Here is a 63,252-nt window from a genome sequence, read left to right as displayed (position 1 = left end):
GATATATAGTTTTTTATAATATAATGAACTTCTATTTTTCTTAATAATATAAGTTCATTTTTTTTCCTTAATATACTGTTGTCTATGTTTCAAAACAACATTATATACTTTTTTATATTGATATCTATGTTTTCAAAAAAAATCAAATGTACTTTAATTTTAATAATATAGATTTGCAATTGCAATTATTAGTCGCACATTACAATTACTGATCTTCTTGATAATGGGTTGAGCTAACTTCTCTCTCGGGCACGGAGTCCAAGACGGCCGCACAGCTAATTCCTCCACCAGAATGAAGGTCTCCCTCCGATGCAGCTCCTCCTTGGTTTAACCACAGCCGCTCCGTCGACGTCTCGTTCACCATCCCGAAGCTTTCCCTCTTCACCAACAATGGAGTCTTCTGCAACTATTTCATATGGGTCTCTCCTACTGCCTAAACCACCAGATCCGGATTTTGATATGGTGTTTCCAATGGATTCTCCAGTTCGTCCAGTCCCTCCCGAACCTCCACCGGTTCTCCGTCTCAAACTCACGCTTTATCTTCGGTGGGGCCTGTCGCTCAAGGATCTGAACCCTCGATCTCCGACTGAGCCTCCAGACCCACCGGATCGAGCCACCCCTTCACAATCCAAAACCTTCAACATCATCATCCAACAGTTCTTCCCTCACCCTGAGCTCTTTTTGGTAGACCCGAAGAACCTTCTGATTCTTTCGGTCTCTCACTCCTCGTGGGCTCCTTCGTGTGACGTCGTCAACTTCTTCGTTTCAACTATACTCAAGCTGAGGACTCTTGAAATTTTTGTTGTCTCGTTTGAATTAAAACGACATCCTGAAGATCCATGCTTTCAACCACCGCAAACATACTTTCTCTCACAACTAGTTGTCATTTTGGTGTCCGATGTAGGTGGGAATCCACTCCGGCGTCCAGCTTTGAGCTATTTGTTTGTCAACCTGGCATACGATGTAGGTGGGAATCCACACCGGTGTCCAGCCTTGAGCCATTTGTTTGTGAATCTGATGTCCGATGTATGTGGGAATTCATTCCGGCATCCAGTTTTGAGCCTTTTGTTTGTGAATCTGGTGTTCGATGTAGGTGGGAATCCACCTCCGGAATCCAGCTCTGAGCCATCAAAAGCAAGTAAGGTCAGGTTGTCCGCGCACAACTCTCACCTTCTCCTCTATTGTGGAGAGTACTTCACTATCATGTCTCCTTTCTATGAATGGAGAAAATCTCTCGGATTCTTGTTCGAGCTTAGTTTCAGTTTACTCATCGGTTTGTTACTTTGTGGAGCGGTCTGTACGGGGGCTGAAGGTGCAATCGAGATTACTCCGGTTTTTCTCGTTGGTGGGAAAGCTTGTCACTTGTGACTATCTCTCAGCTGCCCGACTTTGTTGTGGAAGCTTTATCGACGCATTCAAACATGGTGTTGAATTCGCTGTCAACTTTATATGAAGTTTTATCATGCTTGTTTCTGTTGGTTAGTGTAGTTTATGAATTGTATTCAAGAGGATGTTCAATTCCCTCGTGGCTATGTAATCCTTGAATTTGAGTTTAATGAAAGCTTGTGTTAAAAAAAAAAAAAAATCTTCTTGATAATCAGAAGTCTATATGAAAACATTATAATAATTGTAATATGAATGATAGTGCACATGTTTGTAGGCCCCAAACATACTTTAAAACGATAAAATATTATTCAAATTACTAGATAGAACCAAAGAGTAAACTTTAGATATAATAATACATTTTTGAAACTTGTATTCCAGATACAGAAACCGGTTCATATGGATCTTGACATCTCTAGACTCTAGTGACTACTGTAATCAATTTTGGAACTTTTGTTTGGAACACAATATTGGAACTCTAATTACAGGAATAACTAGAAGAAAACTTCATAATCCCATTTTTCATGTTTTAACAACCTTTTTCTAAGGAAAAAAAACTTAGAAATTCACGAAGCCCTCGATCTCAAAATTACTCTGAAAAGTATTTTTACAACTGGGTTGAGAAAAATTCTCATATTTGCTAAAATAATAAATCTACTTGAAGAAAAGTTCTTCAAAAGAAAAGAAAAAGAAAAAGAAAAAGAAAAAGAAAAGAGAAGCTAAATATTTCTTCCGTTTCAATATAAGTATCTGAAAAAAATATTTCAAAATAACTGATTTTTAGTTTCAACACAACCATTTCCATAGCAATACATATATTTTAGTAGTCAAAATTAATGAAATAATAGATGATGTCAAAACGATTTTGTATTGAAATAGATGGAGCATGGTTCATAAGAGATGGCAAGATCCATATGATCCGGACACCTATTTATTGCACATTAGTATATGAAGCTCGTGAGAAATTACTTAGTATATTAATCTAATACCTACGAATTGACGTTAGATTATTTAAGAGCTACAAAATTTACGATTATTTAAAAGAAATATATTAAAAACCAAATGTTGTAATTATCCTATAATCATTGATCATACGCTGAGATATGAACATCTTTCAAGATGGCAATATCAGACTTCAAAACTTGACTTTTTTTTTGGTCGAAAAAGTTTAGAATAACCATCAAATTTTGTTTATAAACTGTTAGTTTCTAATGTAGTTTTCTTATGAAAAACTTAGCATATTCCACACTAACCAACCCAGCGATGTTTTCTATAAAGAAAATAAAAGATTTATGTTTTGTGTTTGCATGTTTTTTTTACTTTTTATGGTTCATTCTGTTCTTTTTCTTAAGCGGTTGTAGTATTTTGTATATAGAGACGTCTGAAGTATGTATTAGATATTGTTTATAGAGACGTCTGAAGTATGTATTAGATAGATTTGAAGGGAATACTATTATATTTAATTTAACATTGAACAAGTCGCTGAATGCAGATCCTGGCTTAGACCAAACATTAACGATACCTTATTCAAAGAGTCAGCGGACGACTTCATATCACAAGAGACATTAACAAACCAACGACATAAGAACACAAGACATAATAGTCAAAAGATAGTAGAAGCAGAGGAGCAACAAGCTTATATAGTACTTTTTCAAAAAAAAAAACAAGCTTATATAGTATGTTTTATTTCACGAAGACGAGAAAAATCACTCGGAAGCTTTAACACCATCACCATGTTATATAAAATATTATATTATAAGTTTTATGCTGACTGAAAAAAAGTTTTATGGTATTTTAATACTAAATTTATTAAATTATTTGTTAGAATTTTTAAAAGTAATTAAATTTTATTTTTGTAATAAAATATTTTTATATTATTTTGAATTTTTATTTATTTTATTTATTTTTTATTTATTTTTATGGATCGAATCCGATATCTGGTCAAAACTCTAAAATTTTCCAGATATCCGGAGGTATACCATACTACAGTTCATCTATTAAAACTATAATACCCTTTGATCAATGAACAAAGTTTAGAAATAACCTTCAAAAAAACTTTACAATATGATAGTTTTCTAACGTAGTTTTCTTAGAAACCCTTTTTTTTTCTTAGAAAACCTTAGCACATTCCAAACTCCAGAACAAGAGGTTGGTATACCACTACCATAATGAATTGAAGCCGGCGATGTTGTCTTTTAATAAAATTACAAAAATTATGTCTTCTTTTGCTTTGCATGTTTGTTTTTAGTGTGTACATTTTGCTCTTTTTCTTAAGCGGCTGTAGCATGTTGTATATAGACGTCTGAAGTATGTATTAGATAGACTTGAAGAGAATAATATTATATTTTAACATTGAACAAGTCACTGGATGCAGATCCTGGCTAGTCCAAACACTAACGATAGTTTATTCAAAGAGACAACGGACGACTTCATATCACAAGAGACACAAACAAACCAACGACAAAGAACACAAGATTTAATAGTTAAAAGATAGTAGAAACAGAGGAGCAACAAGCTTGTAGAGATTTTTTTATTTCACGAAGACGAAGCAAACGCTTAGAAGCTTTAAGACTTGGAGATTGGCGAGACATGGACACCAACTTGATGAACATAATCTCCAGATTTTCCATGAAACCCAACAATTTTATGATCCTTCATCTCAAACACAAACGGTATACCTCCATCCATCCCAAACGGTGGAGATGTACGTTTGTTTGTTTTGAACTTCACCATCGTCACAACTTCAGCTTCAAATCCAAAGACTTTATCGTAACATCCCTCCACCGATACGATGTATTCATTCGGAAAATCGAGCTCAAACTGCAAGAAATAAAAAAGATTCGTGAAACTTGGATCTCAAGAAAACGTTAAAGGGTATTGAGAACAAATAGAAAAACCTCCTCTGTTCCAAGAAGTGACATCTTCCCATGTCCATCTCCAGCTACAAGCTTCTTGCCAATGTCGTACTCAAATTTGACAAAGGAAACACCAGAGTCACCTTGTCCTACATAAATCTTCCTCACATCTTCATAGAAACCATCATCCCAAGCAGCACCGTGATTTCCACCTTTTGCTTCTAATTTCTTAGCAGGAACTGGCGCTGGAACCGGTGCAACTGGGGTTGGAACTGGTGTCGGAACTGGTGTGGGAACAGGCGCAAAACGCGCACCGAGTGCTGAGAGGCAATTGAGAATGAGGCCGTTCCGGCCACAGAACCCGACAAGCATGTGGTCTTTCACCGCAAGTACAAATTTCGAACCAGACGCTTTTCCAAATTCAGGAGAGACTCTCCCTTTTGATGTTTTGAAAGTTAGCGAGGTCACATCACCACAAAAGTTATAAGTCCCTTCCACTGATGTAACGTACTCGTTTGGATAATCCACCTTAAACTGCAAAACAAACTCATAAGCAAACTCAAATAGTAAAAGCTATAGATTAGGGCTAGTTTCGATATAGAGCTTACTACTTTAGGTTCTTCGCTCATCTTCCCATGAGAATGCCTCACCGATGTGCTTCCTTTAACATACTTGAACCTAACATAGCCAATGTTGCCACAGTTTAGTCCCACCGAGATTTTGCTTACACCATCATAAACTCCATCGTCCCAAGCGTTTCCTCCGAATCCACCACGAGGTTCTATATGCTTTAGCGGAGAAGTCGACGCGAAAAAGTGAGCTCCTATGGCATCAAGAGCAGAGCCAGACCTTCCATGGAAACCCATAAGCTTTGCTCCAGCTTTACCTTCCACCACAAAATCTGTTGAGAAAATGGCCGTGTTACCAAACATGGGAGATGTTCTGCCGTGTGATGTCTTGAAGGTAAGCGTCTTCACGATAGTTGTGTTATATCTCGCAACGTTGCTGTAGGTTCCTTGAATTGATGTGATATATTCGTCCGGATAGTTTAGCTCAAACTGAAATAACAACAACAAAAGAGCATTTAAATTAAAATAGAGAATAGTAATCAACATTGTTAGAGAAATGCAATGTCATATATACCTCCTTGAGTATTCCGGTAACGCTTCCATGCATTTGTGTCTCGAACCTTCCATCTTTCTCGTATTCTATCTTGATACAATCAACACCGTTCCCATTTTCACCAACAGTCACTTTCTTCACACCGGTATAACCAAGAACACCATCATCGAATGCATCTCCTTTGTTACCACCAAAAGGTCCCACTTTCTGTGCCATTTCTTTCCTGGAAACAATCAAAACCGTTTTCATTATAACGAATATCTGAAGAGTTGGGAAATAATGATTATAATCTATCAAAACTAAAATTTTATATCCTAGAAAAAACCTTATTCACATCTAGCATCCTATTAAAAAAATGAAATTAATCTAATCGGAAAGATATTTGTAACCTTAGTTCTGATTCAAGTAAGAGAGTGATGAATGACTGTGGGTTGGGATTTGCATATGTATATATACTGACACTCTTTGGTACGGACCAAACTAAAACCGAATGTTGATTTTATTTTTTGAGAGTGATTTTTCTACTGCTATTTACATTTATACATGTTTTATTTCCATATTTAGTAAGTTTTATAAGTTTAAAAATAATTTTAGGTAATCGAATCTTTCTGTATCGAGATAAGGATTTAGTAGGAATGTAAATAACGATTTGCTGCAAAAAAAAGTGGTTACACAAAGCGAAGTGGTTACACACGTTATATTGTGGACACGTGATGAAAATGCTCCACGTATTCTTCTAAGTTGTACATTTCTGTGTATGTGAACCTACAGGTAACGGAAAAAAAATTAACATCAAAATTAAAATGGATTTAAAGCGTGAGTCCAATGACTGGAAGAACAAGAGTATTCGATAAAATAGGATAATAAAAGATATGATATATAATAATGGGATAACAAAAATCAAACATTATTATAAGTGGTAACAACATTATTATAAGTGGTAACAACACTTATATATATGTGTTGAATTATTGGTTTTAACAATATATTATCTTTGAACCCTAAAATATTAATTTATTAAGTGACGATTTAGCTAAAAGAAATCAAACATTTGTAAGTATAATTCTAAATTTCTAAGTGGTAACAAAATCCTATTTTAATTTTCTCTGTTTTAACTTTTAATTTTGTTCCAAACAGCAGAGTATAAAAAAAGAATAAAACAGCAGAGTATAAGTATGCAACACTATATAATTTCAAGAACTATGATAAATACAGTAGTAAATCTGTTAAGAAAATACACTTTTGCAAGGTGAAACTAATGTGTAATCGTTACTTGGTATTTGGTAAAAGTAGAAGAGATAATTATCAAACTGTTGGTGAAAAAGTAGTTACAACCAAACAGAGCTAGCTAACATATGTTCTTTTTAGAAAGTGGCAAACCAAAGAAAGGCCATGACTTACCTAACTAGTTCACGCAAACACGAAGTCCTTGCGAATAAAGGAATGCATGAGTTTCATTCCAACACGCCAGTCAAGATTTTTCTCTTCATGATTTTCGTGTGCGCGTGTGACCAGAGAATCAAAACACAACCACAAAAACACACACGCACACACGCTAAGGCATTCACAGCAAAATACGCACAATTGGATGATTGTGTTTGTTTGCATGTTAGCATATGAAATATAAACATGACTAACTTTGTAGCCGATAATTATTTATCTTACCTAGAGAAATAACACAATCGATTTTAGGGTCCCTTGATTTTATTTATAATAAATATGGCTCATTTCGGAGTTTCCAACACATCCATCATCGCTCAATTAATTAAAAGAGATATGGAGAAAATAAGCAATTTATTGATACAACACGAACCATGAAACAAACACGCAGAGACTGAAAATTAAATATAAAGTAACAAACAAGCTGATAAAGGATCATATAGTAGCAACCATCACGATCCTCCCTTATTGAATCACATACACACAGCACAACGCAAACAGTTATCACCAAACGACTTTTTAAAGCGTTTAAGCAGACTCAATCCCATAAAAGAAAAGATCATCAAAACGGCCATTGGTCTGAGCTTTCCCACCGTGCATCACCAGCCCTTTCTTACCATCAATGGTTCCACTTGTGGAAGCCGACCATCCCCTAATATCTGGAGTCTCCTCGTCTTCACCTAACTTATCCAACCTCTCCCACTTCAATGTCTCTGTGTCCAGCGCAAAGGTCCCACCTATCAATTGTCCCGGGCCTACGTGAGCTTTTGGATCCATCGCAACCTCACCTCCAAATATCACAATGTGTTTGCCAGCAACCGCACTAGCGAAAACACTCCTCGCTGAAGGTTTCTCTCCGAACGTTTCCACCTGTGTCCACTTGTCTTCAACAGGATCGTAGTAATGAACATCATCTACTTCACACCCGTTGAATCCATAAACCACCCAAACCTTCCCTTGCACCACTTCAAGCCCGGCTCCTCCTCTTATGCTAACCAATTCTCCAGGAGTCGAACACGTCATCCACTTCTGATCAACGATGTTGTAAGCGTCTAGGTTCTTGAGCCGCTCCGTAGCACTCACTCCACCAAAAACATAAACGTTGTTCTCATCGGCTGCCATAGAGTGGAAGCTACGAGGAATGGGTCCTTCTTCGACCGGAGTTAGCAATTTCCACTCGTTCTTGGTCGTGTCAAAAGAGTAGAACCCGTTGTATTTTCTGGAAGCGTCTCGGCCTCCGAAGACATATAGGTTTGATCCAATAGACACCATGCGGACGCCTAAGCAAGAAAGGTGGGGAATGTCTCCTGTGGCTGGAGAAATGGACCATGTCCGGGTCTCAAGGTCAAAGACGTAAAGGTCTTTGTCGATAGGCTGATTTGGTATAAGCTTGTAAAGAAACCACCCTTGATAGTGCTTAGCACTAGCCCAAGACCGTAATACCCGAGAACCCGAAAGAATCAAAAGAACTTCTAAGTATGAAGAATAATATGGAAGAACTTTCAAAGAGATTTAGAGAACTTTGAGTAGAACACTCTTTCTTACTTTAAGAAACTCTCTTATTATTTCTCTTGTTCAACTTTTTCTATATATTACAAATGAGAGGATGAGGAGGTATTTATAGCCTCCTAAACTAGCTTACAAATATCTAGATTATTCTTACACAACCTCCTTACTTCCTAGATTTTTCTTTCTTACTCTCTAGATTTTTCTACTACATTTTCTAGATTTTTCTACTTAAGGAGGTGATGATAATTCTAGAAGGATTCTAGAATTTGAGTTTAATTTTGGATTTAGTCCAATAAGAGTTTATTGGCCCATAATTAAGCATAACCCAAAATCAAGTTTAACTTCAATACTCCCCCTTAAACTTGATTTTGTCCACCATTCCGAGCTTCGAGCGAAGTATCTCGAACTGACCTTTTGGTAGTGACTTGGTGAAGATATCAGCAATGTTGTCCTCGCTTCGAACCTCCAATGCTTCTATTGTTCCATCAAGCACCTTTTCTCTTATGAAATGATGTTCCAATTCAATGTGCTTCGTCCTTCCATGGAACACTGGATTATTGGCCAGCTTGATGGCACTTTGATTATCTCCATAGATGGTAACTGATTTATTGATTGGCTGAAACAAGTCTTCAAGGAGTCTTCGAAGCCATATACATTCTTGGGCTGCAAGTGTTGAAGCTTTATACTCAGCTTCAGTAGTAGACAAGGACACCGTTGCTTGCTTCTTGCTGCACCATGAAATGCTTGTGTCTCCACATAAGAACACAAACCCCGAAGTTGATTTTCTATCATCTAAATCTCCACCAAAGTCAGCATCTGTGAAACCGTGAAGAGAAACCTTGGCATTATACTTGTACATCAGTCCCATTCCAAGAGTTGTCTTCACATACTTCAATATCTTCTTTGCTGCTTCTAGGTGTGGCTTCCTTGGTGCCTGCATAAACCGGCTTACAAGACCAACCGCGAAGGCAATATCTGGTCTTGTAATGGTTAAGTATAGAAGACTCCCAACAAGAGACCGATAAGGTTGAGGATTGGCTAACAAGGATCCTTCATCGCGTTTGAGCCTTATGTTAGTGTCTAGTGGAGTAGAACGTACCTTTCCTTGGTGTACTCCAAACTTGTCGACAATTCTTCTTGCATAACTTTGTTGGCCGATGAATATTCCATCCTTTAGCCTTTTGACTTCTAGACCAAGAAAGTGGTTCAGCTCGCCTAACTTCTTCATCTCAAACCTCACCGACATATCCTCTTGTAGACGAGCAATTTCAGCATCATCATTTCCAGTGATGATCATATCATCCACGTAGAGGAGAACTACTACGTGAACTCTTCCGCTTTTCTTAAAGAATAGGCTTGGATCAGCACTTGATGCCATGTAACCGCAAAATTGAAGAAATTGAGCAAGCTTTCCGTACCAAGCTCGTGGAGCTTGTTTTAACCCGTACAAAGCCTTCTTTAGCTTGCACACATGGTTAGGATACTCTTGTGATTCAAAACCAGGTGGTTGCTCCATAAATATTTCTTTATCAAGTTCACCATAGAGAAAAGCATTCTTCACATCTAACTGCCATAATTTCCATCCAAAGCTTGCAGCTAAAGATAAGAGTGAGCGTACCGTAGTCATCTTTGCTACTGGACTGAAGGTCTCATCATAATCTTCTCCGTACTTCTGAGAGAACCCTCGAGCAACCAACCTTGCTTTGTATCTATCAATGCTTCCGTCTGCCTTTCGCTTTAGTCGATACACCCATTTACAAGAAACAGGCTGGGCATCTTTGGGTTTTGGAACCAAATTCCAAGTTTCATTTTTCATAAGAGCATCAATCTCCTCCTTCATTGCGGTCATCCATTCCTCAACTCCTTTTGCTTCTTCATAAGATGATGGTTCATCTTCATCTAGAGGAGCTGCAAAGTAACAAGAGTAAGTGGTGACGAACCTTTCATCTCTGAACCGAGCAGGTTTGACGATGTTCCTTTTCGGTCGTTGATTGGCGAGAGAACCATGATCATGCTCCTCTTCTTCATCTTGGTCAATGCTCCCCCTTTCACCTTGAGTCTCCTTTTCAAAGCTTTCATTATCACTTGAAACTTGAATAATTTGTTCATCAGTCTTAGAGGAACTTGAACCATCTTGCTCATCTAAGACTTGATGTGGTCCATAGTAGGATGAAACTTCGTCAAAGACAACATCACGAGACACTGTGTATTTATGTGTCTCTGGATCCATACACCTCCAGCCCTTCCGTTGTTCATCGTAACCGACAAAGATACACTTCTTTGCCTTTGCTTCCAACTTTGTTCTTTGAGAGTCAAACACATGGACGTAGCAGACTGATCCAAATATCCTGAGATGCTTCACCGTTGGCTTCTTCCCGTGAATCATCTCGTAAGGTGACTTCATGTTGTTTGGACTGAGTGGCATTCGGTTGATGACATAGGCTGCGCATCTCATGCCTTCTGCCCATAAGGCCTTAGGCAAATTCTTATCATGTAGCCAGCTTCTGCACGTCTCGGTTAGATGTCTAATTTTTCTTTCTGCTACTCCATTTTGTTGAGGTGTATATGGACATGTAAATTCTCTCTTAATACCTTCTTTTTGGCAAAAAGAGAGAAACTCCTTTGACATAAACTCTCCTCCATTATCCGTCCTTAGAGCCTTCAGCTTTCGACCAAACTCTCCTTCCACGGTGACCTTGAATTCTTGGAACTTTTGAAATACTTCTGATTTCTCCTTCACAAAGTATACCCAAGTGTACCTTGAGAAATCATCTACGAACAGCAACATGTAGCGAAACCCGGAATAGGAGGATGTTCTCGTTGGACCCATCAAATCACTATGGACCTTCTCCAATGGACCACTGCATCTTGAGGTTGAATGATCAAATGGAAGTCTATGTGACTTTCCATATTGACAACCTTCACAAATTTTTCCTCCATCTTGAATCTTTAACTTTGGAAGCCCATGAACCAAGTCTTTATTCACCATGACTTTAAGCTTGGTCATATTTATATGGCCAAGTCTTGCATGCCAGATGGAAGCATTGTCATTTGTACTCATCTTTTCCACATAGGCGTTTGAGGCCGATAAAACGTACAAATCTTTGACGCGTGCTCCAGTGTGAACAACATCCGCCTTTAATTCTTTAATATTCCTTAGGAACTTAACGTCTCTTGGGCCAAATAGAACATAGTTACCTGAGTCAACCGCATTCACCACCGAAAGAAGATTCTTCTTTACTCCAGGGACATGGTACACATTCTTGAGGGTGATCGGTTCTTCATCATCTCCTTTAATGACAACAGTTCCTTCCTTCTCAACTCGATGGATTGAATTATCGGCGGTAATAATGGCTTCTTTCCCGTCATGACGTTGAAGACTAGAAAATAACTTCTCGTCTCCGGTAATATGATGGCTACAACCCGAGTCTACGATCCAGTCATTTCTCAAGTTCTTAGTTGTGAGTGTACCTGGATGTGTAGGCTCCACCGTGAAACATTTCCCCCATTCTTCGTCTTCAATATGAGTTTTTGACTCCACCATATTTGTTTCCTTCAACTTGACTCGACAATCCCTTTTGAAATGCCCAAGCTTTCCACACCGGTAGCACTTGAACTTTTTCTTATCCATGGAAGATCTTTCACTTCCATCATTGTGTCTTGGACCTCTATCTTTGTTTTTCGCTTTGAAGCTTTGTTGTCTCCGAGCTACAAAGGCGCTTCCCGAGTCATCACTGATTTTGACTCCTGACATTTGCATGGCTAATGACTCTTGCGAAGCTAACAAATTCTCAAACTCTTCCAAGGAAGGCTGTGTAGCCCATCCTTGAACCGAAGTCACAAACGGTGTATACTCGGGCCGTAGACCTCGAATAATAGACCGCTTCAACCGTGCTTCAGAAATTGACTCCTCCGGGTTTAGAGTATTAATCTCAGAGCATAGGTTCTTTACCTTGATGAAGAACTCTGAGATTGAAGACTCCCCCTGCTTCGCATTCGCAAGCTCATTCTCTAATAATTGTAGCTTAGCCTCGTTCTTCTTGTTGAGCAATTGATCTAAAGCTTGCCAAATGGAATTAGCGGAAGTACACCTTGAGACATGCTCAAATATGCTTGCAGATATTGACCTCTTCAAAGCAAACTCCGCCTTGGCATTCTTCCGTGTCCACTCCTTTGTCGCTTCCGGGGTTGCAGCATTTCCTCTTGGTGGTGTTGTGCTGTTACCACCGACGACATCCCATAAGTCCTCACTCACCAGGTATGACTCCATGCATGACTTCCATAACCGGTAGTTAGATTGGTTTAGGATTTCCATTCCCAATCCAACAACACGACCCGTTGATTCCATACTTAGAATAAACCCGAGCTCTCTTTAAAACCCGATCTTGAAGAGCACAAGATTAGCTTGGCTCTGATACCATGTAAAGAAACCACCCTTGATAGTGCTTAGCACTAGCCCAAGACCGTAATACCCGAGAACCCGAAAGAATCAAAAGAACTTCTAAGTATGAAGAATAATATGGAAGAACTTTCAAAGAGATTTAGAGAACTTTGAGTAGAACACTCTTTCTTACTTTAAGAAACTCTCTTATTATTTCTCTTGTTCAACTTTTTCTATATATTACAAATGAGAGGATGAGGAGGTATTTATAGCCTCCTAAACTAGCTTACAAATATCTAGATTATTCTTACACAACCTCCTTACTTCCTAGATTTTTCTTTCTTACTCTCTAGATTTTTCTACTACATTTTCTAGATTTTTCTACTTAAGGAGGTGATGATAATTCTAGAAGGATTCTAGAATTTGAGTTTAATTTTGGATTTAGTCCAATAAGAGTTTATTGGCCCATAATTAAGCATAACCCAAAATCAAGTTTAACTTCAATAAAGCTCGCCACCAAATGAGTAAATCTTGTTTCCTACTTGTGCTATGGCATGTGAACATCTTAGTCCTGGAGCCTGCCCCTTTTGCTCCACCTTATAAATTAATAGTATTTGATAAAAAAATATTTTAAGCGATTTAGAGCAAGGTGAAACCCGTTAAGTTTTAGACCATGTGCAATGGGGCTATTCAACAATTGAACTCCCACAATGAACTTGTTGAAAAAAAATCAAAATGATTATTTGGATTCAAATGAGTTGAATATTTTCAACATGTTAAAACACCAAAAATCGGATCCACAAATGCAATATGTCAGTTTTCTAAAGAAAGAGAAGAGACACAATGATATATTTGATGCTTTTATTCTAATTATTTGTGATTAGTTTTATTTTATAAATAGATTAATTTAATTTATTTTTATATCAAATTTTATTATTTTTCATATTCTACAGATAGAAACTTGTTTTAACTAGTTTGAATAAAAAAATTAATACAAAATTTTACTACTTTTAATAAATTAGTTTAATTTTTATTACATGCAAAAATATAAAACAAGAAAGTAAATAAATTTTTTTAAAACTTACATTTTTAATTTGATTTTAGTTCTTATTTTTATAATTTGTAGATATCTTTTTAAAAAAGTTAATATGTAGATATATAAATATACAAAAGTAAAATATAAAATAAAATAATGGGGATAGAATGTTAAATTTTATTAAACAAAACTATTGTAGGTGTTAAAATGAAATAAATGTTGAATTATTAGGTGGAAGAGAAAAATATAATGTGGAATGTTAAATGTGAAAATGAAGGTATTGTTTTCACTACTGTGGATAGTTTAAGAGAAAAATATATATTTAATTATGTAACTATACTTTGACTTTTCTTAAATAACTAAACCAATAAACATAAACTACATAGTTGCTTGAGGTTCTTAGCAAGTTCTCAGAAGTTCTAAATAAGAACTTCACTCTCTTCTCTCTCATTTCTTATTATTTAATTTATTTTAAATTATAAAATATTTTCTTTAGAACTTAGAGATGCTCTTAATTCTTATTAGTTACACACGCGCATAATTATAGGAAAATTGGCTAATTGGGCTATATTGAGAATTGACTTGTTTTTATACCTTTGAATCTCTAAGTTTGTCTAAATATACCTTCGATTTTTTTTAAAAAATACGAAATTAACCCTTACTTAAATAAATAACATAACTTTACATAATATACTTAACTTAGTAATTATATTTATCTTATTAATTTTTTTTTAGAAAAGATCTAGAAGTTAATTATATTTCTTCTTCGTTCGCTCCACCTTCCTAAACGAAAAACAAAGACCAACGAAGACAAATTATTGGTACTCTCCAACCTCTCTGCAGTTTTTTTGGTATTTGTCTCCATCTTCAAAAACCACATATTATATAGATATGCATCATTTGATTTGATAACCAAGAGATATTAAAAAAGAAAGCACGACGATTGTTGAAGCAAAAAGAGATGAATTCAACCTCATTCAATATAAATTTTCGTCTAAGAACAAGATAAATTTAAATAAAATTTCCTAAGATTGCTTTTTAGATTTTGTTAAGATTGTTTCTTAGATTTTCTCAGATTTAAAAACAAAAAAATAACCGTAAATATAAAATATGTATTGTAAATAGGATAAAAATTAAAACACATATACAAGGTTACAATATAAATTCTAGCCGTTCTAGAACATAGCATAAAATTAAAAGTATGTTTTTCATCTTGGATATCTGATAGAGTGAAGGATAAAACATTGGTAAACGTTTTCTAGATTTTTCTGCAATGAAGTAAAAAACCTACAATACATATTGTATGTTAAAAATAACAAAGAATTTTGGTTAGAATTGACTCATATGTATTCTATATTTAGATAGATCATAGAGAAAATGTTACAATACGAATACTAACTTTGATAAAACGTTGAAGACAAGTAAGAACATATTTTTTTATCTTTGTAAAAAGGGTTAAATATATATTCTAACAAATACAGATCAACATATCCAAAAAAGTTTGGAGTTCAATTTTTTATATCAAAACTCTGTATAATTTGTAATAATTATTTTTAATATTATGTAGGTAATTATGTCCAAAACTGACAAATTAATGCAAAAGTATAGAAAGCCGAAAACATAATGATTATGGCCCACTTTCAATTTCCCCCATAATTATTCCGATCTCAAATATTTTGCAATTTTTGATTAAAAGTCAAGTTTAGAGTCATATATACACCACAATTCGTTGAATTTCAATTTAGTCAAGCAGTTTCCACTTATTTTACTTATATGTTTTTTTCTATAGGATTTTAAGATTCTGTAATATTACCAACACAATCCTTAGTTAATTGTGTTTTGTGTGTTTATAAGAAAAAGTGCTTTTTAATACCTTAATCCACTTTCCTTGCAAATCAGGAGTGGACGGGAAAGTAACATAGGCTCCAATAGAGTGTACAACATCGCTCGAACGCCCGTGAAATCCAATGATTTTGCCACCATGGAGAACAAACTTAACCCCTGGACTTGTCTCGATATGCTTATTGGTTTTGCCTTTATAAGTCTCGAACTTAAGATCCACGATGGATTCTTCGGTTGCTTTATCACGAAATGCTTCCACGTATACGAGGTAGTCATCTGCATCAATCTCAAACTACAAAAAAAAAAAACTCTCAAGCGCGAAACCAATTTTGAACAAAAGTGACATTTTCAACAAAGTAAATTATAGTACATGTGACGACATGTCCCGTGGATCACCCACCCGTCTCGTGTATCCGAGGCTTGTTCTACAGAATATCGATCTCAATTCCTCATTTATAAATCTTCACTCACTTCATAATTAAGTTGTTGATACACATGACATTTCTCGAATCCAAAGATCTCACTTTTTAACAACCCTCCTACTGGATAAGTTGTCACTAATTGACATACAGATTAATTGGTGACAACTTATTCTGTGAAAGGGTTATTAGAGAATAAGGTATTGGATTCGAAACACGCTAAATGTACCAACAATCTAATTATGGAGTCAGTGAAGACTTATAAATGAGAAGTTAATATCGATGCTCTGCAAATCCACCGGACGAATTTTCACAGTATATATTATTATTACCTCCTCAGTTCCTAGCAGCGTCTTTTTTCCATGTTCGTCCCCAACAACCACTTCAAAACCATCGACATATTCAAACTTGACGAAGGCTATACAATCTTGGCCTTGACCTACATATACTTTTCTAATACCGTCGTGAACACCATCATCCCATACACCTCCTTTCTTACCACCCTTTGCTTCCAGCTTTTGGGCCATCTCTTTTACGTCTGTTTGATAGTCTTGCGAATATTATAACCTGTAATTACGAAATTAAATTCCTAGATAAACTACAACAATATGGAACAGATGGATATAGGGATACTGAGGAGCTGACCTTTGAAGAAAGTAATGCTTTGTGCAGTGATCTATATTTGGAAATCGCATGGGTATTTATCGACCCATGGTAAGTTCACGTCGACATATTTCTTGACAGGGGCGGACCTAGCAATCATTATAACATGGGGCACATTATAGTGATTAACAAAATTAGTTGTTATAGTTGGTTTTCAACCAAATGTGCATGTGGCATTGTGAAGCTTAAACTATGTGTTCCTGGATGTTCAATAAAACTAATGACAATTTAAGTTTTTGTAAGTGGCACTTGCCCCACCTAGTTATCACCTAGGTCCGTTTTTATATTATCTCGTGATCCAAGAGAAATTGAATAATTTGAGTAATAAATTAATACATGTTAGCAGACGACGACGTATCGCAAGCAGTTGATATGAAAGATTTTGGGATTTTCACTAATATACATCTATTTATTTCATGGTATTAAAAGACTTTCCAACTCATACCAACCGATTTTACTTTCGATTTATACACATACCAACTCTACCTACTACACTTCAATCTGCCACTATGGCAAAGTGGTGATGCCCTTGACTTTATAAATGGACCCCATTTTAAGATAGGGCTGGATTTTACGGCAAGTGTAGTATTTAACATATATGACATATACTATAATTAGTAAACAGTACTGCATAGTTTCCGGCTGATATGTTGTTAACGAGAGTCAGGTTTTCTATGTTGTTAACGAGACTCAGGTTTTCAATCTCTTTTAGAGGTTTACTTGACCATGATATTTTGTCTTCCAATATAATCTTACTGTTGTTCTGGTTATCTTAATGTTCAAAGAAAAATTTCTCTTCCTCTAGTCGTTTTTTCGGTTTGGTGCTGTTGGGATTTAGTGAATCTATGTCTATCTATTTATTATCCGATTAATACGATATTGTCTATTTTGAGACTTAGAATCTAACCCGCATGGATTTAGTTTTAGACTCCATCCAAAAAAATCTCGTACTAATTAGAGTTGGATATCTCATTCTATATTATACACTCTTTGTCTAAATTTTCAATGTGAGACTTAGTTTGATATCTTACATCTTTCTCTCAAACGAATGACCATACTCATCTCGTGTGTTTTATCCTTCAGTGGATCATCTTGGTACTATCTTATACCAATAACCGCATGGTTTCCTTTGAAAATATATCTTCCATAACATTTCGTTCCTTTGAAAATGTTCTCCCACAACATCACATATTCCATGATCTTTTGATTTGATCTCTGCCATATACCTCTTATTCCTAACTTCGAAAGATATTTTTATTCTTGCAGATTTTTCACCAAGCAGCTCTGATACCAATTTTTGAGATTTAATGAGCCTATATCTAATTATTTATTATCCATTAGTACGGTATTGTCTATTTTGGGTCTTAGAAGTTGACCCGCATGGATTTACTTTTGAGCTTCATCCCAAAAGGCCTCTTACTAATTAAAGTTGAATATCTCTTTATAAATTAGACACTCCTTGTCTATATTTCTAATGTAGGATTTAATTTGATGTCTCACAGGTGCTTGCGGCTTTAGGGGTTTATGTGTTCCTCGGCTTCGTTTCCAAAAAGGTCTATTTTTTTGGTTTTGTATAACTCAAACTTATAATATAATAAAAATTATTGATGACAGAAAAAGAAAGGACAAGTCTTATAAAACTAGATATTATTTACTCCGTTCCTAAAGATCCACATTTTAAAATTTTGACATTTATTAAGAAAATATATTAAATTTTAGTTACCAATACATTATTTTCCATAATTAACTATTTCCCACAAGTTTTCACCAATAGAATTTTAATAAATGTAATTATGTTTTTTTAAGTTTACAATTTACATTTAATTTATACATTGAAAATATGAAAAATGTATCTTTTTGAAATATTTTTTTTCCAAAACATGTATCTTCTAAGAACGGAGGGAATATATATATAATTTTTAACCAAAAAGAAAATTGTAAAAAAAACATTGAGGTGGTTAAGTAGGTAGACTTTGGAGATCCGAATTAACTTCACCACACTAAATCTATGCAACTACACGAAATATCATATTTTATACTTTATTTGAATATCATAAAGAATCCGTCAGTAGATTAAATTTCATTTTGAGGATTAGTCCACACACTTTAATAGGTTCGGGATATCCCAAACTAATAAAAAAACTTAAAGCTATTTTTTCATTCTTTAAAAATTGATTTTGAACTAGAACTTAACAAACTGTACAACTCTATAGTTTTGTACACTGATGGTAGTAGTGTGACAATTATTTGGCCTCAATTATGAAAAGAGACCCCACTTTAAGGGAAGTCTATTATGATTTATGGATATGTACGCATACGCATATCCTCTAAACAGCGAAAAAATCTTTTTAAATTGTAACATAACACTTTCTGCAATATCGTGTGATAATATTATTAAATAATAAATAAATTTTGTATATATTTGAATTTATAATAATTTTAATAAAGTAATTTTTGATAAAAATTGATATATAAATTTTGATGGTTAATAATAAAAGAATATCACTAAGTTTTATTTATTATATTAATCTTCTTAACGCATGTATCTCAAAATTATGAAAAAATAAAAATTATAAAGAGAAATTTATCATATGAGTTTTTGTTTTGTTTTTGAAACTGAATAATATATATATATATATATGAGTTGTAATATATAAAACTAATATTTGAGTTTGAAAATATTCTATTATAATAATTGGTATAATACAAACTCATTTTGGACTTTTAATCAATACTAATTACTAAGTATATTTTAGTCGTGTACACATTTAATAAAAAATATTAGACTAATTTCAATACATTCTAAAATATAATATAAGAGATACCACTAAGCATTCTTAAGACGTTACTATATTTATTTACTTTTATATTAAATATAATATATTAGTATTAAGATCAAATATATTTATAGATTCATATAATTTGAAAAAACTTCGAGATATGTGTGATTTTGTTTATACTATAACTACATATTCAGATTTTGATGAAGATGAAAGTCATGTAGATTGCAATCAAATATAATACTGTTTCATTATAACAAAACTATAAATAGGCTATTTAAAATAAGCTAATACATATTAAGACATTAAACCACATATTCTATAAAAATATTATTTTAAAGATTGAATCAAGCAAAATATTTGATAATATAATACATAACTTTGTTTGAATATATATTCTTAACATTATGTTCTAACTATTGCTTCCACTTATTTAATTATTTATACGATGCATGCTATACTTATGAAGACTTTAAAATTTTGATCAGTGTATTGTCATCCAACTCACTATGTATATATATTTATCTTTGAGAAAAACTGAAGAACAATAACAAAATTATGAACACATTGTATATAGTGTTAACATATGATAGAGTTTACATTAATTAAAATCTCTTACAGATTAATTAATGTACATTACACTATATATTCTGTAACAAATATCCTTTTAAAGACTCTACTAGACAAAATATTCGTAATCTTTATCTATATTTATTTAATAAAGTTTCAGATAATAGTATAAATTTAAATTGATTAAATAATTTAAACCGATGATTCACAACTAAAAATTATTAAAAAGATGACAAATAATAAAAATACATAATATTATGGAGAAAATTTAACTAATAAGCAAAATTACTTTACAAATAATAGTATATTTGGTGTTTTGTTTCAATAAATAGTCAAGCATGAGCGGCTGAACAGAATAAAGAATAATATATAATTATTAAAACATTTGATACACAAACAAGTGTATATAAAACAAATTATCTCAATAAAGTAGGTAGGAACATTTTTTTATATCATATTCTTTTTATATGATGTAATAAACGTAAGACTGAGGCTTTATTTAAAAAACAACATCTGATACGAATAAAATATAAAATATATGTTAGTAAATTGTTTTAAACTTTTTATTGATATTTTCAATAAATTTAGACCATACATTTTTAAGAACTATTCATAAATAAATCAATTATAGTATATTATGATAAACGTACAGTCAAATTCTATATTTCAAACCAAAATAAATAAGCAAACATTATAAAAATTATACATGATAACTAAAATAACAACATTTTGATATTTAAATATTTTTAGTCCTAAATTTTATTAAATTATCATATATATATATAAATTAAATTATCATATATATATATATATATATATTAAATTATCATAAAATATATATATATATATAAATATATATATGGATATGCGTTTCCAACACGTCCTTCTTCTTAGTTTTTTTTTAAATCTTGTTTCTACGTTTCCATACGCCTCCGATTCTACGTATCCGCTTCCGTTTCCATGTAACATACTTTAACTATTATAATTGTATAATATTTATTGTTTATGTTAATTTAATTAGGGATAAAGAGATGAATTAATAGAAAATATTGCACTGGAATTATAGAACAATACTTATTTTGTTACAAATTTTTCATTCTAAATAACATTTAATTTGTGTGTTTCAAAAAAGAAAACATTTAATTTGTAACGGAAGGAATACATTAAAATGTAAAACAACATTTAAAATAAAACAAATGTTAAAATCTGACTAAATGGAAAGAGTATTATCATTGTCATAATGCCTTTTCTTTACCTCTATCGTACTTAAAAATTAAAAGAAAAAATATATAGACCATATAAATCATACAAACCCGTTTTGAGTTTCAAACACTATCTTTGTTGGAAGTTTAACATTTTGATGCCGAAGGCAAACATGAAAGCGAAAAAGACAGTGAAGCCCACTAAAACAGCAGCAATTGAGCCCATGCATAAGACTCGGGTCATACCCGTGATGATTCTGAATGTACCATTTTATCGTCGGGTCTTCCATCATACCCGGAACTTTAATCGTGTCTTCTACGTCACCGTACTGTGAAACAATCCATACACAGTCCAAGCTACCATTTCGGGATTCTCTGCAGAAAAGAAAAAGAAGGAAAACAACTTACATTGTTAAACAAACCCTTAGGGTTTCTTGCCAGAAAAGTAATAGAAAACTAACCGGTCTAGGGATTAGAAAACCGGAAAATAGGTTGAAAAGACAGTAGAAAGCTCCCGCGAAAACAGCAGCAACTTGCTGATTCGTGATGGCGACAGCCATCATCCCGTAGTATGTATGTGAATTAGAGGAAAGAGATGAATGATACGAAGAAAAACCAAAAGAATTTGACCACGGTCCATTCGAAACACAACATTGCGTATACAATCAACGTATAATACGTGGTTTGGAACAGTACATACGGTACTTCACATACCACCTGAGACCATTGCAATATTTCTAGTTAATTAGTAATTACTAGCTGTAAAGATTTCTTGTTAATCAAGTAAGTTTTAATCTCACCTGAGCTAGGGCATAGGGTAAAGCAGAGTACATTTTAGCAGCTCTTTCTCTATAGAACACAGTTCGTTCCACGGCTACGAGTGGTTGTACAGAAGTGGAGTTATGTACTCCCACGAATAAAACCGCAGCATACATCGCTCCAATAACCTTTGTAACATCCTTCGCATTGTCCCTATCCATACAAGACATTGTTTAGGGTTTATGTAAGTAAGAATTATCAGTTTAGGTCCTTAAAACAAACCTTTTTGCCAACTTTCCAGAAAATTGATCCGACCATGAGAGCTGCAACCAACGTAAAGAAAAATCTGGCTAGATTGTAATCTGGGGTTCTCCAGTAAGTTATCCAGTGTTTCCACAGACAAGATTTGAATTGTCCTAACAATGATTGTGAGAACTGCGTAGAGAAGTATAGATCTCTTGCTCCTTGTGGTGGTGTGCTTAATTAGTTCCTTTACAAGTTTCTTGTTTTGTCTACACCACAACCAGTTCAAATAATCAGTGTTACTTCTTGCGGATCATTTGTTTTTTAGCCTTATGTTTGACTTACTCATATAAGGATGATGTTTTGTAATGCTCAGAAAAATCCATCTCAAGCTTAGCTTCTGCAGCCATTGAGCTAACTTCTACCATCCATGTCGCCGGACTATACTTATCTTTTATTTCCAGAACTCCAGGAATTGCATGTATTTTCTTAAGAGAATAGTGATGAGGAAGATCTTATCTTCAATGCGAGATTCCTAAAAAAGAAAATTAAGAATCTAACCTGGAAATATTCAATAATCTTGTGGGAGTTTTGACCTAAAGGACCAGCGTAAATCACTTGTCCACCTCTCTTCATAAGCAGAAGCTCATCAAAAGCTTCAAAGATATCAATGCTAGGCTGGTGGATTGTGCATACTACAGTTCTTCCTGTGTCAACTGTGTTCCTTACCGTCCTCATCACAATAGCTGCAGCCCTAGCATCAAGCCCTGAAGTTGGCTCATCCATGAAGATTATGGATGGGTTCGCCACTAGTTCCACTGCGATAGTAAGTCTCTTCCTCTGCTCTGTTGATAGCCCTGTGATCCCCGGAAGCCCTACTATCGCGTCTTTTAGACTCCTTAGCTCTACTAACTCCATCACTTGGTCCACAAATTTCTACAAAAAGTTTATATTTAGATAAGCCTAGTGATCTCAAATTTTCTAAGTTGGGAGAGGAAGCAGTACCATTTTCTCATCTTTGGTGATTTCTTTTGGGAGACAAAGGAAAGCTGAGTAGATGAGAGACTCTTTAACCGTGACTTGCGGTGAATGGATATCGTTCTGTTCACGGTAACCTGAGATTCTTGCAAAATTTTCTTGTCTTTTATTGAAACCGGAGATTCTAATGTCTCCTTCAATGTATCCACCGGTCTTTCTACCAGTCAAAACATCCATTAAAGTTGTTTTACCAGCTCCACTTACTCCCGTCAACTACCACGTAGACATTTCCTATTTGTTTTTTGTTTTATGATTATATAACATTATTGTTGCAGTTTCAAGAAGGATTTGGATTTGGTGTTTTGTTAGGCATGTCTACGTGGTAGTTGACATTGTGTAAGGAGTAAAAAGCAGAACCATTCCTCTTTTCACGTAACTGCTTTCACTTTCTGAGCCAGTGACTGCTCTGTTTTCCTCTGTTTTCTCTTTAGAAACGATGGCTTGCGGCTTCAAACGCTGGCATATCAAGAGAACTACTGGCTACGAGTTTATTTTTCTATGTCTTTTATATTCTACATAAAGTCCCAATTTATTGTAGATATCAAGAGAGTATATGATAAAAACATCAGATTACCACCATTGTTTATCTATGTGATCACTGATAACGTATAATTTTATTACCACCATTGTTTATCTATGTGTCACCACCAAAAATAACATCAGATTACCACCATTGTTTATCTATGTGATCACCAAAAACTCTGTTACGCTTTTCCTGGCACGCAATCACCGGCAACAACTCTCAGACATTGGCAGATATGTTCATGCTCTGTATGCTCATGACTATGTTTTACAACATGTCCTTCCTCACTTGATTTGTCATGTTCCCAGTTTATACAGTTGCAGCGAACAAAGGATCGTGTTACGTTCTTCGAAAGCATTTCTTTGAAGCATTCTTTTTTTCCATGTTTGCTGCATTTTCCAGGGAATGGGATTTCATCCCAACAATCCCCGTCTATTTTTATCAACCAAAATACATTGTTAGTTTATAGAAAAGAAATTAGTATTTCAACGATTTTAACTAAGTCATGTTCTAGAACTCTCTTTCCTTCTTTTTTCTTTCAAACATCATATTTGTTGTTGTTAACAATCGATTATGTTGCATCTGTGTATCTTAAATCTTTGATGTACCAGTAAAATGCCCAGCACTCCTTGTTTCGGTTTAGGAAAATTACTATTTCTATTGGGAAAAGGAAATCGAGTTTTTTGAGACTGTATAAATATGTGTCTAAGAGTTGTATATTATTATCACATCATTGCCTCAATACATTTTCTTCTCTATTCTTTTTTAAACCTAAACGACGGTTGTTCACAACGGATTAAAATGTAGTTACCTTTCCCATGACTCAGAATGAAACATATGAAAACACAAGATACCATAACCAAAGTAGTACCCTTCATGATTCAAAATTTGATAAAGATTATGACTTGGACTTGCTCAATTAATAAGTGTAGAAGTTTTTGTTGTCGATACTCGTGATATATTCTAACCACGCATCTAAAACCATTGTTCTTATTTATATAAACACAAAGTAAAAACCAACCATTGTTCCAAGTTAATTTTAGAGAAAGAAACATAAGGATTGAGTCAAGTCAACTGGATCGATGGAATCGGTATTCAAATTTTAGAAACACTATTCTTAGTAAACTTCACTTTTCATTATTTTGGGGATTTGTTTGAGTTTTTTATTATTATTTTCGTGTGGTTTCTTTTTCAATATTTTGTTCTTTTTTTAAAAAAAATCATATACCGTAAACTATATCGTGATCTTATTACTTAAACTTAGAATCTTGAATCATCGAGAGAAATACAAATTTTTTGTTAGCGACTACCACAAAAACAAATCATAGTTACGATATATATCGTGATTCTGTGATTACGCCGCAAAACTATTAGCTGTGATATGTTTAAGTGATGGTTTGGTCTCGATACAATTGTAAATACGTGAAATATTGGTTTAGATGACACAAATCAATTTGGATTCAAATATGCATGTTATATGAGCGATGATCAAGCAACAAATCAAAACCTAATATTCAAGTTTAGCCTTTTCACACATTTTTAACATACCAACACATCTAATACAATATATAGTCCTTAATCTCCAATATTTCGCATCAGCACATATGAATGCATGCGAAAGATCCTGAGTTGCATGGTTAAGAAGATGAAAGATCCTGTGTTGTTGTTATAACACATTTATACAAAAACGTCTTTCTCTCTCCCCCTTATCTTTGTCTCTGCGACCAAACACAAATAGATCTGCTCCGGCCTAACCGGCGCGTCTGAGCGCATCCGGCCGTCGGGGGCTCCTCTCTCCTTTTCTCTGGTTTTATTTTTGCTTCACGCTCATTTTTCCTCTCCCATCGCTTTGTTTTCGGTCTCTGGCCAAGCGAATCTCCGTCGTTAACGAGCCGCACGCGAGGATTACGGTGACGGTGGAGGAACGACTTGTTCTGGAGTCGAGACGCGGTGTTCTGCAGAGGCTATGGCCGTTGGAGTCGGCTCTTATCGGCTGAGAGAGAGGTCACGTTTCCCTTTTAGATTCTCTCTCGAGACCCTAAGCTCGTGGTGGTGCATTGGCTCGCCCTTCGATTAGGCAGTGGCTCTATTGATGCTCTTGTCCAGTGAGGTGGGTGGTTTTCTCTGAGTGGTTCGGGGAACCCTCACGGCGTCGTCGGGTTCGCCTCCATTTACGGTAGAATCAAAGACAACTCTGAGACTGTTTGGTTCCAGAGGCGAGCTGAGGTTGGGTGCGGTGTTGGTTGTACCTGGTCTCTACAGTCGTCTATGGCTGCATATGGCTCGCGTTGGTGCATTGAGTGGAGTCTTACACAGTCGTCTATGGCTGTTTCAAGCTCTCCTTGGCGCTCCACTTGTCTTTCTGGCTTATCACTTCGTCACCAGTTTGAGATCTTCACTAGTCTTGCGGCCGCTTCTCTATTGGAGTCGAGCTCTTGTGTTTGCTTTGTTCGTTTTACTCTTGACACGAGTGGATTGTTTGCGAGGCACACTTCCGTTTCTTCGGTTCTCGAAGACGGCAAGAGACGTCACGACTTTGTCACTAGGTGGCGGTGTCTCTCTTGGGTTCAGCTGCCATCCCGATGCCGGTGAAGGGTTGCTTGATTCGTCATTGGTAGTGTAGCTGACTTATATGTGTGCAGGTCGTTAGAGCTCTCTTGGATTGGTGTGTGGTTTTGGTGGTCAGGCCTCTTTAGCGTTCAGGTTAGGTGACGACAGTGGTGAGCTTCTGTTCGGTTGGGAAGCGGTTTCAAGCGCTGTATGGTGCTGTGTGCAACTCGGCTTTGGTGGCATCTGCAAAGCTCATGGTATGTATCCGAAACCTTCCCCTACTTGTCGTTTGGAGCTTCATGTTTAGAGATGGATACAAGCTTGGTGGAGTTCCGGGGTAACCATCTACTCTGTATACGACACGAGAAGTCCCGGCATCCGAGGCAACTTGGAGAACCTCACCTTTTAGTGATCATCGTTAACGGTTGAGAACGGTTATCAATTCTGAAGAATTACGAAGACATATTAGCGGAATGTGCCGGGTTTAGTGGGTGGGCGAAGCTAGTTATTGTAATAGTTTGACTTTGGAAATTTTGTACAATACCAGCTTGTAACCGGATCTGAAATCCCCGTTTATACGGATAGAATTAATATATATAAGTATTTTTTAAAAAAAATCCTGTGTTGTTTTACGACTTGGCTACGAAGTCTTTTGGACTCTAGACCCGTGCCTTTGGTTGTATCAATTTTATTCAATTTGACAGAAAGCACTTATCCAAAACGTGGTTCAGCTAATTTGTTACAAAAATTTCGTTTTTTTGAAGATGTTAATTTTACCAAAATTTTCAATTTGTTCAAAGAAAATAGTCTCTTAACATTCCATTACATTTTCTAAATCAACGTAGGAAATTTTCACTCAATAAATTTTTATTCATGATAATCGAATTTCATCAAGAAATGAGAAAATCATTCCCACCCTCCCACCAAAAATATTATTACAACTTCGTAAATAATCAGCCGAATAGAGAGAAAATATTTAGGAATAGATTTATTAATTAGGTGAGAACTCAATCATCTTCTTTTGCTGATTCAAGCTCTTGTAAAACTTCTTTATAAACTCATCCGCAGCTTTGTCCACATGTCCGTTAGCCACGTCACCATCTTCCTGTAACGGGAACGGTGAGTCCGTCACGCGTAAAGCTCTCACTGACGGAGAACTCCGTCCAACCCCGGGCAAGTAAGGAGACAACGCCGCCAAAGCCGGCGTGTTACAGCCGCTTTCTTGATTACCTCCACCGCTGAGGAGCTCAAGCACGGCTCTAGAGGCGGAAGTGTCGTCTTCTAGGGTCGGTGGCGCGTGACCACACGCGAAGAGACTAATGTGGTGACTCTTCTTCTTGAAGGCGGCCATGTTAAAGGGAAATGAGTAGTTTGGAGTGTCGCTGCAGCTAAACTCGTATTCTTTCCGCGGTAGGGACGTGGCGGTGGAGGCGGTAGCGGAAGCTGGGACGCGGCGGCGGTTGTGGAAGATGAGATTCTTGCCGCGTTTGAGAGTGGCGTTAAAGTCGGCGAGGAGCTTTTGCCTTGAGATGCCTTTGTGTAACATGTACATGACAAAACGTACGATGTTCCATAGCTTCTTGCTTAATGGTACGTTCTTCTCCATCTCTATAGTTAGAGAGAGAACGATATTACTATTAATTATTTTTGTGTTGGCTTTGATATTTGCTTATGGATTAAGGATCAATGTGTGTGGGATTTATAAAGGGGAAAGATAGAGAGAGAGTAAGACTTGTCTACAAAGTACTTCAACGTGGAACATTACACAAATATTTTTAATTATGTTGCTAAATAGCTTTGGTATTTCAAAAACCCCAAATAGTGGAAAAAGAAGAAAAAAGTTGGACTTTAATCAACTTTTTTTGACATCAATCAACTTTTGTTGTACTTTAGATTGCACTAAGTATTATAGCCTATATGGATATTAGGTTGTGCTTTTTCTTATATAAAATAAAATTGATATACATACGAAAATAAACTAGTGTGGGTGTATAATGACTTAGCCTTCTACTATGTGGTATATACGCTTTACAACTGCATCTTTTTATTTTAAAAGTGTTCAATATTTTGAAGGAACTGAAAAAAACACTACTTTATATTGCAACTGTGGGCAAACCTTTTGTCTTTATACTTGCTTTCTAGTTGTCTTTTAAGAATTTAAATCACACACCAGTTTACCATTGGTGTAATGAGCACCATAAAGTTTAGGCAAAGAAATAAAAAAGCTTGTGAAATTGAAAGGGAGGTCCAAGTTTCAAAGAAAGGCAGATTCAACAACCCAACATTATGCAAATCTCTGCAAGCAAACCTTATTATATATTTTAAGCAGTAAGTGAAATAACATAATTCCACGAAGAATGGGATAATAATAGTGTAAGTGACAACTTGAAACTAAACTCAAATATTCACAGTGCTCCAAGAAGAAATAGAGCATGTTAATGGAAATACTCTTTTTTTTTTCTTTAAATTTAAATTCATTCCAAAGAATAATTGACCCCAAACAAGAGAAAACGACGACAAAAAAATCTTACCATATAATTAAGAATTATCAGATCTCCATTCTCTACTGGAGTCTTCTGTGTCCATTTCTCATGAAATAACACTGGATATTAGCAAGCATTCAAGATACTCTTTTTGTGCCGCGAGCGGATGCAAGATGATCCTACACCACATGAAACATATATATGTTGAAATAAAAATAAGCATATATATGTTGTTGCGGTATCGCTATCAGTATACGTAAAGCAGACAAAGGTGGTTGTAAAGCTTAGCTATTATAGGTGAGACTGATGATGTTTGCACGTATAAAGGTAAATTGAACAAAATTTGAATCTTGTTCAATGGAGAAGCTTGCCAATAAATCGTTTATGTTGCAGTTGACCCAAACATGACAAATAGCTCAGGCACCTGACTACCACCACGAGCAGGCTTTTCGCCAACAGTCATTCCAGAGAAAATTGGTCATGATACATCTGCAAATTGGTCATCGTCATTTTTCTTCTCGCTGCTACTCAATCCAGTGTCAGTGCTATCCCCAAACCAATCAATATTCATTCACGAGTTTTGCTCTCAAAGGAGCAAACTTATAATCAAAAGGGATATGAGTGAGAAGAGAGATAACCTTATGCCTAACTATATGGGGCTTTTGCTATCAAGACGTTTTGAGGATGAATTATGAAAACTCCTTGACTATGGAGACATGAGAAGAACGGTGGAGGAGGTCGCAGAGCTCTTCGAGTCTTTAAACAGGAGGGAATACTTTCTCTCCATCAGAGGTGATGGCGTCACCTCCAATATGACATAAGAAGACGAAAAAACAGAGCTTTTCAGAGCAAAAAAACAGAGCTTTTCTAATTGCTGAAAAATTTCACGACTTTATAATCAAACCATCAGCATCATAAAACCACCACATGTCTGCACGGATTTTTTGTAGTAAGGAACAATCTTTACAAGCACATGGATCAAGAAAACAAATATGGGAAACATATACAAAGAGATCATATGACTTAAGAATAGTCACGTATAGTCCTTTTCCACTGATACCAACAAGACCTAAATCATTCAAAATATATACAGTTATTTTTTTTGAAAATATATGACCGTCTATTGATCTAGAAGCATAACACGAGACATATACACAGAGATCTCTATAAGTGAGTACCGGGTAGACTTACACTGATATTTGTAACCAAAAAACTAAACGAGTAAGTTAGTTACCAGACCAAGATTTCTTTTGAAACCGCAAACTAAACGTAGACAAAACGTAAATGCTTGTAACCCTAAACAGGGACATCAATCTGTTCTAAACTGTTAGAATTCGTAATTTACAAGTTGTCTGGAATGAAACCACGGTTTTCCATTAAAACTTGAGGCTTGTCATCCATTCTTAGACCTGTAAGTGTGGCGATGATAAAACATTACTACAATCGATTTTATACTCACTGAAACCGTAACTACAATCCAAGTTTGTATCAAATCGAAAATAACAAATTCAAGTTTTATAATAAAAAATCCAAAGTGTATCCAGTATCCGGTTTGGTTTGTCATAACATATCCAAGTGTATCCAGTATCCGGTTTGGTTTGTCATAACAAATTTTGGAAAGTTATTAAACCCTTTATTTGTTAACCAAAGTGTATCCAGTATCCGGTTTGGTTTGTCTTGGTCTTTCTTCAATAAACCCTGCCAAAACGGTCTTATACCTTTCTTTTAATTCAGCCCTCTTGTATTTTTAAAAAAGCTGTTGACTAGCGATGAGCTAATGATCGAGTTGAAGGGTTCTTAATAAATAAATACATGTATTGAACATGTTCGTTGTAAGCATGGTTAGTTATAAGATTAAGAGCATCTTTATTATAGGCTATTAATTAGTAATGAGTTAATAATCAAGTCAACAGATATAAAACTGGAAAGATTCTTGGGCATGGAAGCAAGACAACGAATATGAAGCTTATTAAACTCTTAAGATGTATTATTCCACCGGCCTACAACCAATCACAAAACCTTCGTTGGATATACTGTATTATATAGCTATGGATAAGTTAAAAACGTGCTATCATTCAACAAACTAAGCTTATGTAGAGATATAGTTAATTAGGAGAATAATGATCCCATCGATCTAAATTAATCGACGTTTGGTGTATTTGGTAAGGTGGCAGCAATGTACCTTGTAATGATGTATTGAGTTTCTTAAAATAGTAAGAGCCATAAGAGTTTAAGAAAAGTCCACTACAAGAAATATGAGTATTGGTAGCAGTTCACAGTAGCACGAATTCACTAACTGCTACCAAAAATGCCAAAATCTGATCATAACTATACAGTAGCACTAAATCCGCGCTAAGATAGAATTTTATTAAGCGGGAAAGCAAAAATAACTACTATAGGTGAACATTTGTTTTGGAGCCAATACTTAGCCAATTTTTTGGGTTTACCTTAGCTTCTTACCAGGAAAAATAACTCTTCTCTTTAAAAAAAAAAAAAAAAAAAAGAGAGAGTTCATCTCTCGTCGTCTCTGGCCCGTTTCCCCTCTCGAGCTCCGACCACTACTCTGTGGTCTCCACTCACCGGCAATCGAACACGGTGGCGCATCTTGTCCACTCTCGAGCCTCGCCGCCGTGTCTATGCTCCTCAATCCGCCGCTCTCTGCTTCACACCGCAACAGTGTCGCCGTCGTTTGTCACGTCGGAGCTCTCATCCATCGCTGAGTCGGTGACAAAACCACAACACGATAGCACCTGCTCCAAATCAAGCTTCTCTGGCGCGTTCTTGCTTCACAACCGGCATCTCCGTCTTGTTCCGTTCTCGTCGTCACCGGAATCAAAACTGTAGAAGAGCAACCATGGCATTTCGACAAAAGGTTTGGGTTCAAAGCTTGAGATGACTCGTTTTCGAAAATCGATTCATGGTTCGTGTTGTATTTGTCTCTTTTTGTGAAGCTTAGAGCAGCACTGCCTCTGTTTTGTTGATTTATCTCTCTCTCTTTCATATTGTTTGGTACTGACTTTGTTTTCCTCCATGAACTCCAGTGGTGAAGCTTTTTAATGCTGTAATTCATTTGTTTAGTCTCTGAGAGAGTGATTCATCTTATTCAAGACTTTTGTTTCAAACAGGTAAACAAGTTTCAACATGCTCAGAAGGGATTGAATGCTTCAAGGTCAAAAGACTCTCAAGGTAGAGGTTTTAGATATTGATCTTTAGCTTGAATATTTCGGTGTCCACTCTCTTGTTTTTGGCTTCTAAATCTGTTTTTTTTTTGTTCTATTGGAACATCCATCAGTGTTAAAGAAGCTAAGAAAAGAAGCATTCTTCTCGGAGTTGAGAAAAACGAAAAGAGACTCCAAGGTTTGTCTCTTACTCTCTCTTTTAATGTTCTTTATCTTGACAGTTGTGTGTGTTATTAAACCATCACCTTTAGATGAACTTATAAGCAAGCTAGTGTTCTGTCTTGATCTTGTTTCTATTGAGATATTAAGGGAACGAATCACTTTCATTAGTGAGAGCTGTTAGCTTCAAGTGTGTTCTTGGCAATTTACTGATGAGATTTTGTGGGATGGTACAGGCTCAAAAAGCTTCAAATTCCACTGAAGACGAAGCTCCTGCTTGAGCTGCAGTATCATTTGCTTTGAGAGATCGCAAGCTTGCAATCTTCTTTGCATAGTCTGTATCAGATGTTGTTGCAGTCTTAATTGGGGGATCTGGAACTTCATCTTTCACCACCTCCCATAGCTCTCTGTTCATCAGTGTGGTGTGCATCGTTACTGCCCAGAACTCGTGGTTTGATATCTTGTTCATCGATTCATTGATGTTTTTATGCCCAAGTTGTGTTCAACAATTATATGATAAAATTCTGAGTATGAGATTTTCTGTTATATTAGTTTGGTTTTTATAGAAAAGGAATTGTAATTGATTATATCTGAGCTCAATTCATGGACTTGGATAAAACTAATGTTAAAAGTGAATGATTCTCTTGTGTTCATAAAAATAAAATGAAGAAGTAAACGAATGTTCTTTTTTTAACAAAAGTAAACGAATTTTATTACTTTAAATCTTTAAAAAATCGATTTATAAGAATATTTTTTGTTTATTTATATTTTGTCTTTATTCTAAGCAAAACCTAAAACATATTTTAAAACTCTAAACATAAATTTAAAAACTTCAATATTTTCACAATAAAACTTTAATATTATATTTAAATTTAAAATTTAATATGTTTAAAAATCTAATCTTAAATTTTAATTCAAAACCTCAAACACTAAATTTTAAATCTACACCCTATACAATATCCTTAACCCCAAACTTAAACCCTATATACAAAATCATAAATCTAATGTTTACAACATTATAATAGAAAGATTAAATTTAAGCTCCAAATATATAAAAACTCAAATCATATATTCAATCTTTTCAATCTTAAACTTATGCTCAAAGTTTAAATCTATTATCAAATTTAAAATCTAAACCTCAAAACCAAATCTTAATTTACACCCTAAATCTAATACCCTAAACCCCAAACTTAAGCCTTGCATACAAAGTTATAAATCTTAACTTTTTCAAAGTTATAATATAAATTTTAAAATTAAACTCCATTATATTCTAAAACTCAAATTTATAATTAATTCTACATCTAAACCCTAAACCACAAACCTCATATTTACATATATCATAAAACATCAAATCTTAAGTTGTAATAAATTATAATTTCTATAAGATGAAACTCTAACATTTTAAAAAATTTAATCACAGATCTTAAATATAAAATTCTAAGTTTAATAATTTTTGAAAATTTAATCTCAAACCATATATTTGATTCCAAATTTAAAAACTATAATTTTATACCCTAAACTCTATATTTAAACTTCAAACCCCAAACTTAATCTCTACATACAAAGTCATTAATTTAATATAATATTTTAACATCAGTCTTAAATTTAAATATGCTAATTTTATTATAAATGTTTCAATTATACTTTTGAAATTATAAACTTAATTTAATGTAAAAAACAGTATAACAAAGAAGAAGAAAAAAAAAGAAAAAAAGAAAAAAAAGCCTTGACCAATAAGGGAGAATGGCGAGGATAACCAATAGATCAATCTTCACCGTTAATTTATGTCAATCTAATGGATATAACTAATCGATTTTTTTATTATTTTAACCACAAATCGACCAATAATACACAAGGACGAAGATCAGTCTTTCTTTTAACTACAACCGTTGATTATCCTAAATCTAACGGACAAGAATTCATAAGGTGTAAAGATGTGTTTGTCTCTCTCTCTCCTCTTACCCCGTAATTCTCCCCTTTCACATTTCTCTACTCTGTGTCTTCCTCTCATCTTTTTTTTTCTTATCGAATCTGGAATGATGAGTCTGCTTGCCAGATCTTGTTTCCGATCTGTTTCCTCTTTGCGTATCTGTAACTGTTTGGTTTATATTGAAGAACGATGGATTGGCTACAGAGAAGAGTAAGTAAAAGTCTCCCCATTTTTTATTATAAAAATTTGGATTGTCTCCCTGTCTGAAATTGTTGATGAAAGTTTGAATCTTTTTCTGCTTTTGTTTTGAAAACTGTATTCAAAGAAAAAACAGATGAAGAAGATGAAGAACAGCCGGATATGGAGAGAAGAGGCGGAGGCAGAGGCATAACAAACGACAGATGTGGTGGAGCCGAGCAAGAAGAAGAAGAAGAAAGGCGGAGAAGGAGAGCAGACAGAGACGCAAGGAGGAGGAGGATGGAGTAGGAAGATGACGGGCAGATCGAACGGTGGTGTTCGTGGCTGGTGGTCTCGGCGTCAACGAGGAGTGCGGCGGAGATCGAAAAAGAACGTGGTTTAGTTAGGTTTAGTTAGGGTCAGTTAGGTTTGGTTAGGGTTAGTTAATAAACCGGGTTTGTATGTAAACCGGTTTTTTGTAATAAACCAATACATTTGTAAACCAAAAATTAAATAATAAATAATTTTATTCACAAAACCAGTTATATTAGAATTTAATTTTAATTTTTAAAACGTGAATTAAAATATATTAATTTATAATTTTAATTAATAATTATGAATTTAAAAATATAAATGAGAAATAATAACATAGCATTATATCTATGTAATTATAATATATTTTACAGCGTTATAAAAACGTCATAAAAAAAACACATTATAACAGTAGACCAATGCTATAAAAAAACTAATCAAGAGCACACGTTCAATGCTACAATATGTATATTTATTATAGCACATGAAAATACGCTACAATAAGTGGAGGGTCTATTATAGCTGCGGCTGTCACGGCGTTCTTCGAAACGCTATGAAAACCTTATGATAGCGTTTTTCGGGTGCTACTAATACCGATTTTTCTTGTAGTGGTCTTTTTTTTTTGTCAGCAACATTACAGACTCATATTGACTCTGTTAACCAAACCGGAGGATCCGCATCCATGTGAACGACGTAAGATGATTGCTAAGAAAAGTCTATATAGACGTAAAATATCATCACATATCTTTCCCATCTCAACATAACATAGGATTTGATTGGTTTTGAAAAAAAAGAAACTGAAAACTTTATTTCTAGTAATTCTGAGATAGTTTAAAAGTGGATGCATATATCTCTAACGTATAAATTATACGTTACTCAAATCGATAACTTTTACATATCCAAGTTTTATAATAAAAAATCAGACTACATATTTGTCTATATCATCAACCGTAATTGTGTATCGAATTCGAATTTAAAACTGTAGAAAAAGATTGGTTGGTTATATTTTCCATCTTTGAATAGATCGTAACCACAACTAATGAACAATAGTTAACCTATTAAAACTTTTGAATAAAACAAATAAGAAAGTAACAGTACTCATTTGTATCAAATCGAAAATAACAAATTCAATATATATACTTATAACTGAAGTTTTGAAAACCTACAAACGGAAGGATGAATTGTACACTCTTAATCATGTTAATAAGATGACGTTCTAAAACAAAATTCACAATAATAGCTATCCATCATACTGTATGTATTTTTTGTACGTAGAAGCTATTTAAAAAGAGCCGGTTCTGTCATTTAATGTTGTTAACCAATTAACTAAACCGTCGCATGTACAGCGGATAAGAGATAGAGGAGGCACCACACACTTCCATAGAAACCTCAAGAAGTGATATAAAACATTATCCGAATTAAAAGTCCCAACCCTTTTTATTCTTTTGATTGTTTTTAAGAAAAGAGAGCAAGACTATGGGAAGTCTACAGTTGAATGGTTCAGGCTTAGTAGCTTCTCTATCTCAGAATCATATCTTTAGCCACAAAACCAAACTTAGTCACCCCAAGTCGTCCTACTTACGCTCAAAACACAATGCCACCAGAGCCAAAACTATCCGGGCCATAAGCACCGCACCAGCAAGCCAGCCTCCAGTCGCAGATGAGCTGAATGATGAACCTCCTGCTGTCGATTTTGCATTCGTCCATGTAAGTAGTGATCATCACTCTCGACGAACTATTTAATAATATTGTTATTAGTTATATGTATTGTTAAAAGATGTTCTGAGGTGGATTTTGAATGGATGGTTAATTTATAGTAGAAATTTAAGTAATTGTGCTACTATAATTTAATTTTCAGTCGGTGTTGCTACCGGACGGGACACCGGACGTGCATTGGAGAAGAGCGTGCGGTGGACAGAAACTTAGAGACATAATGTTGGATTCTAACATCGAACTCTATGGTCCTTATGTATGATTTTTCTTTCCCTCGATTTGATTGTTTCTCTTAGTCAAATTTTATTTGGAGTGTCATCTTCATGTGTCATTAACTTCGCAGAGTAAGCCCTTGTCAAACTGCGCAGGAGTAGGAACCTGCGCTACTTGCATGGTCGAGGTATACCAATAAGCTCATAAGAAATGTTGTTTTAAAAAAAATAAAAATTAAAATGAAGATTTATCATATAAACTTATATATTTTTTGATCATGGAATATTGATGGATGTTCTTTGCAGATTGTAAATGGAAAGGAGCTTCTCAACCCACGAACTGACATTGAAAAGGAGAAACTCAAAAGGGTATGTTCTTATTTTGTAATTACTGTCCGTTTCAATATAGTTGAGGTTTTAGAAAGATAATTTTGTTTCAAATTAGATGAAGTTTTGAGATTTCAAAGTTAACTTTAACTTTATTAGAAACTGTTCAACCAATTAGATTTCACTGTCTTTTTTATTATTGGTTAATTGATTCTAAAATAATATTTTAAAATATTTTTTTAGAAAAATCTAGTTTTCTTAATCTTTGTGCGCTAAGGCAAAACATCAAATATTATGAAGCAGATGGAGTATTTTACAATCGTGTATCATTTGGTTACAGTTTAAAATAACAAATGTTTTTACAGAAACCAAAAAACTGGAGACTAGCTTGTCAAACCAACGTGGGAAATCCAGATTCAACCGGATTGGTAAATATTATATTATAACGTCTCTCTTTCTCTAAATCTCTATTATATAGTATAGATTAGTAACGTACAATTTTTTAATATATGTGGCTAATTTAAATTAATAACCTATTGAATAGGTCGTCATACAACAATTGCCAGAGTGGAAAGCTCATGAATGGAACATCCCTAAGAATTTACCTATTGATGATCCCGAAAGTTCTACGTGAAAGTACGATCCAGTTGTTATTGTCTAGATCATGAAACAATAACAATCGAGTTCATTTTAATCTTTGTCGATATTTAACCATACAACTAGCTATTTAGATAAACCTAAATGATTATATATGAAGGTTATTAATAATGAAACAGGCTTCCATTAAATGATGTTCATACAACGAAACGAAACCAAACACCAAACAAAGTAACATATGGAGAGACAAAGAAAACAAACAAGAATCATTACATTTCTGCTTAGAATTCAGAGACAAGAGGAACATGTTCGGAAGAAGGCATGAAGACATTTCCGTAGACAAGTCCAGCGAGTCCACCACCAATGAGTGGTCCCACCCAGTAGACCCAGTGACCAGAGAAGTCTCCAGCTGCAACAGCTGGTCCAAAGGAACGTGCTGGGTTCATGGATCCACCTGAGAATGGACCAGCGGCGAGGATGTTGGCACCAACGATGAGACCAATGGCGAGAGGAGCGATGGTTCCAAGCGAACCTTTCTTGGGATCAGCGGCGGTGGCATAGACTGTGTAGACCAAAGCGAAGGTGATGATGATCTCCATCACTACTCCTTCAATGGCTCCTACTCCAGCCGCAACGCTGTGTGTTGGAACCGCCTGCGTTTTCCCATAGTTTAAGCGTTTGTTTCATTAGTTTCTGATAATTAATTAACAGACTCAAGAATTGTATACTAGGGGAAAGCAACCTAAGAAAACTCAAATAATGTTCCTTTGAATTAGACAAAAACTTGCAATATTATATAACTTCAACTTTTAAACAAATCATGTGTCTAATATATAGTTAACATAAACTATAGAAATGGACAAAATAACAATTGAGAAAACTCTTTTCTTTTGTTCAAACTTGTTATATTGTAACCTAATTAATAGTCTAATTAGATTTGCTTGTTGACCCTGCAAAGCTAAAAAGACTTTTTTTTTGTTTTCTAAGAGTTAATTTTTGAGAAACACACTAGTGGAGAGTTAATAACTGACATAACTATTCTTGTTTTTAATGTGAGCATTTTGTATTGTTTTGTAGGTTGTACCAGTGATCCAATACAGACTGTGATTTTATTATACTAATAAGGACGTTGTGATGAGGACATACCAAGCCACCGGTGACGAACTTAAGAAGGAAGCAAGCGGCGGTGGAGCCGAGAAGCTGAGCGATCCAGTAGAAAATTCCGGTGATGAGTGTGATTTGACCTCCGAGAGCAAGGCCAAAAGTAACGGCTGGGTTCACATGGCCACCGGAGATGTTGGCTCCGATTGCAACCGCCACGAAGAGGGCGAAACCATGGCACACAGCGATGGCGACAAGTCCCGGCGTATCAAGAGCCGCATCAGACGTTAGTTTCGCTATATACACAAATGTGACACATTCATTAAGTATAATGGACCCATTGTTACAGATTATGAAATATTATATAGTTACGAACCGTAGGCAATGGCTGAGCCAACACCAGCGAAGACAAACAGTAAAGTGGAGATGAACTCAGCAAGGTAAGCTCGTAGAGAAGCCAAGCTGAAAGAATCATCAAAAGAACCAAAGGCAACTCCTGCCATTGTTTTAGATGAAGAATGAATAGACGCTTGAAGGGGTTTTTTTTTTGCTTAATGAAGAAGATGATAAGACCTTTTAGATGATATTCTCTATTTATATAGGAGTCTCGCCATATATATTCATGCACAATATATTTTAAACTAATCTTTTAAATTATGAGTTTATTTTTGTGGTGGGTGGGAGTGGGACACACGCATTAGTAAATGATTTCATGTGTGTTTCCATTTCTCTATAGCTATTGGACTTGTGATAGGAAGTTCCCTAAAAAGATTAAAATGTTGAAATTTACGTGGAACACTCCAGAAAAGAAGACACAAAATAATTCATGACCTATTTGTGGTTATTGTATGACACAAAATAATTGGATATCTCTATCGAAACTACAGAGTAACGTCGACAAAAAAAATAAAACTACAGAGTAACACTAGTAAATGAAATAATAACATAATCAATCGAAATATGATTTTCTAATAATTTTTAAGCTCATTAGTTTCAAACTATATATGTAGGACAAAAAATCTCAAAATACTACTTTTATGTTTTGATTTTCAAAATACCACCAAAATCTAAAATTTTCACAATACTTTGAACTTTTAATTTATAAAAAAAAAACAATTACCAAGGGTATTTAAATCAGCTACTCTTTTTAAAGTTTCAAAGACTCTTCTTAGATCTAAAGTTTGTGTATTTGGGAAATCTTTCAAAGATATGATATTTTGAATAATAAAATTTATATTTTATAGTTTTCTAGTGACTTTTGATCTATATATCAGTTTTTGTTATATAAAAACAAATGGTTTGGTAATATTTTATATAGAACGGCTGCATGATCTCAAAAATTAGTCAACTATTTGGATCAAATTTTCTCATATTAGTAACATTGGCCGGTTTTAAAGTAGTGGCCGGTTTAAAGTTACTGAAATAAGGGTGGTGGTGGACCAAAAAAACAGAGGAGCTTTCAAAATTCAAAAAAAGATGGAACACAAATATGAGATTTTTGACTAGAGTGACAAGAAAACAAATGGATACGAACAAAACTAGGAGATCTTTACCAAAAAAAAACCTAAGGAGGGACAAATATGAGCTGTAATCAATGTGATGGGTGACAGGCCTGCCAAAATATGAGGTGGTTGCATGTGACATGATCTTTTTTCCTAGTGAAATGATCAGATTATGAAGATGTGACTCGTCTATGATTATATTCCATTTCACAATGTTTTACTGGGTCCATCCACTATTTACTTACCCATGCTATGAACTTTCTCACGCATATCTTTATTCACTTTGTACACTTGTACTCTTATTGAATCCAAAAGCTATCGAGATATATTTGTTGTCTAACGATCAACAAAACTAAACCATCACTTTGTGCATTAATCTCCCTATTAATTAAATGGATCCAAATAAGTTAGTTTGAGGAGGTAACCATGGAAAAGATCGTAGTGTCTACATAGGAAAATAGAAAACTGCGTGCGAATTCTTTTTACAAGGAGATCTGCCTAACTGTTGCAAAACATCATTTAGAATAAACCATTTGTAGCAAATTTAACATTCATAACGTAAGTTTACACAATTTAGTAAGAATATAAGGTAAATGTAATTTTTTTGTTAATAATTACAAAAGGTTGTTTGTTATATTAGATTATACGTTAGAGATATATGCATCCACTTTAAATCTATCTCAGAATTACTAGAAATAAAGTTTTCAGTTTCTTTTTTTCAAAACTAATCAAATCCTATGTTATGTTCTTTTTTTTGAACTACCTATGTAATGTTGAGATGGGAAAGATATGTGATGATATTGTTTTACGTCTATATACACTTTTCTTAAACTCTTATGGCTCTTACTAATTTAAGAAACTCAATACATCATTACAAGGTACATTGCTGCCACCTTACCAAATACACCATACGTCGTTTAGTTTAGATCGAAGGGATAATTATTCTCCTAATTAACTATATCTCTACATAAGCTTAGTTAGTTGAATGATAGCACGTTTTTAACTTATCCATAGCTATATAATACAGTATATCCAACGAAGGTTTTGTGATTGGTTGTAGGCCGGTGGAATAATACATCTTAAGAGTTTAATAAGCTTCATATTCGTTGTCTTGCTTCCATGCCCAAGAATCTTTCCAGTTTTATATCTGTTGACTTGATTATTAACTCATTACTAATTAATAGCCTATAATAAAGATGCTCTTAATCTTATAATTAACAATGTTTACAACGAACATGTTCAATACATGTATTTATTTATTAAGAACCCTTCAACTCGATCATTAGCTCATCCATCGCTAGTCAACAGCTTTTTAAAAATACAAGAGGGCTGAATTAAAAGAAAGGTATAAGACGGTTTTGGCAGGGTTTATTGAAGAAAGATCAAGACAAACCAAACCGGATACTGGATACACTTTGGTTAACAAACAAAAGGGTTCAATAACTTTTTTTTTGATTAACTTGGGTGTATCTCAGGTCTATGGAAAGACCCAAATTAATTTTCAAAAAAGTTGAAAAAGATATACTCCACGGATAAATAATATTTCCTCTGGATTTGAATAATGAGCCCTAAAACATGGACTCATATTCATATAAGATGATCAAAATAATTGTGATTTAGTTTCATACAACAGATATGTCGAACCTGAAACATGTTCGCATACCAACCCCGACTCCTTACCATCCACCAAAATCACCCGATCAGGATTCAATAACTTTGCAAAGCTGTAAGAGTTCACATGAACCAGTATCAGCTGAGACAAGTAAAATAGTCAGATCTACTATATTTAAAAGGAATTTTTTATCAACAAGTTTTTGGACTATCAAAAAAATTATAACATTACAATTAAAATTGACCCTTTATTAATATCAGTTCAATACTATAAGCGTAATAGCCAATAAAAAAAATAAGTTTAAAACTAATGCTTGATTGTTTAAATTGTTATTAAATCATCCTAAATTTTCTCAATTCAAATAAGATAATAATATTTACATATAAAATAATATTTTTAAAAGGATACATTTTTAAATTCGGAAATCTATTTATATAAATATCTTATATAATTATCAATTTTTATAACAAGAAATAAATTTTCCTAACTCATATCAATGTATTTGCAATAATATATGTATAATATTCTAAATTTATCCATTTCAATAAAATAATAATATCCATATACCAATATTTCATGTTTTAGAAATATATATTTAATTCGAATAAGTATTTATTTATCATATATATTCATAGTTTGTGTAAGATTTCTTAAACTATATCAATTATAATTATACATATAACAATGTATATATTATAATCTAAAATGAAAAATGCAATTAATGATTATTTGTTGTTATGTGTTGTTTTATAAATATTCAAATTTAAAAATATATACTTTAAAATAAACAATTACTATAATATACTTTATCATAAATTTTGTAAACTGTCAAATTAAGTTTTATAAAATGTTCTATATAAATTTATATCAACAAAATTATAAATAAAAATTTGATCGCTTAAATTATATAAAAGAATAAATTCTAATGTAATATCTATACTATAACTAATTCTTTTAGTCTCAATGGAAAACTATCATATGAGTATTAAGTGTTTTTAAAATAATAATTTTGTTCCAATTTCAAAGAAAATCGTGAAAATTTAAACGAGTCATTCAAGAAAAATAACATATCACATACGCTTAAAGTACATCCAAAATGCAAGTTAAATATTTAATTCATATAAAAGTATATAATTGTCCGCAAAAAATATTTGAAAATAATAATAAAATAAAACCATGAATTTATATTCAACTCATTAAAATTTAAATTCAAAATATTTACAACCAAAGATGGTTTACCAATTTTATACACTTAAATAATCAATTTTGTAAAAAAAAATCAATGTATATTTAAAATAAATTATTTTCTCAAATTTTAAAACAAAAACATAATCCTCATTCAACACGGATATTATCCTAATATAATTTATTGTAAGGACATCTCCATACCATAACAATATATTTAGTTTTAAAACAAAACCATTTAGTGTATTTTCAACACTAAAAAATATTTTTCAACCATAAAATCAAACTTTACATTAAAAACTATTTTATAATATTATATATTTGTTTTATTATTATATTGTTAATGCAATATTATTATACAATGAATTATATAAAAAATATTTGTTTTATACTATGATCAAGGTAAAAAAATCATGTATCCACCACCACTGTTGGGACTCAAACCTGTGCAGAAAGAAAGGTTTGAGATTTGAGACTGTGGCCGGTTCAATGCAAACTGCTTCCTTGTTATAACAAGTTTGATGATTCATAGAAAACTAATAGAAGGAAAAATTTAATCAATAAGATATTAAAAGTTATTTATATTTAAGTATAGCAAACCATATTATATATGATGTGTAAATCACAACATAATGTCACAAGCCACAGTTACCAATTGCTATGATTGGTTGGTTACATACACACACATGTATTACATATTCGATATTACCACTGAATCACTGGTCAGAGTCCTGACAAGGAATCTGTGGAGTGGATATTTATCCTTTTCAGTGTCACTTAATGTGGAAATGGTAGTGAACCACAGCAATGGAAGTAGCCGCCCGCGTCATACCAAAACCGTTTTGAGATCTGAGCTTCTCTGATTAGATATTCACCCCAATCTTTTTCTCCAAACTCTTTGTGTATCTCTCGTGCATCAAATGTATTTGATTTCCTTTCATCCCATCTGTAGGTTGTATTCATCAGCGTGACATGTAGCTGCAATATAAAAGGAACAATAATGAAGGAAATGCTGATGATATATTACTTCGATCATCGTCTTTCTCCTAGTAAACTAGGATTTTTCAGTTTCTAATACAACAGAATACTCAAAAGGCAAAAGAGTAAATAATAAGAGTAAAGAAGAAAAGCATTTACCTTCAAGTATAGCTTTGCATCTCTCCCGGCAAATCCAGCATTCGCAAATGCATCGATGATAATATCTGAATTAAGGAATCAAAGAATTCGACAGATCTTGCAAACAAAGACTAGGATATAACTTCATGTGTCTCTCCAGAGCCGTGACTAGCGTTTTGTATGTCATATCACCAAATGAAATCAACATGTCTAACTACTACAGAATGTTTTGCAATGAAATAATACATTTTTTTTTTGTAAAACAAAAGTTTCATAGGAAAATTCCTTTAAATATGCTCTATATAGAAATCTTTCATTAAACGAAATGATGTTCTCAGCCAATACTTTAGAAACTTTTTTACTAAGCAAGACTTATCTTAAACCAAAGGGACAATAATAAATAACTAGATTACTTCAATTTCTTAGAGAGATTTGGAACCGGTTTTGTAGATGCTGACAAAAAACTAGATTAAGATCTGAATAAATGAGTACTTTTATATACAAATATTTTTATAAATTATTATTTATTTGTGTTCTTTTACATATTAAGAAATTATAAATATATATCAAATAATTGAAAATTCAGTAATTAGTACATAAATAATTAAAGGCACGAAAACATAAATAAAACAAGTAGTGTTATCTATTTACACTTATTTTGGTAAATAAATTTAAACAATCATTTAAATATATTTTTATGATTTAAAATAAATTTAATAAATAGATATATAGTATATTGATGTTTCCTACTCATACGGTTTTATGATCATTTGTTTATTTTTGTAACAAAAAATTAAACCAATTATTGAAAAAATTTCAGTATGAGACTTTTAATAGTTTTATTAATTTATAATTTTAAAAAATTAATGTAAATTTTGAAATTAAAATATTAAATTCTAAATACTTTTTCAATGAAAATTTTGGAATTTAAAATTTTATCTATTTTTATATAGTAGATAGTTTAACTTAAATGGAATATATATATATATATAGTTTTTAATATGAATATCTATTAATAAGAATCCGAACTCATATGATTTTAAGATGATTTGTATTTTTTATAAAAAAATCAAATTATTGATCGCAAAAAAAAAATCAATGAGAAACTTTGAACAGTTTTATTAATTTTTGTTGTTTTTTAAAAATGAAAATATAACATATACAGAACTTTTTATTATATGGTTAATGTGAATGTTTAATTTATTTTAATAATATAAAATTAAACAGAAATTATAGAAAATACATAAATTGTTATCAAAACTTTATTATTCAAAATTATTAATTTTTATATATATATTTTAATCACATTAGATAATTCCATAGATTTTATTTAAAAGAAAAAAATATTTTTGTAAATTAATAATTAAGTAGTATATGATTAATTTAATGAAAAACATAATATATATTCAGATGGACTAATCTAATTGTATGGGATCCTAAGAATTATTATAGTGATGCACATGCACATCTCAAATATTGTAGTGTTTTTCAAATAATATAAGGGATAAGCTCTTAGATCTATATTAGGATGCGACAAACCCTTAGAAGTCGACCTTCATTCCCAACTTCTTCAACAGGTGCATAGAGGACGCGGGTGTTGTCTAAAGATCCACTCATACAATTCTTAACAAGAGAAAACCATACAAAGCGAACCATTGGGGTTAAGTTAAAGTTTATATTTCAAGCCACTAGAAATATTGTGGTAACGTAAATCCAAAGATGTTCCATCTTACCAATCCTTTAAGTCGTATGAAGACAGGACGGTTATCCAAAGCATGCATCACACTCTCTGAGATACTCTTAAATTTCATGAAAAAGGACAAAGACCTCAAACATCAAACAGTCCTATAAAAGATGCATACAATATCTCATAACTCTACCTTAAGGATATCCTGAGCTGCATCCACAGCTTCCTTGTTTACTAACCTTAACATAACCACAGTCAAGTGTAAACTATTTGGCGAAATAAACATCCTCTTTTCGATTCCCATTTCTGTTAATGTCAAAGATGGCATGTCATGTCACGAAAACAAATTCTATATTAAACCCTACACTATTAGTTTGTTTATTTTTGTTTTGTTTGATCTTACCATCCAAAGTGCTCTGAAACTTAAAAGGTTTCTTATCCTTATTGTCACCCAATATAGAATTCCGAAAAGCCTCAACCTTTTCTCGCAGATCAGGGTATATGGCTAATGGAAATGATATAAAGTGTGTAAACAGTTCTCTATAACCTTGTACAATCTACCAAACATTTCAAGATTTCAATGATCAGAGTAAGCAGGAAAGAAAAACCACGAACGAGATTGGGGTTTAGCCTGATGATGAGAATCTTAGAAATAGATCAGCAAACCTGTTTGCCTATGGAGACATGCGGACTAGGATGAGCAGTGGAAGATCCCCCGGGATTCCCTAGTGATAAATTCTGCTTTGACGAGTCCTTGAACGGATCTGTTTTCACATGATTCTCATCCGATCACACACAATACAACTACACAAGCATAATCCAAAAACACTAGCGGGAAACAATCAAGAGAGACAGAGAGAGATTCTACCCATAGCATGAGCTTTTACCGCATTCAAGACTTTCCAGTCTCTCGTTAAGAGTCCTGTTTTTAAACGTATAAATAAGACGTGGTCGACGACACCACCAAACCATATTGTCATACAAGGCTTTTCCACTAAGTTTCATGATACAAAACTTTTCAGCTAAGTTGTTGTTTTGACCCAAAAAAACATATTAATGAGACTTAGTCGACGATCCCACCAAACCATATTGTCATAAAATGCTTTTTAACGAATTTTTATGATTAATAATTTATTTGGTCTATATTGTATATGTATAAAATATAATATAATTCAATAAAATAATATAATTATAAAAAAACTAATATACATGATCCAATTAAAATTATAAACTAATAGTTATTATATATAAAACTTAATTAAATTTTATATAAACATAAAATATATTATAAACATAAAATATTATGTTTTTGCTTTCTTCCAAAATGAAATTCGTCCCTATTTTTTTTTCAGTTTCAAAACTTTGGTATATTATTTCTAAAAAGGTTGAAGCTTAAAGTCACTAGAAATGATACAAAATAATGAGTATCATGAAACTTAAATGCTCAATCAGAATCTCCGAAATAGATAGGAAATTAACCTGCTAGTCTTTGCCTTCGAAGGCGAGAGATGCGAAGATTAGGAGTGGAAGTTTCTCCCCTAATCACAGAGCCTGGTTAAGATTTTTTTGGGCCCTGAACTAAGAACAAAACATAGAATTCTTTTTATAAACATTTTATAGGGTTGGCTGCCTAAAATCCCCTGCAGATTTGCACACCCTATCTATTCCCCCTAGACTTTTTGGCTTTTGACCAATCCATCCAGAAATATGAATTCTCTTCATATCTCCCCCTAAACTTTTTTAAACCCCCCTCCTTAATCAATTTCGAAATCGAAATTAGAGGTAAATTAGTTGCATTTTGTAAATTGCGTTCGTAACCGAATTGGGGCTAAATTAAAATTATGGTTTCTAATTTATTTTATCTGAATTTGAAGAACATACGACGTTGATCAAAAAAAAAAGAACATACGACGAAAAACAAACAGACGAAGACAGCGAAGAACAGAGAGAGACAGAGATGACATGAACAGTGAGAGACATGACGCCGAGGAGAAACAGTGAGAGACATACGCCGACGAGAACAGAGAGAGACATGTAAAGTAGAATATAATATGATAATATTATTGTGTTGTATTTGATATGAGAATACAATATCTATATATATAGTGCTAACATTAACATAATATTGACACTAGATAATGTTAACTTTCCTAAACACGTAATGGAAATATGTTAAGAATATCTTGAGATTAACTTGATCTTCAAGTCTTTCCTTTTAGTTTTGAGGGTCTTCATGGGTTTCACGGGCTTCACAATCTTGGTCCGTAAGATACATATCTTCCGGCCCGACATATCTCTAATACTCCCCCGCACGACAAACGTGGGATGCAACACGCAAATCTGCAATCACAAAGCAGACCACGTATGTCGTGGACACTATATTGAGGAAAACAAATCAGTAGATTCTTTCGGGATCGAACTTCAACTTAGACAAAGAGGATGAAAACTTCAGCTCTTCTTTGGTCTTGACAATGGGAATACATCCCGTGGGCGCAACTGCAGCTCTAAAAATGATCGTCCTATAACCTGGACAGTCCGTAACTTGGACTAAACAAATTGACCTAAAACTTGGACGTTCTACTAGAACTCCCCCGTAATGGTTAAACTATAACCAACAATATTCCAAACTATGGAAAAATCAAAACAAATATTGAGACATTCTAAACTATAGAATAAATCTCTTAAACTAACCCATGACCAATCATCTCCTAAAATATTCCCGTGACAAATATTGTAACAGGTTAACAAACCCAAACCCGAACCCTTCAAACTTAAAAACTTGTCAAACCCGTATGATAAATCAAGACCTTGGCTTAGCATAATAATTATTGGATGTATCCAAATCAAGCTAGAAAAAATAAACCATTAACCTTTTCTAATAACTATAACCAAACCCAATGACTTTAATATAAGGAACAAATCACGTGCACATTACTTCATGCTTTCACATCATTATCCGGGTCATTTTCATCGTCAGTATCATCACCATCTTCTTCAGCATCGCCAACACCAACGATGTGCACCATCAAAGCTTTAAAAAAAACGGAAATTTTAATTTCGATCCCAAAGAATCGTCTGCTCTGATACCATGTAAAATAGAATATAATATGATAATATTATTGTGTTGTATTTGATATGAGAATACAAGATCTATATATATATTGCTAACATTAACATAATATTGACACTAGATAATGTTAACTTTCCTAAACACGTAATGGAAATATGTTAAGAATATCTTGAGATTAACTTGATCTTCAAGTCTTTCCTTTTAGTTTTGAGGGTCTTCATGGGTTTCACGGGCTTCACAATCTTGGTCCGTAAGATACATATCTTCCGGCCCGACATATCTCTAATAAGACACGACGACGAGAACAGAGAGAGACGAGCTGACGAGAACAGTGAGAGACGAGGAACAGAGAGAGAGAGAAACAGGAACAGAAAGAGACGGGAACATATATAGAGAGAGAGAGAGAGAAACAGGAATAGAGAGAGAGAGAGAAACAGGAAGAGAGAGAGAGAGAAACGAGGACCACACATAGAGAGAGTTATCATGTTCTTCCTTCAGTAACTGAGATTACCATGTTCTTTATGCTTGGTTATGCTTGAGTTTAAAACATGAGTTTGACTTGTTTATCTTACTACGAAACCTGTACAAGAACAGAGAGACGTTTTTGATAATCAAAACATGAAACCTGATAATGAAAGGGACAAGAACAGAGACGTTTCTCAGTGTTGCAAAACTAATGTCATTGTTTCAAAACTTACTTCCTGTTACAAAACTTACTGCATGTTAAGTAAATATTAGACTGGATTTGTAAAGACTGAAACTAATGTCATCGTTTCCAGACTTTGTGTCTGGGTTTCGTCCATGGTACCATCTTCATTGTTCTTCACTGTCTGTCTCTCCACTGCATTCTCTTCTCTCTCTTCTGCATTCTCTTCTCTCGTTTTTGTGTTTCTCTCTCTCTTTCTCTGTATGTTCTTTGTTTGTGTTGTGAAACAGAGACACAAAACCTAATTTCAGTACGATCCCAATTTTCTTTTTATAACTCGGGTGCGGTTTTATTTTCAGGGTCGGGTCTGGTATTGTTTTAGTTGGGCAATCACTGTTTCTAAACGCGTTTTTGTTCCTCTAATTTCAATTTCGAAATTGATTAAGGAGAGAGGTTTAAAAAGTTTAGGGGAAGATACAAAGAGAATTCATATTTCTGGGTGGATTGGTCAAGAGCCAAAAAATCTAGGGGGAATAGATAGGGTGTGCAAGTCTGCAGGGGATTTTAGGCAGTCCACCCTATTTTGTATGAAATTCTTTCTAATAAACTTAAGTTTTTAAAATTAGTTTTGAAAATATATTAAGAAACATTTTAGTTAAAATATATCTATATTTTTTTTTGTTTCTCGAATATTTTTTTAACTATTATTTTCTAAAATTTTTAGTTAGGCTGACCCTACCGATTCAGAAGACAGAAGCCATAAAATTCGCTTTAAAAGTGTTTGAGCGACTCTAATTTTAAACTAGATCTTGACCCGCGCTTTGGAAGCGCGGAATATTTTACGATGAAAAATTTTACTAATAACTTAACAAATATTTTGTTAACTTTTAAAGAGTGTGTATTTAAAATATTTTTGTATTTAAATCAGTGTTTTTAAATTTAACCCGATTGTGATTATACCGGTTAATCTGGAGATCTAACAATTCAATTTAGTTTTTTAAAATATTCATATTAAAAAATCACTAAAACCCGAGACTAACCTATTGAACTGATGGATGACTGATATGTAATCTAATTTGATTGAAATTGTAATATTTTTATAATTTGTAATCTTATAATCCAAATTTTAAAGTTTATTATTTTGTAATTTATGAAATTATGACGTTTCTACAAAATTTTAAAGAGAAAATGATAGATATAAAATAACTAAGATTAATTATTGTATTGTTTGGAAACATTGATAGTATTATATAAAATATATTGTTTGGAAACATTGATAGTAGTATAAAGAAACAAGTATATTGTTTGGAAACATGGATAGTAGTATAAAGAAAGGAACATTAGTGATTTAATGTAGGTTTAACTATAAAGTATAAATGTGTATTTAATTTAAAAACTTACAAAATAAATGTTAGGTCCAACAGAATGTTTCTGTTTTAATAAGATAGATGATGCTCAGTGGATCACACACACACAACATGACAACACAAAGCATTATCCAAATCAGATTTTGCCGACGTTTAAGACTTTTTCAGGTTGAGAATCTTGTTTTTAAACATGGAAATGAAACTTGGTCAAGGATCTCACCAAAGCCTTTCTGTCTCACCTAAACCCACGTATACCACGCTGCTCCATTCTTTTTTTTTTGGAAACTTACACCCTCATCTGTTCTTAATGGATAACTAGGATAGACATGCGTCTTGTGCAGGATGAAATTGTTATTTTCATTATATTTTAAAGAATGAAACAATAGTTCGATTTCATTTGATTAGGGGTGCTCAATCCAGATATCAGTTTGGTTTCGGTTCGGTTTGGTGTTTTCATTTTTTTGGTATTTTGGTTAGTAAAATATAGCTACTATTTAAACCTATATTTACTCCGGTTCGGTTTATATTCCGTCGGTTTTCGGTTTATTCGGTTTTATACCAAAAACATAATTATTAAGTTAAAAATCATATTATATATTATACGAATTTTAGAGTCATGTTATCAAAAAGTCATTTATTAAAAATATATTATATATTTAAACAAAAGAATAAAAACAAAAAAACGCTTCTATCATCTAAAAGATAATCAAATCTAGAATTAATATCAAAACTATAAATTTTGAAAAAAAAAAAACAAAATAGAAGCACGAAATAAAAAAAAATATTTTTCCATATTTAGTGTTCATCAAATCCATATGTTTCGATTGAATACTGTTTGTTTAAAGATAAAAAAGTTGTAAAGAATTTCAACTAATTGTTGTCCATCAAATTTATAATCTTTACTTCAATTTAGTCAAAGTTAAAATAAAGCAAAGAGATATTTTAGTGGATTTGGAAATTTAATCCAAATTCAGTGTTATTGGTTATGTGATTTTAAAATTCATATTTGAATCCACTGTTATTGGTTTTATGATTTATAAATAAATTTTAAAATCAAGTGTTATTCAATTGCAATGATTTGTGTATGGATTTGATTTGAAATTGTATTTGATTGGATTTTGAAATGTTTTAAGGATAAAAATACAAAGGAACAAATATTGAACATAACCTTGGTATTTTGATTGGATTTGTATTTTTGGTTTTTTTCCATTATTTTACGTGTGGCATGACAAGATGAACATCAAAGCTGCTTTGATGGTTTCCTGCTGGGTTTTATGGTTCGCTTTTGGTGGTGATATTTCTGTGTTCCGTAAAAGCTCTTATCTGTGTACTTTGTTGCAACAGCTCGGTTAGTATTTGGTCTTATGATCTGTGTTCTGTTTTTATTGTACTTAGCTATTTGTGTATCAGTTAGTCTCTGGAGGTCACTTTTGTCTTCCGGGTTCTGGTTCCGCAGACTATCTCTTTGTTTGCTGGCTTTGACTCTAGGAATTATGTGTATAACTCAACTAGCGTGGTTTCAAATCATGTGTAATCTTTGGATGAATGATCAATATAATAAGTGAAAAAAGGACAAGTGTATTCCAATTTTTCAACTTGTTTATTATAACACAGAGAAACTATAATAAAAATATGCATGATAACTTCTGTACCTGTCAATATCTCATATAGATATCTATTTGATCAACATCTCGAACAGATGTTAAATTACATTTGGCCAATATCTCACCTTAGGAAGATAATTGAGAAAATTTAGCCAATTCATAGTGCTAACTCAGTGGTCTAACTTGCTTACGGTTTTGGACATTATAACAAGTTTTTCAGACCCAAGCATATTCTCGCCTAAACTTAAAGGTCTACTTATAAATCCATTTGATTCATTTATAACAATTCAGTTATTTTGATTTTACAATTCATATCAGTCAATTCTCAAATCCAATTGTTTGATTTGAAAATCATTAGATTTATGGAAGATTTCCAAATCTAACAGGATTTATAAATCCATTAAACTACTAGAACCAATAACCCCCACTAAGAAAATAAGAAGCCTCAGTTGCAGTGAATTGTTACTTAATTATAGTTCAAGTGATTTACAAATTATAATTATAGTTCAAGTGATTTACAAATTATAATTATAGTTCAACTTATATAACAAATAGATATTCATGTGTTGTTATAAATATATACATATTTACATGTTTCTACTTTTGACCGGTTTTGTTCGGTTTAATCGATTATAAACCAAACTATATCTAAATCCTACGGTTTTTATAAAATCACATTCATTCGATTTGTATAGTATATACCAAAACAACATCATATTATCTATTTCTGTTCGGTTCGGTTCTGTACTATTCGGTTTTAGCATATTGAACAGCCTTAATTTGAATATTAGTTGGTTTTGGGTTATTTTTTATAATGTCTTAATATCCTATTGTTGAATTAGATTTTAAATTCATAATTTTTTGTAATCTTACATGTGAGTTTTATATATTAAAAAACAAAATATAAAGTATATAGTGTGAACACATTTATGTAGAATGTGAAAACATTTATATAGAGTGTGAATGTTTTTTCTAAATCATATTGAAACTGACACGTGTCCATTATAGTGTGAACATATTTCTTAGAATGCTTATCCTTTAATATAAGGTACTAGACTTTGACCCGCGCTTTGGAAGCGCGGAATATTTTACGATGAAAAATTTCATTAATAACTTAACAAATATTTTGGTAATTTTTAAAGAGTGTGTATTTAAAATATTTTTGCATTTAAATCAGTGTTTTTAAATTCAACCTGATTGTGATTATACCGGTTAATCCGGAGATCTGACAATTCAATTTAAGTTTCTAAAATATTCATATTAAAAAAAATCAGTAAAACCTGAGACTAACCGATTGAACTGATGGATGACCGATATGTAATCTAATTGGATTTAAATTGTAATAGTTTCATAATTTGTAATCTTATAATCCAAATTTTAAAGTTCATTATTTTGCAATTTATGAAATTATGATATTTCTACAAAATTTTAAAGAGAAAATTATAGATATAAAATAAATAAGATTAATTATTGTATTGTTTGGAAACATTAATAGTAGTATAAAAAATATATTGTTTGGAAACATTGATAGTAGTATAAAAAAATAAGTATATTGTTTGGAAACATGAATAGTATTATAAAGAAAGAAACATTAGTGATTTAATGTAGGTTTAACTACAAAGTATAAAGGTGTATTTAATTTAAAAATTTACAAAATAAATGTTAGGTCCAACAGAATGTTTCTGTTTTAATAAGATAGATGTCTTAAAGAGTGTGTATTTAAAATATTTTTGCATTTAAATCAGTGTTGTTAAATTCAACCTGATTGTGATTATACCGGTTAATCCGGAGATCTGACAATTCAATTTAGGTTTTTAAAATATTCATATTAAAAAAAAATCAGTAAAACCTGAGACTAACCGATTGAACTGATGGATGACCGATATGTAATCTAATTGGATTTAAATTGTAATAGTTTCATAATTTGTAATCTTATAATCCAAATTTTAAAGTTCATTATTTTGCAATTTATGAAATTATGATATTTCTACAAAATTTTAAAGAGAAAATGATAGATATAAAATAAATAAGATTCATTATTGTATTGTTTGGAAACATTAATAGTAGTATAAAAATATATTGTTTGGAAACATTGATAGTAATATAAAGAAATAAGTATATTGTTTGGAAACATGGATAGTAGTATAAAGAAATAAACATTAGTGATTTAATGTAGGTTTAACTATAAAGTATAAATGTGTATTTAATTTAAAAACTTACAAAATAAATGTTAGGTCCAACAAAATGTTTCTGTTTTAATAAGATAGATTTCTTTACGCACCCCAAACTAACTAAACCCACATTTAATCCTCTGCAAATTTTAACCTCTTTACCGAAACTAGTTAGGTTTTCTCTCATGTCGTGTCTCTTCTTGACCCCCTTCTCTCTCTTGTCTCTTCTCCAGCTTCTCTGATTCTCTAGCAATCATTGGCAACACATGCATTTCTCTGATCCCTTAACGCTTTACTACGACTTCCTTCTTGTTTTTCTCCAAGTCTTTGTATGAGAGAGTGAAATTATACACATCTGCTTCGCTTTCAGCCTTTTATAACAAGATTTGATGATCAGTAAAGAAACAAGTGGAATAGAAAATTCCAATCAGTAAGATATTAGAGTTAATTTGTTTATTCAACATAGCAAACCATATTATATATGATGTGTAAATCACAACTCCGTAATGTCACAAGCCAGAATTACCAATTGCTACAACTGGTTACTATAGAAATCAAAGATTATATAAAGACTCACTCTCTTTATTAATGCTTAAGAAAACTCTCTCAAAAACTTAAGCTAATCCCCAAACTCTATAAGTTATATCACATCTCGACATATCCTTATATATGGGTATAAAACTCCTAATCCTATTAGATAATATATAAATACAACTCTTAAATATATTATGAAACCCACACACAATAGGATTAAGTCTTTGCTTGTATCTCAAGCTAACTTAGGTTTCAAGCTTAACCCAACATTCACCCCCTTAAGCTTGAAATCTAAGTTTGCTACATCTTGCATCCCGATCAGGTCCCTCATCTCTCTGAATTTTAATCTTCCTAGAGCCTTGGTCAATATATCTGCTTTCTGCAGGTTTCCCGGCACATGTTCAACGACAATTTGACCTCTCTCAACGCACTCCCTTATGAAATGATATCTCGAATGTACATGCTTACTTCTGCCATGAAACACTGGGTTTCTTGTGAGAGCAATTGCAGATTGATTATCAATTCTGATCACACTTTCTCAACCGGTTGCTCAGTGACCTTGCTAAGTAGTTCTTGAAGCCAGATGGCTTGTTTCGCTGTCTCTGTCCCGGCCATGAACTCCGCTTCACAACTTGAGAGAGCCACCGTGTCTTGTTTGCCAGAGTACCATGTTATCAAGCTCTCGCCGAAGTAGAATATATGTCCAGCAGTGCTTCTTCCGTCGTCTTGATCAATGTTATGGCTATTATCACTATAGCCAATAAGTTTAGGAACATTCGGAGTTGAACGTTTAAACACCAGACCAAGAGATGTCGTGCCTTGCAGGTAACTTAAGCAATGTTTCATTGCAGCATCGTGTGAAACCTTCGGACACTGCATGTAACGACTTAATATGCCCACTGCATATGATAGATCAGGTCTAGTGTGGAGGAGATACCTCAAGCAGCCCACATTACGTCTGTATTTTGTGGCATCCACGTCTTCCTCCTCCTCGGACTTTGATAACTTCAAGCCGTTTTCCATTGGCGTTGTAGACGAATTGCAGTTTGACATTCCACTCTCCTCTAGGATCCTTAAAGCATAGTTTCGTTGATTCAACGATATAAAACCTTCCTCTTGATGAATTTCTATTCTGAGGTAGTAGCTTAACTTTCCTAGATCACTCATATCAAACTTTTGTGCCATCTCTTTTTTAAACGCTTCTATCACCTTCACACTAGCTCCGGTTACAAATAAATCATCGACGTACACAGCCACCACAATAACACTTTCAGCCATGTTTTTCATGTAGACCGACGGCTCTTTAGAGCATCTTTTAAATCCCAACTCAACCAGCGACTGATTTAATTTTATATTCCAAGCTCTTGGTACTTGTTTCAAGCCATATAAGGCTTTGTTGAGTTTGTAGACTTTCTTCTCACTTCCTTTTACCTCAAATCCTTCTGGTTGACTTACATAGACTGTCTCCATCAAGTCACCATTCAGAAACGCCGTTTTAACATCCAGGTGGTGCACTTCCCATCCATATGACGCAGCAATACTAACAAGGAGTCTAATGGTTTCGATTCTGGCTACAGGTGCATAAACTTCATCGAAGTCAACCCCATGTTTCTGCACATATCCTTTGGCCACTAGTCTTGCTTTGTATTTCTTAATAGAACCGTCTGCATTTCTTCTTATTTTGAACAACCATCGGAGGCCAATCGGCTTCACACCATATAGGAGATCCACCAAGTTCCATACTCTGTTTTTCTCGATGGATTGTAGTTCATCTAGACATGCTTATATCCATTCTTTCAGCTCACTTGCTTCCTCAAACGTTCTAGGTTCTCCGTTTAGACACATCAATAGCATCTCACTTTCTTCTTCTGACAACATGACATAATCATCAAGATACTTTGGTCTAGACGTTTGTCTTTCACTTCTTCTTAGTATCATGGTTTCACTGTCATCTCCTTGATCTTCATGGTCAACTTCAATTTCATCATCCTCTACTTCCACTACATCTGTGATTTTTGCTTCTGGCTTTACTGCTTCCTCTGTAACCACAGTCGTATCTCGTGATAAAGGACTTTCTGCTGTCTCCGATATTCCATGATTACCATACTCTCCAAGCTTGACAGACAAGTCATTGTAGTTTGTAGGTTCTGGATCAATCCTTTTCCATTTCCACCCTTTGGTTTCATCGAATACAACATCACGACTGACTTTGATGCTCTTGGTTGTCGGATCAAGTAGTCTGTACGCTTTTGAGCCAGGCTCTGTTCCGAGATGAACAAGTACTCTTGATATGTCATCCAGCTTCCTCAATTTTATCTTCTCGACCTTGGCATAGCAAAGGCAACCGAAGATCCTAAGATGATTTATATTAGGCTTTCTTCCCTTTAAAGCCTCATACGGAGTTTGACCATCTAACGCTCTTGTTGATATTCTATTTATTAGGTAGGTGGAGTGTCTAACCGATTCTCCCCATAGATAGTTTGGCATGTGCATTGCTTCTAGCCATCTCCATTAATGTTCTGTTTCTCCTCTCCACTACTCTGTTCTGCTCTGGAGTATATGGTGTCGTTAAGTGTCTCTGTATGCCTTATGCTTCACAATATGAGTTGAACTCATTGGAGACAAACTCTCCACCACGGTCTGTCCTAAACGTAGCTATCTTTCTCCCTGTTTCCTTTTCAATCACCTCTTTTAATTTTTTGAATTTACCAAACACTTCATCTTTTGTCTTGAGAACTATTGACCACATGTATCTCGTGTGGTCGTCAATGACTACAAATATATATTTGTTGCCTCCTGTTGTGCTCGGTGTGATAGGGCCGCAAAGGTCACCATGTAGCAGTTCAAGTGGTCTTGTTGCTCTGAACAGGGTTGCTTGCGGGAACACTTTCCTTGCTTGTTTACCAAGCATGCATGAAGAGCACACTTCCGTTGTGACATTGACGCTAGGAATCCCCACTACTAGTTCCTTATGAATCATCATCTTCATTGTAGCAGTGTTGATGTGACCGAGCCTCAAGTGCCATCTATTTGACTCACTAATCTCGCTCAAGCACAGTTGTGTTTCATCTCTAATTCCGATGCGTACTTTTTAGAGCCGATTCCTTGATCTAATGGCTTTCACAAGAAGCTTTCCGTGGTGATCACGCATGGTGAGATGGTCTCCTTTTAATCTTATGTCGCATCCAGATTCTGTTGCTTGACCGAGACTAATTATATTGCTTCTCAAATCTGGTACGTAGTATACATCATTCATCTTTCTTGCTTCACCATTCATGTCGATGAAAGAGATGGTACCTTTTCCTCTTATGTCTATTCTTGAGTCATCTCCGAATCTGACTTTTCCCGTGATCTGTCTGTCTATGTTCGAGAAATACCTTTGATCTCCTGTCATATGGTTGCTAGCTCCATTATCTAGGTACCATATATCTCTTGTATCCATGTTGGTTTCATACTTCTCAGGCACACAATTCTTTTCATTCAAATAGACAATCTCATGCATCATTAGATCATCTGCTTCTTGAGTGTCACCGCTTTCATTCTCTTGAGCTTCCTGTAGTTTTAGAAGACGATCCGGACAATCTGTGACATAGTGTCCCACTTTATCACAACGCCAGCAAGTAACTCGTGATGTGTCTCGGTCTCCATTGTATCGTCCTCGTCCACGACCTCGAGAATATGACCTTCCTCCTCTGCCTCTGCCACGGTACTGTCGGTTGTCTCTGTTGTACTGAGGCTGTGTGGTCTGAGAATCTGAATTTGCTTGAGAGTCAGAGTTCGCATACATCAGCTTACTTTGTTCTTCTTGTGGTTCCTCATCGTCACGGATGCGCTCTTCATAGGCTTTCATACGCCCCATGATATCCTCGAAGCTAGTTTTGTTTAGATCCAAAATTTGTTCCAGTGAAGCCACAAGATGAATATACTTCTTCCTTGGTAGACTGGTTAGGAACTTCTTAACAAGTCTTGGTTCTTCAATACTAACTCCCAAAGCTGCAGACTTTGATGCGATTTCAGTGATTTTACCTCCAAATTCGTCGATTGACTCTGTTTCTTTCATCTTTAAGCGGTCAAAGTCACTCAATAGTGTTTGTAAACGTGCTTCTTTGACTCTCTCTGCCCCTACGTGTCTGGTTTTTATCGCCTCCCATACTTTCTTAGCCGACACGAGTTCTCCAACTTGTAGTATCATCCCCTCAGGTATCGATTGGAACAGAAGTCCCATAGCCATGTCGTTCTTCTTTCCCTCTTTAGATTCTTCTTCAATTACATCCCAGACTTCATGAATCTTGAGTGCGTTCTTCATTCTAATTGCCCAAACCGTGTAGTTTGTAGTAGTAAGCATAGGGCATCGGATAGAATGTTTTCCTCCATCTTTCTCTTTATCAGTCGCAGGTATGATCTCAGTGCTCATCTTTTAACCTAATGCTCTGATACCAAATATAGAAATCAAAGATTATATAAAGACTCACTCTCTTTATTAATGCTTAAGAAAACTCTCTCAAAAACTTAAGCTAATCCCCAAACTCTATAAGTTATATCACATCTCGACATATCCTTATATAAGGGTATAAAACTCCTAATCCTATTAGATAATATATAAAGACAACTCCTAAATATATTATGAAACCCACACACAATAGGATTAGGTCTTTGCTTGTATCTCAAGCTAACTTAGGTTTCAAGCTTAACCCAACAGTTACACACACACACACATGTATTACATAACTGATATTACCACTGATCATAGTCATGACCAAAGCATCTATGGAGTGGATATTGATCCTTTTCAGTGTCACTTATATGGAAAAAGTAGTGAACCACAAGAATGGAAGTAGCCTTTCGAATCATACCAAAATCGTTTTGAGATCTGATTAGATACTACCCCAATCCTTTCTCCCAAACTCCTTGTGTATCTCTCGTGCATCAAAAGTCATCCCTTTGCTTTTATCCCTTCTGTAGGTTACATTCATCATGGTGACACGTAGCTGCAAAAGAAAGGAATAAGCAAGAAGGAAAAGCTGAAACACTTTACTTCAATCATTGTATTTCTCCTAGTAAACCAAATATAAAAGCATTTAGAAAAATTTACATCTCAAGACACATTTTCACTTCTTAATATCATTAAAAGACACATTTCACCTGAGACACACATTTGTCTTGTTATTTGTCATTTATATCCTTTGTGATCACTCTCTCTCTCTCTTTCCTTGCATCTTCTTTATCTTCTTTATTTTGTTACCTTCTTTTTCTTTCTTTGACTAAAGAAAGATTTTAGTTTTTTATTTAATGTTATCATTATTTATTCATCTTCTACTCTATTTGTTTTTTCTCTAATTTTAATATATATAAAACAAATATAATTTTACAGTAATTAGTAATTTCTTTTTCTCTATATTTCAAGATCCATTTTCATATATATATTTTATCTATTTTAACAATTATATAAAAATGCGTGGACATAAAAAATATGGACGGAAAGTTGTGGACATTTCATCACATTTTTTTTTGAATTTGTATTTTTGTTCTTCTTCAATTTATTATATTTTCCTATCTTCAATGATTTTATATTCATCTTCATAGACATAACTCACTGTTTTTGACACCATTTTTGTGGTTGTGAAGGGTTTTACACTTGTTTTTAATACATCAAATAAAAAAATAAAAACAAATAAAGATTATGGTCTGTAACAATAGGTCACAAAAAAACGATCAATCACTTGCTAAGAACCCATAAAACACCCAATATTCAGTTACCCATTTGTTGCTCGCAGATTCGCTTCTCTTATCCTCATAAACAACGAATCCACAGAAAAAATGATACTCGTCAATCTCAAAACAGTGAAGAAGAAAACGAGTCACATGATCCGCAGTCGTCGTCACCATCACTCCATTATCTGTTGTCAACATCAGTCCACAAGATTCACAGATCTATTGGAGTTCAGAGTTATCTTCTTGAAGATTGAGAACTAGTTGTGTTGAAATGGACGTGATCACGGGGAAGTTTCCGACAGATTAGTGTACAACGGATCGAAAAATAAAACATTTAACGAGTTGGAACATGAACTCAATGATGGTGGTGGCGGCGGTGGGGGCCGATATTTTTATGTCAAAAAATTGGCGAGTTGATGAAATATCGTCCACATAATTTTGTCTACAAAACATCATAGAAAATATCCACATGACGCGTGTCCACAATTATCATGTCCACATCTTCTATGTTCACGATCCAATCCACATTTTAAAATTTCTAAAGAAAACTTAGATGAATGATTTACCTATATTCGCCTGCATTTTTGTATAATTGAAAACTTTTGTCTATAAAACATTTTTTGGTTCAAATTAGAAACAAATTAAAAATATATGAATTGTGAAATAAAATGTAAAAACAGCTTTCTTTGCATGTTCATCTAAACATAATAAAATTCAATATAAAATTAACTTATTTAAATAATATGTTACCTGTTATAATTTGTTCATAAAAATAAATGAATGAATCTATTGTGATTTGTTTACATGATCACATTTTTCCGTCCACATCCTTTTTGTATATGAACACATTTTTCCGTCCACATATTTTATATCCATATATTTTTATAAAATTATTAAAATGTATAAAATATATATATATGAAAATGGATCTTAAAATAAAAAGAAAAAAAATTAAAATTTATTGCAACAATTATAATTTGTTTTATATATCTTAAATTTGAGAAAAAGTCAGTAAAAACATTAGGTGGAAGAATAATAATAATAATATAAATAAAATATTACTATGTATTTATCATAACTCATTTGGAAACAAAGTTTGTTCTTCTCGACGAAGCACAACTCAATCTTCTCTCTTTCAAGGGTTTTCTTGTCAAACCAACCTGTTGGACCCACAAAAAAGTGTGCTACATGTGCTATGTGTCTTTATATGTAAAAGAAAGACAAAATGTGTCCTAGCATGTAATTAACTCAAGCATTTACCTTCAAGCGTGACTTTGCATCTTTCCCAGTAAATCCAGCATTCACAAATGCACCAATGATTATATCTGAATTATGGAGTTAAAGAATTCAACTGATCTTGCAAAATGAGAATAAGATATAAAATTCATGTGTCTATCTTAAACCAAAAGGACATGAGTAGAAATAGGCTCTTAGAAGCAGCACTTTGTGCATATACTAATATATACATGCTTAACAATATTTTCATCCTAATGTTTATTTTCCGGAAAAGGATAAATTATTAAATTAAATACATATTTTAAATTAATATTATAACTATAAAACTTCAATATTAATATTGGTAATCATTGTATTAAATTATATTATTTCATCTCATAGTTTTATTTACGATATGTAAACATTGGATCAAAACAATTTTTGTAGTAATAATCAAATTAGGAGACGACAAAAAAGAATCAAATTAGGAAATTTGGATTTAAAATTTAGAACTTATTTTTGTATATACTTATTGTATTTGTGAACTGAGAAGAAATCCAGTGACAATGAACGGAAGTGATTATTAAAAATCACAACTCATAAAACATCAACAAAACAACAATAACCAACAAAATTTATATATTCTCTACAATTTAGATTTTAAAAACATGAGACAAATACAAAAAATAATGAATTATAAAATATGATCTATGTATTCTCTTAGATTGTATTTATATTATATTTATTATTTGTCAAACTTTTAGTGTTATCTAATTTTTATCCTATTTTCATGCTTCTATATATTTTATAATATTTTAAGTTGATATTAATAGCTTATATAATATTAATATTTTGGTTTTAAATATATCATTTTGATAATATTTGTAATTTTATGGATAAATTAATTATTAACATAAATTCATTTGTAATTTTGATGTTCGTCATCTACAAAGTTAGAAATATGATTGTTTAATATTAAATATATATAAAATATTTATCATAAGTATATACTATATATTTACGACATATTTTTAATGATATTTTTACTTTTAATCCTAATTTTAATATTGTAATAACTATTGGATCATATTTTCAATACGAATCAGAAACAATAGATAAAGTATTAACCATTAAAATCATAAACTAAATATAAAATAAACTTTATTATGATACTATCTGTAGTTATTGTTAAAATATATTAAAATATTTTTATAGAAATATTAGTATAGTTATATCAATTGAATAGGTTAATAATTATAAATTATCTTAAAATATATATATATATTTTAATTATATTTTTAAATAGTAGTATTTACTAAACTAACA

At 33.3% G+C, this 63,252-nt stretch overlaps 6 protein-coding genes, 1 long non-coding RNA gene and 1 pseudogene across 11 annotated transcripts; 2 read left to right on the top strand and 6 right to left on the bottom strand.

The window, feature by feature from the left end:
- Nucleotides 1-3,707: 3,707 nt before the first annotated feature.
- On the bottom strand, nucleotides 3,708-16,776 carry LOC130501196 (myrosinase-binding protein 2-like). Of its 2 annotated transcripts, none has more exons than XM_056996073.1 (8): nucleotides 16,633-16,776; nucleotides 16,320-16,554; nucleotides 15,600-15,860; nucleotides 6,055-6,125; nucleotides 5,382-5,583; nucleotides 4,847-5,296; nucleotides 4,281-4,772; nucleotides 3,708-4,203 (listed from the first exon to the last, which is right to left on the bottom strand). In XM_056996073.1, the coding sequence occupies exons 2-8, from the start codon at nucleotides 16,512-16,514 to the stop codon at nucleotides 3,949-3,951; spliced, it is 1,926 nt and encodes a 641-aa protein (XP_056852053.1). In that variant the 5' UTR covers nucleotides 16,515-16,554; nucleotides 16,633-16,776; the 3' UTR covers nucleotides 3,708-3,948. The 2 variants fall into 2 exon arrangements, with proteins under 2 accessions (XP_056852053.1, XP_056852054.1); XM_056996074.1 differs by having other exon boundaries at nucleotides 4,850-5,296.
- Nucleotides 16,777-21,188: 4,412 nt separating this feature from the next.
- LOC130501195 (ABC transporter G family member 29-like) lies at nucleotides 21,189-23,371 on the bottom strand (annotated as a pseudogene).
- A 569-nt stretch (nucleotides 23,372-23,940) lies between these two features.
- LOC108810787 (putative defensin-like protein 233) lies at nucleotides 23,941-24,643 on the bottom strand. Its single transcript, XM_056996072.1, has 2 exons — nucleotides 24,577-24,643; nucleotides 23,941-24,197 (listed from the first exon to the last, which is right to left on the bottom strand). Exons 1-2 carry the CDS (start codon nucleotides 24,641-24,643, stop codon nucleotides 23,947-23,949), a joined length of 318 nt encoding a protein of 105 aa, XP_056852052.1. The 3' UTR covers nucleotides 23,941-23,946.
- A 2,474-nt stretch (nucleotides 24,644-27,117) lies between these two features.
- Nucleotides 27,118-29,569, bottom strand: LOC130501194 (uncharacterized). 2 transcript variants are annotated; one of them, XM_056996068.1, is made up of 3 exons: nucleotides 29,437-29,569; nucleotides 28,847-29,343; nucleotides 27,118-27,921 (listed from the first exon to the last, which is right to left on the bottom strand). In XM_056996068.1, exons 2-3 carry the CDS (start codon nucleotides 28,847-28,849, stop codon nucleotides 27,307-27,309), a joined length of 618 nt encoding a protein of 205 aa, XP_056852048.1. In that variant the 5' UTR covers nucleotides 28,850-29,343; nucleotides 29,437-29,569; the 3' UTR covers nucleotides 27,118-27,306. The 2 variants fall into 2 exon arrangements, with proteins under 2 accessions (XP_056852048.1, XP_056852049.1); XM_056996069.1 differs by having other exon boundaries at nucleotides 28,847-29,287.
- Nucleotides 29,570-31,046: 1,477 nt separating this feature from the next.
- On the top strand, nucleotides 31,047-32,631 carry LOC130501197 (uncharacterized). The gene is made up of 4 exons (XR_008939572.1): nucleotides 31,047-31,670; nucleotides 31,924-31,984; nucleotides 32,091-32,155; nucleotides 32,373-32,631. It is a non-coding gene; the product is annotated as an uncharacterized LOC130501197 (long non-coding RNA).
- Nucleotides 32,632-35,940: 3,309 nt separating this feature from the next.
- Nucleotides 35,941-37,501, top strand: LOC108838451 (photosynthetic NDH subunit of subcomplex B 3, chloroplastic). Its single transcript, XM_056996075.1, has 6 exons — nucleotides 35,941-36,262; nucleotides 36,414-36,524; nucleotides 36,612-36,668; nucleotides 36,787-36,849; nucleotides 37,173-37,235; nucleotides 37,352-37,501. Exons 1-6 carry the CDS (start codon nucleotides 36,032-36,034, stop codon nucleotides 37,439-37,441), a joined length of 615 nt encoding a protein of 204 aa, XP_056852055.1. The 5' UTR covers nucleotides 35,941-36,031; the 3' UTR covers nucleotides 37,442-37,501.
- A 64-nt stretch (nucleotides 37,502-37,565) lies between these two features.
- On the bottom strand, nucleotides 37,566-39,118 carry LOC108813171 (aquaporin TIP2-1). The gene is made up of 3 exons (XM_018585645.2): nucleotides 38,882-39,118; nucleotides 38,551-38,801; nucleotides 37,566-38,057 (listed from the first exon to the last, which is right to left on the bottom strand). The coding sequence occupies exons 1-3, from the start codon at nucleotides 39,006-39,008 to the stop codon at nucleotides 37,686-37,688; spliced, it is 750 nt and encodes a 249-aa protein (XP_018441147.1). The 5' UTR covers nucleotides 39,009-39,118; the 3' UTR covers nucleotides 37,566-37,685.
- A 4,276-nt stretch (nucleotides 39,119-43,394) lies between these two features.
- On the bottom strand, nucleotides 43,395-49,635 carry LOC108813170 (uncharacterized). Of its 3 annotated transcripts, none has more exons than XM_056996071.1 (9): nucleotides 47,087-49,635; nucleotides 46,476-46,529; nucleotides 46,274-46,371; nucleotides 46,011-46,164; nucleotides 45,801-45,913; nucleotides 45,654-45,719; nucleotides 45,453-45,543; nucleotides 43,942-44,006; nucleotides 43,395-43,782 (listed from the first exon to the last, which is right to left on the bottom strand). In XM_056996071.1, the coding sequence occupies exons 2-9, from the start codon at nucleotides 46,477-46,479 to the stop codon at nucleotides 43,582-43,584; spliced, it is 792 nt and encodes a 263-aa protein (XP_056852051.1). In that variant the 5' UTR covers nucleotides 46,480-46,529; nucleotides 47,087-49,635; the 3' UTR covers nucleotides 43,395-43,581. The 3 variants fall into 3 exon arrangements, with proteins under 3 accessions (XP_056852051.1, XP_056852050.1, XP_018441145.2); XM_056996070.1 differs by having other exon boundaries at nucleotides 46,476-49,257; nucleotides 49,395-49,635; XM_018585643.2 differs by having other exon boundaries at nucleotides 46,476-49,635.
- Nucleotides 49,636-63,252: the final 13,617 nt, after the last annotated feature.

This window comes from Raphanus sativus, unplaced genomic scaffold, assembly GCF_000801105.2.
Source record: "Raphanus sativus cultivar WK10039 unplaced genomic scaffold, ASM80110v3 Scaffold0117, whole genome shotgun sequence".
NCBI classification, from domain to species: Eukaryota; Viridiplantae; Streptophyta; class Magnoliopsida; order Brassicales; family Brassicaceae; genus Raphanus; species Raphanus sativus.
The sequence above is the reverse complement of the archived record's forward strand: the minus strand, read 5'-3'. Positions and strand labels throughout refer to the sequence as shown.

Bases quoted from the DNA above. Each gene is read 5' to 3' on its own strand.
- LOC130501196 (XM_056996073.1), bottom strand. From the start codon at position 16,514: ATGGCCCAAAAGCTGGAAGCAAAGGGTGGTAAGAAAGGAGGTGTATGG. The intron at 6,126-15,599 runs GTATTAAAAAGC...CGTTACCTGTAG, and splicing joins TGCAAGGAAAGTGGATTAAG to GTTCACATACACAGAAATGT. The intron at 4,773-4,846 runs GTAAGCTCTATA...TTTGTTTTGCAG, and splicing joins TGAGCGAAGAACCTAAAGTA to TTTAAGGTGGATTATCCAAA.
- LOC108810787 (XM_056996072.1), bottom strand. From the start codon at position 24,643: ATGAAGGGTACTACTTTGGTTATGGTATCTTGTGTTTTCATATGTTTC. The intron at 24,198-24,576 runs GTAACTACATTT...TGATAAAAATAG, and splicing joins CATTCTGAGTCATGGGAAAG to ACGGGGATTGTTGGGATGAA.
- LOC108838451 (XM_056996075.1), top strand. From the start codon at position 36,032: ATGGGAAGTCTACAGTTGAATGGTTCAGGCTTAGTAGCTTCTCTATCT. The intron at 36,263-36,413 runs GTAAGTAGTGAT...TTTAATTTTCAG, and splicing joins TCGATTTTGCATTCGTCCAT to TCGGTGTTGCTACCGGACGG. The intron at 37,236-37,351 runs GTAAATATTATA...CCTATTGAATAG, and splicing joins ATCCAGATTCAACCGGATTG to GTCGTCATACAACAATTGCC.
- LOC108813171 (XM_018585645.2), bottom strand. From the start codon at position 39,008: ATGGCAGGAGTTGCCTTTGGTTCTTTTGATGATTCTTTCAGCTTGGCT. The intron at 38,802-38,881 runs GTTCGTAACTAT...TTGTGTATATAG, and splicing joins TGGCTCAGCCATTGCCTACG to CGAAACTAACGTCTGATGCG. The intron at 38,058-38,550 runs GTATGTCCTCAT...GGGAAAACGCAG, and splicing joins AGTTCGTCACCGGTGGCTTG to GCGGTTCCAACACACAGCGT.
- LOC108813170 (XM_018585643.2), bottom strand. From the start codon at position 46,587: ATGACAATATGGTTTGGTGGTGTCGTCGACCACGTCTTATTTATACGT. The intron at 46,165-46,273 runs GTTTGCTGATCT...AATGTTTGGTAG, and splicing joins ATGTCTCCATAGGCAAACAG to ATTGTACAAGGTTATAGAGA. The intron at 45,544-45,653 runs GTAAGATGGAAC...TCTCTTGTTAAG, and splicing joins TCATACGACTTAAAGGATTG to AATTGTATGAGTGGATCTTT.